Source organism: Eleutherodactylus coqui, chromosome 2 (assembly GCF_035609145.1).
Source record: "Eleutherodactylus coqui strain aEleCoq1 chromosome 2, aEleCoq1.hap1, whole genome shotgun sequence".
NCBI lineage: Eukaryota > Metazoa > Chordata > Amphibia > Anura > Eleutherodactylidae > Eleutherodactylus > Eleutherodactylus coqui.
The window spans coordinates 316704750-316776838 of record NC_089838.1 but is presented as its reverse complement, the minus strand read 5'-3'; the positions used below and the strand labels follow the sequence as shown (position 1 = coordinate 316776838).

General features: G+C 49.4%; 2 protein-coding genes across 2 annotated transcripts; one reads left to right on the top strand and one right to left on the bottom strand.

Moving 5' to 3' along the window:
* Nucleotides 1-39826: 39826 nt before the first annotated feature.
* JUNB (JunB proto-oncogene, AP-1 transcription factor subunit) lies at nucleotides 39827-42506 on the top strand. Its single transcript, XM_066593687.1, has one exon. It carries the CDS (start codon nucleotides 39934-39936, stop codon nucleotides 40777-40779), a length of 846 nt encoding a protein of 281 aa, XP_066449784.1. The 5' UTR covers nucleotides 39827-39933; the 3' UTR covers nucleotides 40780-42506.
* Nucleotides 42507-66347: 23841 nt separating this feature from the next.
* On the bottom strand, nucleotides 66348-71923 carry PRDX2 (peroxiredoxin 2). The gene is made up of 6 exons (XM_066593686.1): nucleotides 71797-71923; nucleotides 71495-71599; nucleotides 69637-69790; nucleotides 67618-67740; nucleotides 67407-67537; nucleotides 66348-66575 (listed from the first exon to the last, which is right to left on the bottom strand). The coding sequence occupies exons 2-6, from the start codon at nucleotides 71595-71597 to the stop codon at nucleotides 66490-66492; spliced, it is 597 nt and encodes a 198-aa protein (XP_066449783.1). The 5' UTR covers nucleotides 71598-71599; nucleotides 71797-71923; the 3' UTR covers nucleotides 66348-66489.
* Between the last annotated feature and the right edge of the window lie 166 nt (nucleotides 71924-72089).

The following is a 72089-nucleotide window of genomic DNA, read 5'->3' as shown; positions in this document are numbered from 1 at the left end:
GCACTAGAGGCGGTACAACAGGGTACTAGAGCCTCCATGCCCCCCAGATCCCATCTTGTATCCAAGCTAGAGGCGGTACAACAGGGTACCAGAGCCTCCATGTCCCCCGTATCACATCTTGTATCTAAGCTAGAGGTGGTATATCAGGGTACTAGAGCCTGCATGCCTGCCTGTATCACCTCTTGTATCTAAGCTAGAGGTAGTATAACAGTGTACTAGAGCCTCCATGCTCCCCGCATCACATCTTGTATCCAAGCTAGTGGTGGTACAACAGGGTACTAGAGCCTCCATGCCTGGCCGTATCACATCTTGTATCCAAGCTAGAGGTGGTAAAACAGGGTACTAGAGCCTCCATGCTTGCCCGTATCACATATTGTATCCAAGCTAGTGGTGGTACAACAGGGTACTAGAGCCTGCATGCCTGCCCGTATTACATCTTGTATCTGCACTAGAGGCGGTACAACAGGGTACTAGAGCCTCCATGCCCCCCAGATCCCATCTTGTATCCAAGCTAGAGGTGGTATAACAAGGTACTAGAGGCTCGATGCCTGCCCGTATCACATCTTGTATCCAAGCTAGAGGTGGTAAAACAGGGTACTAGAGCCTGCATGTCTGCCCGTATCACATCTTGTATCTGCACTAGAGGCGGTACAACAGGGTACTAGAGCCTCCATGCCCCCCAGATCCCATCTTGTATCCAAGCTAGAGGTGGTATAACAAGGTACTAGAGCCTCCATGCCTGCCCGTATCACATTTTGTATCCAAGCTAGTGGTGGTACAAGAGGGTACTCGAGCCTGCATGCCTGCCCGTATCACATCTTGTATCTGCACTAGAGGCGGTACGACAGGGCAGTAGAGCCTCCATACCCCCCAGATCCCATCTTGTATCCAAGCTAGAGGTGGTATAACAAGGTACTAGAGCCTCCATGCCTGCCTGTATCACATCTTGTATCCAACCTAGAGGCGGTACAACGCGGTATCAGAGCATCCATGTCCCCCGTATCACATCTTGTATCTAAGCTAGAGGTAGTATATCAGGGTACTGGAGCCTCCATGCATGCCTGTATCACTTCTTGTATCTAAGCTAGAGGTAGTATAACAGGGTACTAGAGCCTTCATTGCCCCCCGCATCACATCTTGTATCCAAGCTAGTGGCGGTACAACAGGGTACTAGAGCCTGCATGCCTGCCCGTATCACATCTTGTATCCAAGCTAGAGGCAGTACAACAGGGTACTAGAGCCTCTTTGCCCCCCCGTATCATATCTTGTATCTACACTAGAGGCGGTACAACAGGGTACTAGATCCTCCATGCCCCCCCGTATCACATCTTGTATCCAAGCCAGAGGTGGTATAACAAAGTACTAGGGCCTGCATGCCTGCCCGTATCACATCTTGTATCCAAGCTAGATGTGGTACAACAGGGTACTAGAGCCTCCATGCTCCCCGCATCACATATTGTATCCAAGCTAGTGGTGGTACAAAAGGGTACTAGAGCCTCCATGCCCCCCGTATCACATCTTGTATCTAAGCTAGAGGCGGTACAACAGGGTACAAGAGCTTCCATGCTCCCCACATCACATCTTGTATCCAAGCTAGTGGCGGTACAACAGGGTACTAGACCCTTCATGTCTGCCCATATCACATCTTGTATCCAAGCCGGAGGTGATATAATAGGGTACTAGAGCATCCATGTCTGCCTGTATCACCCCTTGTGTCTAAGCTAGAGGTGGTATAACAGGGTATTGGAGCCTCCATGCCCCCCGCATCACATCTTGTATCCAAGCTAGAGATGGTACAACAGGGTACTAGAGCCTCCATCCCTGCCTGTATCACATCTTGTATCCAAGCTAGAGGCGGTACAACAGGCTACCAGAGCTTTCATGTCCCCCGTATCACCTCTTGTATCTAAGCTAGAGGTGGTATTTCAGGGTACTAGAGCCTCTATGCTCCCCGCATCACATCTTGTATCCAAGCTAGTGGCGGTACAGCAGGGTACTAGAGCCTCGATGCCTGCCCGTATCACATCTTGTATCCAAGCTAGAGGTGGTACAACAGGGTACTAGAGCCTCGATGCCTGCCCGTATCACATCTTGTATCCAAGGTAGAGGCAGTACAACAGGGTACTAAAGCCTCCATGCCCCCCCGTATCCCATCTTGTATCCAAGCTAGAGGTGGTACAACAGGGTACTAGAGCCTCCATGCCTGCCCGTATCACATCTTGTCTCCAAGCTAGAGGTGGTACAACAGGGTACTAGAGCCGCCATGCTCCCTGCATCACATATTGTATCCAAGCTAGTGGCGGTACAACAGGGTACTAGAGCCTCCATGCCCCCCGTATCCCATCTTGTATCTAAGCTAGAGGCGGTACAACAGGGTACTAGAGCCTCCATGCCTGCCTGTATCACATCTTGTATCGAAGCTAGAGGTGGTACAACATGGTACTAGAGCCTCCATACTTGCCCGTATCACATCTTGTATCCAAGCTAGAGGCAGTACAACAGGGTACTAGAGCCTCCAGGCCCATCCGTATGACATCTTGTATCCAAGCTAGAGGCACTACAACAGGGACCAGAACCTCCATGCCCTCATGTATCATGCATTATATCCAAGCTAGAGGCGGTACAACAGAGTACCAGAGCCTCCATGTCCCCCGTATCACATCTTGTATCTAAGCTAGAGGTGGTATATCAGGGTACTAGGGCCTCCATGCCTGCCTGTATCACCTCTTGTATCTAAGCTAGAGGTAGTAAACCAGGGTACTAGAGCCTCCATGCTCCCCGCATCACATCTTGTATCCAAGCTAGTGGCGGTACAACAGGGTACTAGAGCCTGCATGCCTGCCCGTATCACATCTTGTATCTGCACTAGAGGCGGTACAACAGGGTACTAGAGGCTCAATGCCTGCCTGTATCACATCTTGTATCCAACCTAGAGGTGGTACAACAGGGTACCAGAGCATCCATGTCCCCCGTATCACATCTTGTATCTAAGCTAGAGGTAGTATATCAGGGTACTAGAGCCTCCATGCCTGCCTGTATCACCTCTTGTATCTAAGCTAGAGGTAAAATAACAGGGTACTAGAGCCTTCATTGCCCCCCGCATCACATCTTGTATCCAAGCTAGTGGCGGTACCACAGGGTACTAGAGCCTGCATGCCTGCCCGTAACACATCTTGTATCTAAGCTAGAGGCGGTACAACAGGGTACTAGAGCCTCTATGCCCCCCCGTATCATATCTTGTATCTACACTAGAGGCGGTACAACAGGGTACTAGAGCCTCCATGCCCCCCCGTATCACATCTTGTATCCAAGCTAGAGGTGGTACAACAGGGTACTAGAGCCTCCATGCTCCCCGCATCACATATTGTATCCAAGCTAGTGGCGGTACAACAGGGTTCTAGAGCCTCCATGCCCCCCAGATCCCATCTTGTATCCAAGCTAGTGGCGGTACAACAGGGTACTAGAGCCTCTATGCCCCCCGTATCATATCTTGTATCTACACTAGAGGCGGTACAACAGGGTACTAGAGCCTCCATGCCCCCCGTATCACATCTTGTATCCAAGCTAGAGGTGGTATAACAAAGTACTAGAGCCTCGATGCCTGCCCGTATCACATCTTGGATCCAAGCTAGAGGTGGTACAACAGGGTACTAGAGCCTCCATGCTCCCCGCTTCACATATTGTATCCAAGCTAGTGGCAGTACAACAGGGTACTAGAGCCTCCATGCCCCCCGTATCACATCTTGTATCTAAGCTAGAGGCGGTACAACAGGGTACAAGAGCCTCCATGCTCCCCGCATCACATCTTGTATCCAAGCTAGTGGCGGTACAACAGGGTACTAGACCCTTCATGTCTGCCCGTATCACATCTTGTATCCAAGCCGGAGGTGATATAATAGGGTACTAGAGCATCCATGTCTGCCTGTATCACCCCTTGTGTCTAAGCTAGAGGTGGTATAACAGGGTATTGGAGCTTCCATGCCCCCCGCATCACATCTTGTATCCAGGCTAGAGATGGTACAACAGGGTACTAGAGCCTCCATGCCTGCCTGTATCACATCTTGTATCCAAGCTAGAGGCGGTACAACAGGCTACCAGAGCCTTCATGTCCCCCGTATCACCTCTTGTATCTAAGCTAGAGGTGGTATTTCAGGGTACTAGAGCCTCTATGCTCCCCGCATCACATCTTGTATCCAAGCTAGTGGCGGTACAGCAGGGTACTAGAGCCTCCATGCCTGCCTGTATCACATCTTGTATCTAAGGTAGAGGCAGTACAACAGGGTACTAGAGCCTCCATGCCCCCCCGTATCCCATCTTGTATCCAAGCTAGAGGTGGTACAACAGGGTACTAGAGCCTCCATGCCTGCCCGTATCACATCTTGTATCCAAGCTAGAGGTGGTACAACAGGGTACTAGAGCCTCCATGCTCCCTGCATCACATATTGTATCCAAGCTAGTGGCGGTACAACAGGGTACTAGAGCCTCCATGCCCCCCGTATCCCATCTTGTATCTAAGCTAAAGGCGGTACAACAGGGTACTAGAGCCTCCATGCCTGCCTGTATCACATCTTGTATCGAAGCTAGAGGTGGTACAACATGGTACTAGAGCCTCCATGCTTGCCCGTATTACATCTTGTATCCAAGCTAGAGGCAGTACAACAGGGTACTAGAGCCTCCAGGCCCATCCGTATGACATCTTGTATCCAAGCTAGAGGCACTAGAACAGGGACCAGAACCTCCATGCCCTCATGTATCATGCATTATATCCAAGCTAGAGGCGGTACAACAGAGTACCAGAGCCTCCATGTCCCCCGTATCACATCTTGTATCTAAGCTAGAGGTGGTATATCAGGGTACTAGGGCCTCCATGCCTACCTGTATCACCTTTTGTATCTAAGCTAGAGGTAGTAAACCAGGGTACTAGAGCCTCCATGCTCCCCGCATCACATCTTGTATCCAAGCTAGTGGCGGTACAACAGGGTACTAGAGCCTGCATGCCTGCCCGTATCACATCTTGTATCTGCGCTAGAGGCGGTACAACAGGGTACTAGAGCCTCCATGCCCCCCAGATCCCATCTTGTATCCAAGCTAGAGGTGGTATAACAAGGTACTAGAGCCTCGATGCCTGCCCGTATCACATCTTGTATCCAAACTAGAGATGGTACAACAGGATACTAGAGCCTCCATGCCTGCCTGTATCACATCTTGTATCCAACCTAGAGGTGGTACAACAGGGTACCAGAGCATCCATGTCCCCCGTATCACATCTTGTATCTAAGCTAGAGGTAGTATATCAGGGTACTAGAGCCTCCATGCCTGCCTGTATCACCTCTTGTATCTAAGCTAGGGGTAATATAACAGGGTACTAGAGCCTTCATTGCCCCCCGCATCACATCTTGTATCCAAGCTAGTGGCGGTACCACAGGGTACTAGAGCCTGCATGCCTGCCTGTAACACATCTTGTATCTAAGCTAGAGGCGGTACAACAGTGGACTAGAGCCTCTACACCCCCCCGTATCATATCTTGTATCTACACTAGAGGCGGTACAACAGGGTACTAGAGCCTCCATGCCCCCCCGTATCACATCTTGTATCCAAGCTAGAGGTGGTATAACAAGGTATTAGAGCCTCGATGCCTGCCCGTATCACATCTTGTATCCAAGCTAGAGGTGGTACAACAGGGTACTAGAGCCTCCATGCTCCCCGCATCACATATTGTATCCAAGCTAGTGGCGGTACAACAGGGTTCTAGAGCCTCCATGCCCCCCGTATCACATATTGTATCTAAGCTAGAGGCGGTACAACTGGGTACTAGAGCCTCCATGCTCCCCGCATCACATATTGTATCCAAGCTAGTGGCGGTATAACAGGGTACTAGAGCCTCCATGCCCCCCGTATCACCTCTTGTATCCAAGCTAGTGGCCGTACAACAGGGTACTAGACCCTTCATGTCTGCCCGTATCACATCTTGTATCCAAGCTAGAGATGGTACAACAGGGTACTAGAGCCTCCATGCCTGCCTGTATCACATCTTGTATCGAAGCTAGAGGTGGTACAACATGGTACTAGAGCCTCCATACTTGCCCGTATCACATCTTGTATCCAAGCTAGAGGCAGTACAACAGGGTACTAGAGCCTCCAGGCCCATCCGTATGACATCTTGTATCCAAGCTAGAGGCACTACAACAGGGACCAGAACCTCCATGCCCTCATGTATCATGCATTATATCCAAGCTAGAGGCGGTACAACAGAGTACCAGAGCCTCCATGTCCCCCGTATCACATCTTGTATCTAAGCTAGAGGTGGTATATCAGGGTACTAGGGCCTCCATGCCTGCCTGTATCACCTCTTGTATCTAAGCTAGAGGTAGTAAACCAGGGTACTAGAGCCTCCATGCTCCCCGCATCACATCTTGTATCCAAGCTAGTGGCGGTACAACAGGGTACTAGAGCCTGCATGCCTGCCCGTATCACATCTTGTATCTGCACTAGAGGCGGTACAACAGGGTACTAGAGCCTCGATGCCTGCCTGTATCACATCTTGTATCCAACCTAGAGGTGGTACAACAGGGTACCAGAGCATCCATGTCCCCCGTATCACATCTTGTATCTAAGCTAGAGGTAGTATATCAGGGTACTAGAGCCTCCATGCCTGCCTGTATCACCTCTTGTATCTAAGCTAGAGGTAAAATAACAGGGTACTAGAGCCTTCATTGCCCCCCGCATCACATCTTGTATCCAAGCTAGTGGCGGTACCACAGGGTACTAGAGCCTGCATGCCTGCCCGTAACACATCTTGTATCTAAGCTAGAGGCGGTACAACAGGGTACTAGAGCCTCTATGCCCCCCCGTATCATATCTTGTATCTACACTAGAGGCGGTACAACAGGGTACTAGAGCCTCCATGCCCCCCCGTATCACATCTTGTATCCAAGCTAGAGGTGGTACAACAGGGTACTAGAGCCTCCATGCTCCCCGCATCACATATTGTATCCAAGCTAGTGGCGGTACAACAGGGTTCTAGAGCCTCCATGCCCCCCAGATCCCATCTTGTATCCAAGCTAGTGGCGGTACAACAGGGTACTAGAGCCTCTATGCCCCCCGTATCATATCTTGTATCTACACTAGAGGCGGTACAACAGGGTACTAGAGCCTCCATGCCCCCCGTATCACATCTTGTATCCAAGCTAGAGGTGGTATAACAAAGTACTAGAGCCTCGATGCCTGCCCGTATCACATCTTGGATCCAAGCTAGAGGTGGTACAACAGGGTACTAGAGCCTCCATGCTCCCCGCTTCACATATTGTATCCAAGCTAGTGGCAGTACAACAGGGTACTAGAGCCTCCATGCCCCCCGTATCACATCTTGTATCTAAGCTAGAGGCGGTACAACAGGGTACAAGAGCCTCCATGCTCCCCGCATCACATCTTGTATCCAAGCTAGTGGCGGTACAACAGGGTACTAGACCCTTCATGTCTGCCCGTATCACATCTTGTATCCAAGCCGGAGGTGATATAATAGGGTACTAGAGCATCCATGTCTGCCTGTATCACCCCTTGTGTCTAAGCTAGAGGTGGTATAACAGGGTATTGGAGCTTCCATGCCCCCCGCATCACATCTTGTATCCAGGCTAGAGATGGTACAACAGGGTACTAGAGCCTCCATGCCTGCCTGTATCACATCTTGTATCCAAGCTAGAGGCGGTACAACAGGCTACCAGAGCCTTCATGTCCCCCGTATCACCTCTTGTATCTAAGCTAGAGGTGGTATTTCAGGGTACTAGAGCCTCTATGCTCCCCGCATCACATCTTGTATCCAAGCTAGTGGCGGTACAGCAGGGTACTAGAGCCTCCATGCCTGCCTGTATCACATCTTGTATCTAAGGTAGAGGCAGTACAACAGGGTACTAGAGCCTCCATGCCCCCCCGTATCCCATCTTGTATCCAAGCTAGAGGTGGTACAACAGGGTACTAGAGCCTCCATGCCTGCCCGTATCACATCTTGTATCCAAGCTAGAGGTGGTACAACAGGGTACTAGAGCCTCCATGCTCCCTGCATCACATATTGTATCCAAGCTAGTGGCGGTACAACAGGGTACTAGAGCCTCCATGCCCCCCGTATCCCATCTTGTATCTAAGCTAAAGGCGGTACAACAGGGTACTAGAGCCTCCATGCCTGCCTGTATCACATCTTGTATCGAAGCTAGAGGTGGTACAACATGGTACTAGAGCCTCCATGCTTGCCCGTATCACATCTTGTATCCAAGCTAGAGGCAGTACAACAGGGTACTAGAGCCTCCAGGCCCATCCGTATGACATCTTGTATCCAAGCTAGAGGCACTAGAACAGGGACCAGAACCTCCATGCCCTCATGTATCATGCATTATATCCAAGCTAGAGGCGGTACAACAGAGTACCAGAGCCTCCATGTCCCCCGTATCACATCTTGTATCTAAGCTAGAGGTGGTATATCAGGGTACTAGGGCCTCCATGCCTACCTGTATCACCTTTTGTATCTAAGCTAGAGGTAGTAAACCAGGGTACTAGAGCCTCCATGCTCCCCGCATCACATCTTGTATCCAAGCTAGTGGCGGTACAACAGGGTACTAGAGCCTGCATGCCTGCCCGTATCACATCTTGTATCTGCGCTAGAGGCGGTACAACAGGGTACTAGAGCCTCCATGCCCCCCAGATCCCATCTTGTATCCAAGCTAGAGGTGGTATAACAAGGTACTAGAGCCTCGATGCCTGCCCGTATCACATCTTGTATCCAAACTAGAGATGGTACAACAGGATACTAGAGCCTCCATGCCTGCCTGTATCACATCTTGTATCCAACCTAGAGGTGGTACAACAGGGTACCAGAGCATCCATGTCCCCCGTATCACATCTTGTATCTAAGCTAGAGGTAGTATATCAGGGTACTAGAGCCTCCATGCCTGCCTGTATCACCTCTTGTATCTAAGCTAGGGGTAATATAACAGGGTACTAGAGCCTTCATTGCCCCCCGCATCACATCTTGTATCCAAGCTAGTGGCGGTACCACAGGGTACTAGAGCCTGCATGCCTGCCTGTAACACATCTTGTATCTAAGCTAGAGGCGGTACAACAGTGGACTAGAGCCTCTACACCCCCCCGTATCATATCTTGTATCTACACTAGAGGCGGTACAACAGGGTACTAGAGCCTCGATGCCTGCCCGTATCACATCTTGTATCCAAGCTAGAGGTGGTACAACAGGGTACTAGAGCCTCCATGCTCCCCGCATCACATATTGTATCCAAGATAGTGGCGGTACAACAGGGTTCTAGAGCCTCCATGCCCCCCGTATCACATATTGTATCTAAGCTAGAGGCGGTACAACTGGGTACTAGAGCCTCCATGCTCCCCGCATCACATATTGTATCCAAGCTAGTGGCGGTATAACAGGGTACAAGAGCCTCCATGCCCCCCGTATCACCTCTTGTATCCAAGCTAGTGGCCGTAAAACAGGGTACTAGACCCTTCATGTCTGCCCGTATCACATCTTGTATCCAAGCTAGAGGTGGTATAACAGGGTACTAGAGCATCCATGTCTGCCTGTATCACCCCTTGTATCTAAGCTAGAGGTGATATAACAGGGTATTAGAACCTCCATGCCCCCCGCATCACATCTTGTATCCAAGCTAGAGATGGTACAACAGGGTACTAGAGCCTCCATGCCTGCCTGTATCACATCTTGTATCCAAGCTAGAGGCGGTACAACAGGCTACAAGAGCCTTCATGTCCCCCTTATCACTTCTTGTATCTAAGCTAGAGGTGGTATATCAGGGTACTAGAGCCTCCATGCCTGCCTGTATCACCTTTTGTATCTAAGCTAGACGTGGTATAACAGGGTACTAGAGCCTCTATGCTCCCCGCATCACATCTTGTATCCAAGCTAGTGGCGGTACAGCAGGGTACTAGAGCCTCCATGCCTGCCTGTATCACATCTTGTATCCAAGCTAGTGGTGATACAACAGGGTACTAGAGCCTCCATGCCTGCCCGTATCACATCTTGTATCCAAGCTAGAGGCAGTACAGCAGGGTACTAGAGCCTCCATGCCTGCCTGTATCACATCTTGTATCCAAGTTAGAGGCGGTACAACAGGGTACCAGAGCCTCCATGTCCCTCGTATCACATCTTGTATCTAAGCTAGAGGTGGTATATCAGGGTACCAGAGCATCCATGTCCCCCGTATCACCTCCTGTATCTAAGCTAGAGGTAGTATAACAGGGTACTAGAGCCTCCTTGCTCCCCGCATCACATCTTGTATCCAAGCTAGTGGCGGTACAACAGTATACTAGAGCCTGCATGCCTGCCCGTATCACATCTTGTATCTGCACTAGAGGCGGTACAACAGGGTACTAGAGCCTCCATGCCCCCCAGATCCCATCTTCAATCCAAGCTAGAAGTGGTATAACAAGGTACTAGAGCCTCGATGCCTGCCCGTATTACATCTTGTATCCAAGCTAGAGATGGTACAACAGGGAACTAGAGCCTCCATGCCTGCCTGTATCACATCTTGTATCCAACCTAGAGGTGGTACAACAGGGTACCAGTGCATCCATGTCCCCCGTATCACATCTTGTATCTAAGCTAGAGGTAGTATATCAGGGTACTAGAGCCTCCATTGCCCCCCGCATCACATCTTGTATCCAAGCTAGTGGTGGTACCACAGGGTACTAGAGCCTGCATTGCTGCCCGTATCCCATCTTGTATCCAAGCTAGAGGTGGTATAACAAGGTACTAGAGCCTCGATGCCTGCCCGTATCACATCTTGTATCCAAGCTAGAGATGGTACAACAGGGTACTAGAGCCTCCATGCAGGCTGTATCACAACTTGTATCCAACCTAGAGGTGGTACAACAGAGTACTAGAGCCTCCATGACTGCCTGTATCACATCTTGTATCCAACCTAGAGGCGGTACAACAGGGTACCAGAGCATCCATGTCCCCCGTATCACATCTTGTATCTAAGCTAGACGTAATATATCAGGGTACTAGAGCCTCCATGCCTGCCTGTATAACCTCTTGTATCTAAGTTAGAGGTAGTATAACAGGGTAGTAGAACCTTCATTGCCCCCCGCATCACATCTTCTATCCAAGCTAGTGGCGGTACCACAGGGTACTAGAGCCTGCATGCCTGCCCGTATCACATCTTGTATCCAAGCTAGTGGCGGTACCACAGGGTACTAGAGCCTGCATGCCTGCCCGTAACACATCTTGTATCTAAGCTAGAGGTGGTACAACAGGGTACTAGAGCCTCTATGCCCCCCCGTATCATATCTTGTATCTACACTAGAGGCGGTACAACAGGGTACTAGAGCCTCCATGCCCCCCCGTATCACATCTTGTATCCAAGCTAGAGGTGGTACAACAGGGTACTAGAGCCTCCATGCTCCCCGCATCACATATTGTATCCAAGCTAGTGGCGGTACAACAGGGTACTAGAGCCTCCATGCCCCCCGCATTACCTCTTGTATCCAAGCTAGTGGCCGTACAACAGGGTACTAGACCCTTCATGTCTGCCCGTATCACATCTTGTATCCAAGCTAGAGGTGGTATAACAGGGTACTAGAGCATCCATGTCTGCCTATATCACCCCTTGTATCTAAGCTAGAGGTGGTATAACAGGGTATTAGGGCCTCCATGCCCCCCACATCACATCTTGTATCCAAGCTAGAGATGGTACAACAGGGTACTAGAGCCTCCATGCCTGCCTGTATCACATCTTGTATCACAGCTAGAGGCGGTACAGCAGGGTACCAGAGCCTTCATGTCCCCCGTATCACTTCTTGTATCTAAGCTAGAGGTGGTATATCAGGGTACTAGAGCCTCCATGCCTGCCTGTATCACCTTTTGTATCTAAGCTAGACGTGGTATAACAGGGTACTAGAGCCTCTCTGCTCCCCGCATCACATCTTGTATCCAAGCTAGTGGCGGTACAGCAGGGTACTAGAGCCTCCATGCCTGCCTGTATCACATCTTGTATCCAAGCTAGTGGTGATACAACAGGGTACTAGAGCCTCCATGCCTGCCCGTATCACATCTTGTATCCAAGCTAGAGGCAGTACAGCAGGGTACTAGAGCCTCCATGCCCATCCGTATGACATCTTGTATCCAAGCTAGAGGTACTACAACAGGGACTAGAACCTCCATGCCCTCATGTATCATGCATTATATCCAAGCTAGAGGCGGTACAACAGGGTACTAGAGCCTCCATGTCCACCGTATCACATCTTGTATCTATTGTATCTAAGCTAGAGGTGGTATATCAGGGTACTAGAGCCTCCATGCCTGCCTGTATCACATCTTGTATCCAAGCTAGAGGCGGTACAACAGGGTAGCAGAGCCTCCATGTCCCCCGTATCACATCTTGTATCTAAGCTAGAGGTGGTATATCAGGGTACTAGAGCCTGCATGCCTGCCTGTATCACCTCTTGTATCTAAGCTAGAGGTAGTATAACAGGGTACTAGAGCCTCCATGCTCCCCGCATCACATCTTGTATCCAAGCTAGTGGTGGTACAACAGGGTACTAGAGCCTCCATGCCTGGCCGTATCACATCTTGTATCCAAGCTAGAGGTGGTAAAACAGGGTACTAGAGCCTCCATATGAGCAGAAAATAGAGATGGAGGAGAGCTGCTACCGTTAAAAATTTCCTTCTTTATTGAATAAAATAAAGCATACAGCTCACAGGTGACGCTGAACGCGTTTCGGCAAAAGCCTTTGTCAACAGGCTGTTGACAAAGGCTTTTGCCGAAACGCGTTCAGCGTCACCTGTGAGCTGTATGCTTTATTTTATTCAATAAAGAAGGAAATTTTTAACGGTAGCAGCTCTCCTCCATCTCTATTTTCTGCTCATATGGAATCTGGCCGCTTGCCGTCGGCTACTTGAGGATGGAGCTCCTGTTGGATCCCAGATCTTCCTGCAACATTGAAAGTTACTGCTGGTGAGGTGAGCCCACATCTTTCTTTACTAGAGCCTCCATGCTTGCCCGTATCACATACTGTATCCAAGCTAGTGGTGGTACAACAGGGTACTAGAGCCTGCATGCCTGCCCGTATCACATCTTGTATCTGCACTAGAGGCGGTACAACAGGGTACTAGAGCCTCCATGCCCCCGAGATCCCATCTTGTATCCAAGCTAGAGGTGGTATAACAAGGTACTAGAGGCTCGATGCCTGCCCGTATCACATCTTGTATCCAAGCTAGAGGTGGTAAAACAGGGTACTAGAGCCTGCATGTCTGCCCGTATCACATCATGTATCTGCACTAGAGGCGGTACAACAGGGTACTAGAGCCTCCATGCCCCCCAGATCCCATCTTGTATCCAAGCTAGAGGTGGTATAACAAGGTACTAGAGCCTCCATGCCTGCCTGTATCACATCTTGTATCCAACCTAGAGGCGGTACAACAGGGTATCAGAGCATCCATGTCCCCCGTATCACATCTTGTATCTAAGCTAGAGGTAGTATATCTGGGTACTAGAGCCCCCATGCATGCCTGTATCACCTCTTGTATCTAAGCTAGAGGTAGTATAACAGGGTACTAGAGCCTTCATTGCCCCCCGCATCACATCTTGTATCCAACCTAGAGGCGGTACAACAGGGTATCAGAGCATCCATGTCCCCCGTATCACATCTTGTATCTAAGCTAGAGGTAGTATATCTGGGTACTAGAGCCTGCATGCCTGCCCGTATCACATCTTGTATCCAAGCTAGAGGCAGTACAACAGGGTACTAGAGCCTCTTTACCCCCCCCCCCGTATCATATCTTGTATCTACACTAGAGGCGGTACAACAGGGTACTAGAGCCTCCATGCCCCCCCGTATCACATCTTGTATCCAAGCTAGCAGCGGTACAACAGGGTACATGAGCCTCCATGCCCCCCGTATCACATCTTGTATCCAAGCTAGAGGTGGTATAACAAAGTACTAGAGCCTCGATGCCTGCCCGTATCACATCTTGTATCCAAGCTAGAGGTGGTACAACAGGGTACTAGAGCCTCCATGCTCCCCGCATCACATATTGTATCCAAGCTAGTGGCGGTAAAACAGGGTACTAGATCCTCCATGCTCCCCGTATCACATCTTGTATCTAAGCTAGAGGCGGTACAACAGGGTACAAGAGCCTTCCTGCTCCCCGCATCACATCTTGTATCCAAGCTAGTGGCGGTACAACAGGGTACTAGACCCTTCATGTCTGCCCGTATCACATCTTGTATCCAAGCCGGAGGTGATATAATAGGGTACTAGAGCATCCATGTCTGCCTGTATCACCCCTTGTGTCTAAGCTAGAGGTGGTATAACAGGGTATTGGAGCCTCCATGCCCCCCGCGTCACATCTTGTATCCAGGCTAGAGATGGTACAACAGGGTACTAGAGCCTCCATGCCTGCCTGTATCACATCTTGTATCCAAGCTAGAGGCGGTACAACAGGCTACCAGAGCCTTCATGTCCCCCGTATCACCTCTTGTATCTAAGCTAGAGGTGGTATTTCAGGGTACTAGAGCCTCTATGCTCCCCGCATCACATCTTGTATCCAAGCTAGTGGCGGTACAGCAGGGTACTAGAGCCTCCATGCCTGCCTGTATCACATCTTGTATCCAAGCTAGAGGTGGTACAACAGGGTACTAGAGCCTCCATGCCTGCCCGTATCACATCTTGTATCCAAGGTAGAGGCAGTACAACAGGGTACTAAAGCCTCCATGCCCCCCCGTATCCCATCTTGTATCCAAGCTAGAGGTGGTACAACAGGGTACTAGAGCCTCCATGCCTGCCCGTATCACATCTTGTATCCAAGCTAGAGGTGGTACAACAGGGTACTAGAGCCTCCATGCTCCCTGCATCACATATTGTATCGAAGCTAGTGGCGGTACAACAGGGTACTAGAGCCTCCATGCCTGCCTGTATCACATCTTGTATCGAAGCTAGAGGTGGTACAACATGGTACTAGAGCCTCCATGCCTGCCCATATGACATCTTGTATCCAAGCTAGAGGCAGTACAACAGGGTACTAGAGCCTCCAGGCCCATCCGTATGACATCTTGTATCCAAGCTAGAGGCACTAGAACAGGGACCAGAACCTCCATGCCCTCATGTATCATGCATTATATCCAAGCTAGAGGCGGTACAACAGAGTACCAGAGCCTCCATGTCCCCCGTATCACATCTTGTATCTAAGCTAGAGGTGGTATATCAGGGTACTAGGGCCTCCATGCCTACCTGTATCACCTCTTGTATCTAAGCTAGAGGTAGTAAACCAGGGTACTAGAGCCTCCATGCTCCCCGCATCACATCTTGTATCCAAGCTAGTGGCGGTACAACAGGGTACTAGAGCCTGCATGCCTGCCCGTATCACATCTTGTATCTGCACTAGAGGTGGTACAACAGGGTACTAGAGCCTCCATGCCCCCCAGATCCCATCTTGTATCCAAGCTAGAGGTGGTATAACAAGGTACTAGAGCCTCGATGCCTGCCCGTATCACATCTTGTATCCAAACTAGAGATGGTACAACAGGATACTAGAGCCTCCATGCTTGCCTGTATCACATCTTGTATCCAATCTAGAGGTGGTACAACAGGGTACCAGAGCATCCTTGTCCCCCGTATCACATCTTGTATCTAAGCTAGAGGTAGTATATCAGGGTACTAGAGCCTCCATGCCTGCCTGTATCACCTCTTGTATCTAAGCTAGGGGTAATATAACAGGGTACTAGAGCCTTCATTGCCCCCCGCATCACATCTTGTATCCAAGCTAGTGGCGGTACCACAGGGTACTAGAGCCTGCATGCCTGCCCGTAACACATCTTCTATCTAAGCTAGAGGCGGTACAACAGGGTACTAGAGCCTCTATGCCCCCCCGTATCATATCTTGTATCTACACTAGAGGTGGTACAGCAGGGTACTAGAGCCTCCATGCCCCCCCGTATCCCATCTTGTATCCAAGCTAGAGGTGGTATAACAAGGTACTAGAGCCTCGATGCCTGCCCGTATCACATCTTGTATCCAAGCTAGAGGTGGTACAACAGGGTACTAGAGCCTCCATGCTCCCCGCATCACATATTGTATCCAAGCTAGTGGCGGTACAACAGGGTACTAGAGCTCCATGCTCCCCGCATCACATCTTGTATCCAAGCTAGTGGCCGTACAACAGGGTACTAGACCCTTCATGTCTGCCCGTATCACATCTTGTATCCAAGCTAGAGGTGGTATAACAGGGTACTAGAGCATCCATGTCTGCCTGTGTCACCCCTTGTATCTAAGCTAGAGGTGGTATAACAGGGTATTAGAGCCTCCATGCCCCCCGCATCACATCTTGTATCCAAGCTAGAGATGGTACAACAGGGTACTAGAGCCTCCATGCCCGCCCGTATCACATCTTGTGTCCAAGCTAGAGGCGGTACAACAGGCTACCAGAGCCTTCATGTCCCCCGTATCACCTCTTGTATCTAAGGTAGAGGCGGTATATCAGGGTACTAGAGCCTCCATGCCTGCCTGTATCACCTTTTGTATCTAAGCTAGAGGCGGTATAACAGGGTACTAGAGCCTCCATGTCTGCCTGTATCACATCTTGTATCTAAGCTAGAGGTGATATAACAGGGTACTAGAGCCTCCATGCCCCCGGTATCACATCTTGTATCTAAGCTAGAGGTGATAGAACAGGGTACTAGAGCCTCCATGCCCCCGGTATCACATCTTGTATCTAAGCTAGAGGTGATAGAACAGGGTACTAGAGCCTCCATGCCCCCGGTATCACATCTTGTATCTAAGCTAGAGGTGATATAACAGGGTACTAGAGGCTCCATGTCTGCCTGTATCACATCTTGTATCTAAGCTAGAGGTGATATAACAGTATACTAGAGCCTCCATGCCCCCGGTATCACATCTTGTATCTAAGCTAGAGGTGATATAACAGTATACTAGAGCCTCTGTACAAGGGGTCAGTTTTCCACAATAAATGTTGCTCTTGCTCTGATATGTAATCACTTATAACAAGTTACAATCACAGAGAAAGTTTCCATCTGACATCTTCTAAGGGAGGATTGGTCTGAGAAGGAGTATATATATATACGCACATTGCACTCTGCTAGTTTCGGACTTCCTCATTGCTGCACATCACGTAAGTAGCGCGGTCCTTGCCAAACAGGACTTGCAATTAAATTGTCACCTCCCGAGGACACTTAATGACATGTAATTATACACTTAGACGCGCCTATAATTATCGTGACGTGGCATCTCGCCCTCTCGTTAATCCATTGGAGGATTGGATAATAAGGCAGCTGGTGTGGGGGTGGGGAGGCCATGGCAGTGCTCTATACCATAGCGTAGTGTCAGTTCCTGCCATGACCCGTGTTTTCCTCCCCTCCTTCCTGCCGTCTCTCCGGGTCTCCTCTCTGGTTTGGGAGCTGTCCAGCTCTGAGACTTGTTTCTGGGAAATACAGGCACCTGGCATCTGTCTTCCCATGTTTAACCTCCCCCTGGAGGCACAGACTGAAGACTTTCCCGTTAACCCCATGAATGCAGTATTTAACCCTCTCCCTGCTGACTCACAGACCAGTCTACATTTCTCTTATAGTTATATTAATGGGATGATTAAACCTTTCTCTGTAGCTTCTCACAAAAACGGCGCGGTCGTCCCCCGAGCTCCACGGGTTAACAAGAGACTCTAGAATGTGATTAATCATAGGGGTCATTCTGAAAGTGTTAGCGGGAGGAAATGGCACAAGGGGAGTTAAAACAATGGCGCAGTAATAGATGTATATATTTTTTTGTTGGTGTGCAAACATATACAAAATCAGTTAACATAAGGTAAGGAAGCGAGTGTTGATTGGGGGGCTGAATGGGGATAAGCTGCAATACCAGACACAGCCATCGACTAGAGTGGTGCTGTTTCTGAGTAAAGGCAGGCCCCCTTTTATGAGCACGGAAGCGCTAGACACGAGCCCCATTCTATTACCGCCAGAGGAAATTTCAATGAAAGCATCCCCTACCGTGTCTCTTTAAAGTGTCTGTATGATGATTGGTGTAAGATTGCACCCAGTGCCAGCTTAAGGCTCGAGTGGCACCTCATGTGAAATGCTGTTTGTGCCCCCCATCAGAAGAAAAAACAATAAATATTGCACTAATAGGTAGTCTGTCTGTATTCTGCTTGTTCAAAAAGCAACAAGATAGCAGCACACCCAGACCTGAACAGCTCAGTGAATAAATACAGCACCAGAACCAAGTTCATAACATTAACACAGCATGAACCAACCTCAGTACATAGATACGATACCAGAATGAAGTTTATAACATAAATGCAGCTATAAAGTCACAGAAACAAGATCATAACATAAATACAGCACCATAACCAAGCTCATGACATAAACACAGCATGAACCAACCTCAGTACATAGATACAATACCAGAATGAAGTTTATAACATAAATACAGCACCAGATCCAAACACATAACAAATATACAGCGTAAACCAACTTCAGTACATAGATAACATGCCAGAACCAGGCTTATAAACTGAATACAGCCACAGAACCAAGCTCATAATATAAATGCAACACCATAACTAAGCTTATAACATAAATATAGCAGTTGAATCAAGCTTATTACATAAATGCATCACCACAACCAAGCTCAGTACATAAATATAGCACCTGAACCAAGCTCATAATATACATATTTCCCCAGATCTAATCTCATAAAAGAGCTCCAAAACGAGTACATAAATACAGCACAGGAACCAAGCTGATAATGTAAATACAGCCACAGAAGAAAACTCATAATATAAATACAGCAGAAGAACTTTGCTTATAACATAATTAAAACACCAGAACCAAACTCTTAAATACAGCACCAGAACCAAGCTCAGTGCATAGATACAATACCTGAACAAAGCTCATAACATAAATGCAGCCGCAGAACCAAACTCAGTACTTAAATTCAGCTCCAGAACCAAGCTCATAACTTAAATGTAAGCCACAGAACCATAGCTGATAACATAAATACAGCACCAGAATTAAGCAATTGTGTTGCCAGAGTGCCAATGAGCTACAGCGGTGCCTTGGAACATCAGAGGAGGGGAGACAGCCAGGAGGAGGATGATTCATGTAGTTCCACTAGATGCTGCCACATGGAGGAAGTTCATCTAGCTGGGCAGACTTAAGGGGGGTGATCACCCCCCATCTACATCCACTTGGTATTCCCTCTACAATCTATCTAATGGGTTCAGTTTTAACATCTTTACTCTTTTGTCACCCTGAAGATGAGCGGTGTCAGAGGTATCCATCAGCCTCTTATCTCTAGACTGTATATGGGCAGCCTATACAAGCATGAATATGTATACGAGAGCCGGTACATAAAGGTCAGTGGGCACCCACATAATATATAATCTCTGCAGACTGAAGCAGGAGACCCTCTTCCTTTGATGTCTGTATACCTTTAAGTGACAAGTCCTTTAAATTGGTCTGTCCAAGTGAGAGATGTTTTTGGGCTTCCCTCCTCTTCTGTCTGGAACACAAGCATGACGCTACTCTCATCCCATTAAATTAGGGGTCTCTACTGTTACCCTTCTGTCCCCCAATATCAGGCTCACAGGTAAACTGATGTATGAGGAGCAGCATTGTGGGGTCCTCACACCTTAAAGGGAGAGGGACGCCGTATATCTACTGGCGTGAATACGCGGCCGATATACGGTCGTCTGAATAAGCCCTTAGGGCGCGTTCGCATGGGCGAGAAAATCGCATACAAAACCCGCAGGCTTAAGCCGCATATTTGCGCGACCGAAATGCACTTTTGGCCATGTGAACGAGCCCTAATAGTGACCACAGAAATAGTGCCCCTCCTAGTTGCCCCAGTGATTGGGTCCCACATAGTGGCCCCAATAATAATAATGACCCCATATTAACCCCAGTAACAGTGACCCCTATAGTGGCCCCAGTAATAATAGTGACCTCCATAGTGGCTCCTGTAGAAAGTGTCCCTTATATAGGTGGCCCCAGTAGTAATAGTTACCAGCTCAGATTACAGTGTCTGGAATTTATTAATTTCTCAGTCTATTATGTTGTTTCATGAATCCTACCACTTCCTGCAGGGGGACACAGACACTTTTTATCATAGTTACTGATGATAATTACACAGGTATAATAGAGGAGATCACAGCTCATCCTCCTGACTGTATAACTATGGTCTGCAGATTATATAGGTGAATATAGAAGGGAATTAAACTATCCTCATAGCAGGCAGAAATGGTATATCCTTTAACGAATGTTGCCCTGATGCATCATGGGGTTGATGTGAAAGTGAAAGGAAAAAATCTCATCATCAAGATGGTGTCTGATAAGTATCAGGCAGGGGGCTGCACTGCATGGAAGACAGTACAATACACAGAGGAGACCACCAGAGTGTGACAGGCAAGGGATCCAGGGATGAAAAATGTGTTTTCACTGGAGTGGCCCTTTAAAAGAAACTGAAACTATGATTTCCATTTGGGTCCGATTCAATTGTTTTGCTAATAGTTTCATATTAAAAAAAATCTGCTAAAACAGAAAGTAAAGTGCTGGCGTGAATAAGCTGCCGCCGGTCACGGGGAGGAAGGCATCGCCAGCAGTTTTCCTGGCTAACACAACAGTGTCTTCTACAGAGACCCTACTTTGTAAGGGGGCCATTCGCGTACACGTCCAGCACAGCAGGGTGAGCACTCTGCAAACAGCGCCCCATGTCTCAGCTTCCTTGGATCCCTGTATGTGTGACATGCGGGGGGGGGGGGGGGGGGGGTGGATCCAGTAATTCGACTGACCCCCGCATGTTCCCCTATACCGTACAGACGCTGTACAACACTGCCACTTCCTCGTTATGTTTTCCAGACAAAGAATTTCCTCCTCGGGATAGAAAACATGTTTTTGTCTGGATGCAAAAAAAAAGAGACAGACACCCGCTCTCTCAACACCCAGAAAGACAGACAGACAGACACACACCCTGCCCTGTCTGGGACATGTGACTCACCTCCCAGGGACTGACCCCCAGACACACACAGGTCACCCCCCAAGGTGTGTGACTCACCCACAGGGCGCAGGGTGTACGCTGCACACACAGATCACTGATATAGTCTATGTGAACCCGCACATGTATGACCGCTGCAACGGCTCCTTGAGTGGTTGTCACTCTGGCTCACACCAAATAGCTGATGGCTATGCAGGGGTTAATGGGCGCTATTCTTAAAGACGTACGGTAGAGGACAGCTGGGACATAAGTGACGCGAGGGTTCATCCTGACCTTATGGTTCAGATGTGATTCAACAACTTGATTAAAGGATGATCGGACGGCGGTATGGCGGTGCGTAAAGGGCCCCTTGAGAAGGTGGAGGAGCTCCTTGACGGAGGGACACTTTAAGAAAGGAGGATTATTAGAGAGGGGGGTGTAGCTTTATGATCATTTTCTTAAAGCAACCCTCCGGTCCTGGACGAATGAACATGCCCTGCGGGCAGAATAAGTAGAGATATATATAAGATAGGCTGATATGCATGCTAAAAAGCCTCGTTCAGTGCGCAAATGCGTTGCGCTGAGTAATGCACAATTGCGCTTACACTCGTGTGAGGCCGGCCTAAAAGAATCATCCCCCGGCTCCACCCGGAACAGGCCGTAACTTAGTTTATGGTGTTATTCTGTGGTGACAGTGTCCCTTCAAAGGTCTTGAAAAAATACAACCTTGTCAATCCTATTGTTTCTTCTGGGATAAGTGGCGCCATCGGTTAAAGAGACTGTGCCAATATTAAAAAATGATCTCCTATCCACAGCATAACTTTCTGATTGGTGAAGAGCCAAGATATGGGAGCTTCACCGATCCTGAGGACAGGAGAAGCAAAGTACCCTGCATCGACGCGCGGCAGTTGAGCGTGCGCAATCATTGCGGAATCCGAAGCGGGCATCCGCCTCCAGAACCTGCGGCACATACTGCACATAGAAATCGCTCTTCCATGTCCACAAGCGGAAATCAATTGTGATTTTCGCTCGCGTAGGGAAAATCGCAGCATGTCCTATTCCAGTGTGGATTTCGTGCGTACGGCTTCCATTGAAGTTAATGGAAGCTGTCCGATCCGCAGGCCTTCTGCAATGACATTGCGAAATGGTCGCGGATTCCCCGTCATCGCCTAGCGACGGCGCAGCATTTTCTGTACTGTGCATGTGCGCCTGACAGCACATCCGCAGCACAGAAAAGAACCATCCAGAGAGGTACACAGGAGTCTCCGGTCGGGCACAGGGTCGGATCCGGCTGTGGGATCCCGCATGCGGAATCCGACCCAGCCGTAGATTTTTTTTTTGTCCTGTCCACTACTATCTTTCCTGGAATAAGCGGCACCGACAGTCATGCACCCTTCTTCCTCTTTAGGTAGGTTCACCTGTATGGTAGTTGATTTGCTCTGCAGTAAACTGCTTTGTTTTACCATGCCCTTGAGCACAATACCCTTTCCTGGGGCATAGTTAGGGGTTAACTAGCCATGTGTCCCAGGCGCTCTGTGCCATAAGAAGGGACCAAAGAGTCATTGCCTTGACCAGGATATTTAAATACAGGTGTATCTAACTATTAAAATGGTTAAACCACCATTGAGTTTTATCACCTGTTCACAGGATAGGTGATAAGAGTGGTTGGTGGTGATCTCATCACTGCCGCAGTCACTTGATTTCCTATGACATCATCTGTCACAGCAATCACCGGGACCACAGCGGGAGCAGCGCTGAATCCTGGCAGCCACAGAGGGGTAAATATAGTTTACTTTATTATTTTACCATAGGGAATCCAGTTAGCGGACAATCCCTTAAGTATTTGCGTTTGCATTCCATTTTCTTTGTGAATATATCGAGAACGGTGAGTCCGAGAGAGCTGAATCCAGTCTAAAACCTTACGAAGCGCCTAATTCATCTATGTGGAAAATTTGAGCAGTTTGGTCCGGTTGTTTGGCCGTGCATCAAGAACAGACAACAGAAATTCATTTTTTCAATACATAAAGATATATCCATACGTGTGACTTGTATTTTAGTGTTCACGCTGTGCGCAAATGCTGTGCAATTTCCACAGCGACAAATTCCGCATCCAAAACACAGTCAACGCCTCCACTATTGGTGCGGATTTTGACTTTAAATCATTTCCCCAATTCTTCGCGCTGTCAGCGCAGCCCGGCAGTTTGTGGTGAGCGCAGCAGCGCTGGTCAGGTGATTCTGCGCAGCATCACCTGACCAGTGGCCCTGCACCCACTAGAAGCTGCCGGGCTACACTGACAGTATGAAGAATTGGGAATTGAGGGGAGCGCTGTATCTGCCCAGATCAGCAGCGGAAACGCAGCTGATTTCAGCTCAAAATCCGCACCAATGGTGGAGCATTCCCGCCTCGTGTGAGCGTTCCCCGAGGTGGGTCTCACACAACTGGATTTGAATTGCAGATTCCACGAACGACTTCCACGCGAACTTTTTGTGGTAAAACGCGGGTATTGAAAGGCATGTATTTTCGTATTTTCCTTCACATTCGCAGACACGAATTGCGAAGAAAAATCGAAGTATGCTCTGCTTTACTATGGAATCCGTGTGGACACCCATACGCCCATATGTAACTGACATAACGTATCATCGCTAAGCGATGGCGGGGTGAAAAATAAACTAATGGAAAAAAAAACCCTGTACTGCTGCGAGCCTCTGCGATCATACGCAATACAGATAAGTGCCGCATGCAGGGTCACTGGACGGACTAACAGCCGGAATCCGTTGTGGGCCTCCCGCATGCGGAATCCGAGCCGTTCGTGTGCGCCCGACCTAAGAGCGGCTTCACACTGGCGTATGTGCAATTCAGCACGCCTCAGCACAAAACGTTTGTGCCATGAATGAGTCTTTTTTGCGTGCTTGTCTGCGTATTTTAATGTACTTTTTCTGTGCACAAGGCTTAGCTTTTGCGCACGGGACACAACCACGCCCCAATTTAAATGGCTATGTAGTCTAATGAATTCCAGATGTGTTCTTTTCCCAGTGGAATCACGCAGCGTATTGCGCATCTCCTGGTGTATTACGTGCATATTTGCGCACCCCCCAATGACTTCGATAGGGACCTTTAGTGTGCGAAGGCGTACAAAAGTAAAGCATGCTGCATTTTTTTTTTACGTGCGCAAAATATAGGTGTGAACGAACCCTTTGGAATGAACAGCTTCTATTTACTGCATTTTGTGCGCGTAAATACGCCCGTGTGAAGGGCGACTTACGTACTGTACTATTATAAGCTGGCGCTCTAGGGGTCCTTTAAGATGCAGGGATTGACCTTTACAACTGTCAGGATGAGCGGCGGCCACATGTGATACGGCGCTGATTATGTGGCGATTCTTGTACATCTGGCGTTACTGAGCCGGTCCTTCCCTCTGGCGGCGTCTCTCCGTGGGGCGTCCAGCTGTAAAGCTGGGATTTTTAGAGATGAATCAGCCCAGTCTTCCCCTAACCACGGAATTAACCATTTCTTATCTTGGCAGCCTCGTTCTCTGCACGGATGACTAGGAAACCGCCACAAGAGGTTCTCAAATACACAACTGATGTCTCGTTTTTACACGGCGCCGTGTCAGCGCGGAAACCATTAACAAGCTGTGCTCATTGTCTTGTAAGGCTTGAAGGGATTATTTGGGTGCTTATGTGTTAATAAGCTGAGCCGCACAGTGTATTACCGGACAGAAGATGGAATTAGAGTATCTGTCAGCAGCTGGCCTGCTTTCTGATGGTTTCCAGTTAGATATTCTAGACAAAGTCTTGGCATACAATACGAAAGGGTGGGCGACGGAAAAGTAGCCCACCTCTGATCCCGGCACCGCAATCTTATGGAAGCCATCTAAAAGAAAATCTGCCGTTGTTGCCCATAGCAACCAATCACAGCGCAGATTTCATTACTTATACTGCTGAGGTAAAATGAAAGCTGTGCTGTGATTGGTTGCTATGGGCAACAAAGATTTCCTAGATTGCTTTCATGAGTGTGGTGCCCATAGCAACCAATCACAGCACAGCTTTCATTTTACCTCAGCAGTATAAGTAATGAAAGGTGCGCTGTGATTGGTTGCTATGGGCAACAAAGGTAGATTGCCTCCCAGACAGCTTTCATAAGAGTGTGGTGACGGTCTACCTCTCCATAGCTGACCCTGTAGTGGGGCACAGACAGCAAACTGTACTAGTACAGGAACAACGACCCAATGTCTGCCCTGAGCTCTCTATTGGGGGACACAACAAGCTCAGCCTGCTTACAGCAACAGGAACCCCATAACTGTCATAGCTGCACAACCTTCATAATAGTAAGAGCACCCTCCCCCCCCCAAAAAAAAGTGATGGTCAGAATCTGCGAATAACAGTGACAACTGCAGGGTCTCCGTAATAATCACAGCCTCCAAAAATCAGGGACAGCAACAAGACCCCAGAGCAATAACAGCTGAGAGACCCCATAACAGTGACAGCTACAGGACCCCCATAACAGTGACAGCTACAGGACCCCCATAACAGTGACAGCTACAGGACCCCCATAACAGTGACAGCTACAGGACCCGTATAACAGTGACAGCTACATGTCCCCATAACAGTGACAGCTACAGGACCCCATAACAGTGACAGCTACAGGTCCCCATAACAGTGACAGCTACAGGACCCCCATAACAGTGACAGCTATAGGTCCCCATTATAGTGACAGCTACAGGACCCCATAACAGTGACAGCTACAGGACCTGCATAACAGTGACAGCTACAGGACCTGCATAACAGTGACAGCTACAGGACCCAATAACAGTGACAGCTACAGGACCCCATAACAGTGACAGCTACAGGTCCCCATAACAGTGACAGCTACAGGACCCCCATAACAGTGACAGCTACAGGACCCCCATAACAGTGACAGCTACATGTCCCCATAACAGTGACAGCTACATGTCCCCATAACAGTGACAGCTACAGGACCCCCATAACAGTGACAGCTACAGGACCCCATAACAGTGACAGCTACATGTCCCCATAACAGTGACAGCTACAGGACCCTATAACAGTGACAGCTACATGTCCCCATAACAGTGACAGCTACAGGACCCGTATAACAGTGACAGCTACAGGTCCCCATAACAGTGACAGCTACAGGACCCCATAACAGTGACAGCTACAGGACCCCATAACAGTGACAGCTATAGGTCCCCATTATAGTGACAGCTACAGGACCCCTAGTGACAGCTATAGGTCCCCATTATAGTGACAGCTACAGGAGCCGCATAACAGTGACAGCTACAGCACCTGCATAACAGTGACAGCTGCAGGACCCCATAACAGTGACAGCTACAGGACCCGTATAACAGTGACAGCTATAGGTCCCCATTATAGTGACAGCTACAGGAGCCGCATAACAGTGACAGCTACAGCACCTGCATAACAGTGACAGCTACATGTCCCCATAACAGTGACAGCTACAGGACCCGTATAACAGTGACAGCTATAGGTCCCCATTATAGTGACAGCTACAGGAGCCGCATAACAGTGACAGCTACAGCACCTGCATAACAGTGACAGCTGCAGGACACCCATAACAGTGACAGCTACATGTCCCCATAACAGTGACAGCTACAGGACCCCATAACAGTGACAGCTACAGGTCCCCATAACAGTGACAGCTACAGGACCCCTATAACAGTGACAGCTACAGGACCCCTATAACAGTGACAGCTACAGGACCCCTATAACAGTGACAGCTACAGGACCCCTATAACAGTGACAGCTACAGGACCCCATAACAGTGACAGCTACAGGACCCCATAACAGTGACAGCTACAGGTCCCCATAACAGTGACAGCTACAGGACCCGTATAACAGTGACAGCTACATGTCCCCCTTAACACTGACAGCTATAGGTCCCCATAATAGTGACAGCTACAGGACCCCATAACAGTGACAGCTACATGTCCCCATAACAGTGACAGCTACAGGACCCCATAACAGTGACAGGTACAGGACCCGTATAACAGTGGCAGCTACAGGACCGGCATAACAGTGACAGCTAGAAGGCTCTCATAACTGTGACAATTACAGGACCCCATAACAGTGACAGCTACAGGACCCCATAACAGTGACAGCTACAGGACCCCCATAACAGTGACAGCTACAGGACCCCCATAACAGTGACAGCTACAGGACCCCCATAACAGTAACATCTACAGGACCCCCATAGCAGTGACAGCTAGAAGGACCCCATAACTGTGACATCTATAGGACCTCCATAACAGTGACAGCTAGAAGGCCCTAAAAAGAGTGACTGTCACAGGACCCCCATAACAGTGACAGCTAGAACGCCCCCATAACTGTGACAACTACAAGATCCCATAAATGTGACAATTACAGAACCCCCATAACAGTGACAGCTAGAAGGACCCCATAACTGTGACAACTACAGGACCTCCATAACAGTGACAGCTAGAAGGCCCCAAAAAGAGTGACTGCCACAGGACCCCCATAACAGTGACAGCTAGAACGCCCCCATAACTGTGACAACTACAAGATCCCATAAATGTGACAACTACATGACTCCATTACTGTGATAATTACAGGACCCCCATAACAGTGACAGCTAGAAGGCCCCAAAAAGAGTGACTGCCACAGGACCCCCATAACAATAACAGCGAGAAGGCCCCCATAAAAGTGACTGCCACAGGACCCCCTATTACACTCACAGCCACACAGCCTTCATAATATAGACAAAACAATGGCAGCCCCAGGTCACAGTCACAGCAGCAACCATCCACCCCAAGACAACGGCTGCAGCAGGGACCCAAATAAAAGTGACAGCCTCGACGCCCAATAACAGTGACGGCCACACTGCCCTACAACAGTCGTTTCCGTTCACAGGATCCATTTTTGTTGGATGCTTTCCTTGCTCTTGCTATTCTCGGTAAACTCTCCACACCGCTGTACGAAAAACCCCACACGGTTGGCAGTGAGATCCTGCCATCCCCTAGCGCCGATGACCGGGACTCGTTGGAAGTCGCTCAGATCGCTGGATTTTCCCATTTGCACTCCGGGGTCACCGCTCTAACTTTTACACAAGAAAGCTTCAATCGTGGGAGCACTAAAAAAGTGGCCATTTACTGTATCTAGCGCCATTCTATTCAGTGGCACCATAGTAAAACAGTTACATACATTACGAGCCTGACCCTGCCCATGGCAGAGAGACATCCTGGATATCGACGACAATGGTGGAAGAGGCTGGCATGAGACAACGGTGATGTGTAGGTTGGTACCTGGACGTTGGTGAAGGAACATAGGGAAGAGCTCTGTATGTTAGGAATTGGAATTCTCTTCCTGGTATAAACGTCAGGCGGTGAAGACTGACACAGAGGTTTGGCATTTGAAGATCAGGAATATGGGAGGATAACATTAGGATGGATTGCAGAAGTGCAAGTCTCTTCCTTGGTAAGCCACAGAAAACGATGAGTCATTGTTAAAACAGGATTTTAAAAAAGCCGTCACGAGATCTTTCAAAAGCGTCATCTGCATGTTGACGGTTTCCAGGTAGCAAAAAGTGAAAAATGGTCACATACAGACATTTCAAGACAGAAATATTCTGAAGACGCTGGGTTCTACTTTTCCTGATTATTTGTTGCATATAATACATATAGCTGAATGCGCCTCCGATAGTCCAGAAGTAGCGCTGGGTGGGGGTTACTTTTGGCAATAAAGTGAGAGCGAGTCCTGTGCCTCATCACTGAGTCATTCTCACTCTCAATGGAGCTTGTGTAACGTGCCGGGAGGATTGGGGAAATTCTTCCTCCCAAAATCCTCAAATTACCAACAGATGTCAAATATTATACAGGGCATTGTGGTCATCGGCCGGAGTCAACGCAGCACAATAATGACTCCAACCTAACGAACAGGCCTACAGCAGCGGCTGGAAAGGTAAGGAAATGGAATAGAATGAATGCACTGAGCGATCATTGCATAAGGAACACCTACTCTATGACGGGTTGGTCCACGCTTTGGCGCACATCGCAGCATTCAGACATTGGGGAACAGAATCCAAAGGGTGGCGAACATCCTCAGTACTCGACTCGCCCCCCATGCCCGCTGCTGCAGCTCCATCAGTCGGTGCACATTTTGGGGATAAGTGGTAGCAGATCTCACAGCCCTCTCCAGCATATCCCAAACACATTCAATGGGGTTACAGTGCATTGCTGTGCTCCCCCAACCACCCCCTAGTGACCCAAGCTCATTAACACAAAGCATTATCCTGTTGAAAGATGGCACTGTGGTCGGTAAAGACCTCCTGAAGATATGGGTGCAGATTGTCAGCTAACAGCATGGGTACTGGTGCATCTTGTCTCCACCAGAAGAATGGGTAGAGACAAACTGCACGCCCACAAACAACGCCCACAGCTTGATTGCTGGACAGGAGAATGGGTGCCCATCATCTCCCCTCCCGCCCGTGTCACCCCTCCGCTGCTCTCCCTTGTCCTCTTCCCACCTCCTGCGCTGTCAGTCTCCTTGCTGCTGTCCCATCTGCGCTGCAAACAGTGCTCCGGTCCTCCTGCACCACTCTCCCTTGTGAGGACCATGACAGCGGGCCGGCAGCTACAGTGGCGGCAGGGGGGCGGGAGACCGCAGCTGGGAGCTTACATGGATTGGAGCAAAGGGCAAGGACAAGTGAGTGACAGTGGGGCCAGCAGCTGCTGATACGGCAGGGAGACCGGAGCTGGGAGCTGACATGAAGGGGAGCAAAGGGCAGCGAGGAGAGTGCCAGCGGAGCCAGCAGCTGCTGCGGCGGCCGGCGATAGCAGCAGGAAGAACGGAGCTGAGAGCTGACAAATCAGTCACCGCAGTGACAGGGGCTACAGGCCAGGCAATCAAAAGTTATGTCTCCACCCATTCTCCTGGCCGGCCAATTAAGTTGTGGGCGTTGTTCATGGACGTGCAGTTTGTCTCCACCCATTCTTCTGGTGGAGACAAGATGCACCAGCAACAGCATGTACCATTCAAGGATTGTTGTATGATGACCAACAGACCTAGGCCATCCCAGGAAAACACTCCCTAGACCATGACACCGCCACCACCGGCCTGTCGAACCCCCACGGTACACCCAATGGATACGGCTGCATGCTGTTTAAACCATATGTGGACCCGGCCATCTGTGTGGTTCAGCATGAAACAGGACTAGTCACTCCAAATAACCTTCTGCCATGTGTCCAAGGTCCATTTGCGTCCTTCCTAGGTCCATGTAATGCATTGTTGGCAATTACATGGGCTCATCAGTGGCACCATTGTCGGTCTTCTGTTATTGAGCCCCAGTCATTGTGGTATGCCACATGGCCATTGTGGAAATTTGTCTAACTACCCTGCTGGGTCAGTGGGTCTACTCTGGCACGTTGTTGCTCAAATACTAGTCATGCCACCCAACGCTCATCTCTGGGATCAACCGCATGTGGCCTGCCGCTGTGTGATCTTCTATCGGATGTTTGTTTATGGTTCAACCAGTCTTGGTATCAACAAGTGCGACTGTTTTAGAAGTAATGGCACCACACCTCTGGGTGCCAACAATCTGCCCGCTGTCAAAGTCACCCAATTCACCACATTTACTCATGACTGACAAATGTTGCCTTCTGTCATACAGGAGAGGTCAGCGCATTATGTGAGAGCAGACTGTGACATGGCCATCACGTACCGCACTACTGATCACAAGAGGTCACGCTAATTCAGTAATGCACAGGGGTGCACACTTAAAGTAAATGCTTGACCTCAAGCAGTGCTGTTCCTTGAGCGGGCACAGGAAGTGGTAGTCACCCACAGCAGCTGTTGATTGGCTGCTCACAATGAGGGAGTGCAGAACATGGGAGGGTATTGCTTTCTTTATTATGAAGCTGGCATGATGGGCACTGCAGTGTTTCTTGCCCTCTGAGGATAGCTCTGTGATGGTATTATATGAGCAGTGTCAGTGCTGCCTTCAGGGTATGACCAGGAGTAGTTCTGAAGGTGTGAGCAGAGTGTTCAAGGGTGCGGCATAAACTGAAAATACTTCTCACGGTATACTTTTTGTGCCACTTGTTCTTGTCCCTATTTGCCATCTCCAAGTTAGACTGAAAGTTCTCTATTTCACTTTATCCTCAGGCAGCAGAAGGACTCGAATTGTTCCTGGGTAGTACTCAGAGTCAGGTAGCTGCTATAAAGGCTTTCTTAAATTCTATAAAGTTACATGAATATTAGATAAGTGCAATATTAGGCCAGGTTCACACTGACATGATAGAGCAGGAAAAAAAGCCAGATCCGTCCTATGATCAAAACAAATGGGATTGATGATGTCACCAGCTCGTTCGCTCGGGAAAACAAGAATCAGGAGGTTCTCATTCAATGTTAAAGGACCATTAGGCGATAAAAGTCTGATCGGTGGGAGTCTCACTAATCCTGAGAATGGGGGATCTGTCTTCCTCTCACTGAGGAATTGCTGGACCCCCACAGCAAGAGGAGCATTAATAGAGCGCGTTGTTGCGCCATTCATTCCCAATGGTACTGCCAGAGAAAACCGAGCAGCTATTTCCGTCAGTCCAACTGAAACGAATGGAGTGGCACCAGACATGTGTGACTGCAGCTCCATTCAGTCTCCATGTGGGTAGCGACAAGAAGATAGACACACGGGACCCTCATTCTCAGGATTGGTGGGGGTCTCAACAGTGAGACCTGCCCCAAACAAACTTTTATAACCCGCCCTATGGAAAGATGATGAAAATCAGTTGTGGTACAATCCTTTAATCTCTCCAATGCAAGTTGTACAGGGGGCCACGGAAAATTAGCCGTCATCACACTCTTATGAAAGTTGTCTGAAAGAAACTCTTTGTTGCCTATAACAACCAATCACAGCGGAGCTTACATTTTACTTCAGCAGTATAAGAAATGAAAGCTGCACTGTGATTGGTTGCTATGGGCAACACAGGCAGATAGCCTTACGGCTTCCATAAGCGTGTGGGCTACTTTTTCCATGGCCAACCTTGTATTAGGGCACCGCCGAGAAGACAACTCCCTCGTATACAAGAGGCTTGTGAAGGGTGAACCTTGGCTTGCGTTCAGCCGGATCCAGAGAGGATATATTGCATTATGGAGGGTCCTGGTTGTGACTCAGGCTGCAGACAGAAGCGATGGTCAGAAATATGTCAGCTGGTGATCTGCAAGCCACATGAGAGGGAGAAGACTCTACGCAAATTGCTACCTATATGAGACTCAGCATTACACCGCCGCAAGCGTTCACCGCGAACGTCTATGACGTGAACGGAGCTGCAATGTGGCATTCCGACACCCCCATAATGCTGCACTGCTCTACGGTGGGAAGGGTTAATCACAGGGGTCTTGGAAGGCACTGTAGGGTAACCTGCAGTCTATATACAGACTTCACTAATGTATAACACAGAGCTAGAAAATCATTTTTCACGGCCTCGAAACGCGTTATCTTGCGGTGCAGATGATGCAATGTGACGTGTGTGTTCGCTAGTCTCACACACGTTTTGTGCATTGCGAGATGTAGAAAACGCGAGCAAATATGAACTCCATTGTTTTCAATGCTGCGAGGAAAAAAATTGTGGCATGTTCTTTTTTTCTCGCATTCCTCGGAACGCATCGCCCATTGATTTCAATGGGAAACACTCCATCGTAGGTGGAACTCGCACCAGAGGATCGGAATGTCACATAAGCGATACTAGGCGGTTTTGCCTGCGAATCGCTTCGCATCCGTGGATTACACGTACGTTGCCGAGTGCGATATCGCGCTTGCCAGTGCGCAGTTAGCCTTAAGGACTAACTGCTCTTTTTATTAACTTTGGGTAAGTCAGAGTGACAGGTGAAAAGTTTTTCCCACTGCTGAGACCCCTGTTGATCTCTGCAATGAGGGGGCTGCACCGCTGTTGGCTCTTCCTGGCAGTTCAAAATGGAAACATTGATGTCTATCGATAGACCCAGATTGTCAGTGTGATACGTGGGCAGGACCGTTATTTCAATGGCACTATGTAACACTTCATTTCTCCTTTGGGGGCGCTGCTGGGAAACTGAACACTTGCTGTAGAATTCCCTCGCAGCTATTGATCACAGCAACAGGACATCCCATATTGATGTTATTTTTGTTGGACCCTTTTAATGACCCCTTTAAGTACGCCTAGAAGTTATCACAAGAGCTCTATCGCAGCTTGTGATTGGCCAAGAAGGGACATTTACAGTGTGACCCATCATTGTAGGAGGCAGGTTCCCTTTAAGACCGTTTTCCCCTTTTATCTCGCTCGTACAGCTTGTGCAGAGGTGTTACTGCGTAATCTTTAGATCTCGTTCTCAGTATCTTCGACTAGATAAAAATACGTTTGCGGCGTGACGCGGCTGAGGGCGCGCGCTGGACGGGGCTTCAGCTCTTCAAATGAAAACTTATTTTTATTGCCGGATAGGAAGGGGTTAACAAGTTCTTCTCACAACGGATTATCCCGCCCGTCATTTCCCGCTGTGTCATAGGATATTAATAGGAAGAAGGAAGTAGGGGCGGAGCCAGGCGTGATCCAGGAGAAACCGCTCAACCGAGGACGTGTATCTAAGCCCTGCAGTACCCTGTACCGCAGTCCACAATGCCCTCCTGTGTGGGGCAGACTACAAGTCACATAGCTCCTTCCTCTTGTCTGTCACCCCATGGTGGGAGGAGCAGACTTGGACTCAACTCCCACCTGTGTCACCGTGTAATGCACACGTCAAATACAATCCGGCCCGCCGCCTTATTTTATGTGGCCCGCCGGCCGGGCATCGAAATAACATAAACGGTGACAGCCGCGGCTGAGTCTGTGGCACTGGCCTCTCACCTCGGCGCAGACGCTGGCAGCGCAGTCTGTGACCGCTGACCTCTTCCCACCAACATCTGTGCCGAGGCGAAAAGCCAGTGCCGCAGGCTCAGTAGCGGCTGCCGCTGCCGGGCGGAGGCTGCAGGCCATGTCAGTACAGAGCCTGGAGGGATGCTGCCCAGATAGAGGCCAATAGTGGGGGGTTGCTATTGGCCTCTGGCCGGGTAGCATCCATGGGACTACTATGGGGTCATTGTTACTAGTGCGGCCACTATGGGGTCACGGTTACTACTGCGGCCACTATGGGGGACACTGTTACTACTGCGGCCACTATGGGGTCACAGTTACTACTGCGGCCGCTATGGGGGACACTGTTACTATTGCGGCCACTATGGGGGACACTTACTGCGGCCGCTATGGGGGACACTGTTACTACTGCGGACACTGTTACTACTGCACCCACTATGGGGGACACTGTTACTACTGCACCCACTATGGGGGACACTGTTACTACTGCACCAACTATGGGGGTCTCTGTTACTACTGCGGCCAGTATGGGGGTCACTGTTACTACTGCGGCCACTATAGGGGACACTGTTGCTGCGGCCGCTATGGGGGACACTGTTACTACTGCACCCACTATGGGGGACACTGTTACTACTGCACCAACTATGGGGGTCTCTGTTACTACTGCGGCCAGTATGGGGGACACTGTTACTACTGCGGCCAGTATGTGGGTCACTGTTACTGCGGCCGCTATGGGGGTCACTATTAGTACTGCGGCCACTATGGGGGACACTGTTACTGCGGCCGCTATGGGGGTCACTGTTACTACTTGGACCACTATGGGGGTACTGTTACTACTGCAGCCACTATGGGGGACACTGTTACTACTGCAGCCACTATGGGGGACACTGTTACCACTGCACCCACTATGGGGGACACTGTTACCACTGCGGCCACTATGGGGGACACTGTTACTACTGCAGCCACTATGGGGGACACTGTTACTACTGCAGCCACTATGGGGGACACTGTTACTACTGGGGTCACTAAACGGATCACTATTACTACTGCGGCCACTATGAAGATCACAGTTACTATGGCGGCCAATATGGGGTCACTGTTACTACTGGGGTCACTATGAGGAACATAGTTACTACTGTGGCCACTATGGGGGTCACCATATGTTACTGCTGCGGCTATTATGAAGATCACAGTTACTACTGTAGTCAGTATGGAGGTCACTCTGGTGGTCACCCTGTGGTGGGAGGGGCTGACTCCGTCACATGGCTCCTCCTCCTGTATCACCCTGTGGTGGGAGGTGCTGACTCCGTGTCACATGGCTCCTCCTCCTGTATCACCCTGCGATGGGAGGAGCTGACCCCATGTCACATAGCTCCTCCTCCTGTATCACCCTGTGGTGGGAGGGGCTGACTCCATGTCACATGGCTCCTCCTCCTGTATCACCCTGTGGTGGGAGGGGTTGACTCCATGTCACATAGCTCCTCTTCCTGTATCACCCTGCGGTGGGAGGTGCTGACTCCATGTCACATGGCTCGCCATCTTCAGTAGGAGGCGCAGACTTTCTAGCATATATTTGCTCACATCGGTGTTGGAAGTTACAAATCACTGAAATCCATTAAAAATCAAACACGACATGATGCTGCGGGCGGCACTATTTTGTCCTGTAAAACGCCAGCTGGACGGAAACCAAATGGAGCCCAATATAGTCAGTGGGGTCATCATATGATGGTTCCATCCGGCCAGTGGGTGCCATCTTCCTGCTCCTGAAACAGAACCAGCAGCGCCAGCGTGGACGAGCCGCCAGCAGAGTAAATGCCTCCTTGTCATTTCTATAATCAATATTTGCCCTGGAGGATTCCGGAAACCTCGGCCGCGTACCTGCAAGAGGTGAGACTTCCGTGCGCGTTTAAGGAGTGCCCTGGAATTGGCGTCCTGACAGGATGATGAAGGAGACGTGACAGGAGCAGGCTTGTGCCAGACCTCACCCTCCACAGCGCGTTTCACAACTCCTCCTGTCTGTACACTAGCTCTGACCTTTCACTAAGGCGAACACTTCTGTGACCTCGCGCAATAGCAACTACGACACCACACGGAGGGGGCGGATTACCGGAAAATGAGACCTAGAGAGCGCCCCTATACAGCCAATGCTGGAGGAGAAATGGAATCATTGGGGGGTTACTGAGCGTCCCTGCCTGTTCATGGCGACCCATACATAAAGCTGGGCATCGAAATGGGTCAGTCGTCCGACTACCGATAAAACTGCGAAAATTGGCAGCCATTATTATAACATCCGCTGCCAATCGGATAGCTGCACTATAAACGTATAGTCCACAGAGCGAAGTATGGCCGACACCTGGGAAGAACGTCAGCCAGGTGATGAGAGGTGACAGTTGGTGACACGTGGGCACAGGCCAGTCCTGCAGGATGCCAATGCTGGAATTCCAGGAATGAAAATCTCGGCACAAAGTGACCGCCCTGCGCAGGGTGCGGCACATCCGGATTCCGTAGGGTGCCGAGTGCCTGAGGCGAAGGAGTAGTCGCCTCAGATGCTGCTTCTCCTGGGACAGGCAGAGCTCACCGAAGACGTGAACTTGGCACTTCCATAGTAGCCAGAGGGGAGGGAAGACGGCAGCGGACGGCCTCGCTGCTCTGACAAGTAGGGGAGTGTAATAGGATCTGGGAAGTGAAACTGGCCGTTACTGAGGAGGAGCGCGGTCACCGCAGTCCTTCACTGTCAACTACTACACAGTCTTCTCCATCCACTTCCCTCTTCGTAGGTCGCCCGGACGCCCCCGCCATCTTTCCGTTCCTCATTCCTATTATATTCTGGCGCACTGAAATAGATTTTTTTTTTCAGTTTTCTTCCACTGATACTTGACCGCCATGTACACAGCCGGTCACGTGGACGCTTTCCAGACAGATTATGATTCTCCTCTGCGCTCTCATTATGGGCTTTATTTATCGAAACATCATAGCGGCCAATCAGAGCTGTCCTTTTCTGGACCCTGTTACCAAGTAGATTAACCTAATATTCCTGTCCTTATCAGGAGTTGGACGGAATTACTATCTGCTTTTAAAAACAGCGCCATCCTTGTCGACAGGTAGTTGTGTAGTATTGCAGCTCAGCCACATTCACTTCAAAGGAAGCCATGGACAGATGTAGCATAAAAGAGGGTTCCCCTGCTAATGACCCCCTCCTTTATCAGTCGGAGAGCCCCCGTTATTACATAGTTTGTCCATTCATCTGGATGGTGGGTGCTATAAAATACATTCGCCTCGGAGTGTCTGATATGTGTGCAGTCTAACTACCCCCAGAGATATAAGCCAGTCAGCGGTTTCAAGTGTCGGGTGGCTTTCTTAAGTGAAGGGGTTTAAGTTTAGTCTTTGGAAACCCCTTTAACTTCTCATCCCCTCCATCATATTGTTGATGCCACCTCCTATTTGTCAAGGTTAGAAAACACATTTTCCTGTACCCTATCGAGGAAATCGAAGTTAAAAGATGGTGAAGAGCGGCTACACAAGACGTCTCTCTCTCTGGAGGTCTCACAACATCCAGACTGTCTATTAATAAATTCAATAGGAACTCTGTAATACTTCATTTCTCCTGCGGAGGTGCTGTAGGAAAACTGAACACTTACTACTGGGCTCCTGCACAGATAGCACTTGACAAGTCACAGCAGCGGGACAATCTGTTATCAGGACCCTTCTAATTACAAGGGACTGTCCACAATAGAGGACCCCCTTTAAGATTCTATTAATCCTTTTTGTCCCCTGACACTTTCTCCTTCTCCCGTACCCCTGGGATTATCCCACTTAGGCCTCCTACACACGACCGAGCGTGATATCGGGACGTGAAACTCAGCCTGATATCACGCTTGTCCACGTGCTATGTACTGGCGGATGTGGGACATTTTTCTGTAAAACCCGCCTCCCATCACTTCTGGGCTGTAGCGATTCTCCGATGCAGCTTTGAGCCACGTCAGAGGATCAGCAAGTGTCTCCCATTGTTTTCAATGGGAGACCTCACATCGTATGCCGTGCGATGTGTTTGCCAATGGGCAAGGCGTTCAGAGGGGCCGCCCAAAGATAGGACATGCTGCCATTTTTTTCCGCACCGTGATGTGGGAAAAAAAATAACGCTCATGTATATAACCGTCAAAAAAATGGGGTTCATATTGGTGCGAGATTTATGCGTTGCGAGACACGACTTTCAGGAGCGTGTGAAGGCGGCCTTATCCTTATACAACCCCCTTATTCTTCCCATTCTACTATGACTTCCCTGTTAACCCCTTATCCTCCACACTGCTCTTTACCCTCCTCAATGCCCCCCAATGAGCCACTTTCTCCTTATCCCTGTAATCCTCCTATATAATATCCAGAAACCTCCCGTCCTATCAGTATGGCCCTGTATCAGTATGGCCCTGTATCAGTATGGCCCTGCATTCCTCTCATCGGTCGTCTCCCTATAATTATCACCCATCCTATCATTATCAGTGACTTCCTCTTTCTCATTAACCCCTTGTTATCCTCTCTAGCCTCTCCTGCTGCTGAGCTTCTCTATCCCTATATGTCTTGTGAGGTCACGACACGCCTTCACTACAGCTAAAATGTCATTAAGGTATGTCCTGTAGCTTCAGCTACGACGACATGGCATAAGGCGGTACGCCAAACAACGAGCAGTAGGGACGAGGGAGACCGTCATCAAGGAGGGGAGGAGAAGTGGTAATGTGATTATACTATAAAGATCATTGTACTCTTCTAGGCCCATATAGGATGGTGATCTCCAAATAACAATGTGCCAGCTAGTGATGCCCTCATAACAATGTGCCAGTTATAGATGCCCCATAGCAATGTGCCAGTTATAGATGCCCCATAACAATGTGCCAGTTATAGATGCCCCATAGCAATGTGCCAGTTATAGATGCCCCATAACAATGTGCCAGTTATAGATGCCCCATAACAATATGCCAGTTATAGATGCCCCATAACAATGTGCCAGTTATAGATGCCCCATAACAATGTGCCAGTTATAGATGCCCCATAACAATGTGCCAGTTATAGATGCCCCATAGCAATGTGCCAGTTATAGATGCCCCATAGCACTGGGATCTACCGATGCACACATAACAATGAGCCACCCCTATAATACTGTCAGGACAGACCCCCTATGAGGCTACCACAGATGCCCATAACAATACCGGCTGCTGTACAAGTGCCCCCATAACACTATGCCAATATGAGATGCCTCAATACACTCCCACACCAACGTACACTTCAGATGCCACCTAACACTACCAGCTACATATAACCCTACCATAATGTCATCACAGATGCCCCCACAACATGGTGCCATAACACTGCAGATACAGCTACCCATCATAACCATATGCCAGTCAATCATTCTCCTATAACACTGCCATCTGAAAACACCCCATAACGATGTGCCAGTCAGTTACCTCTGTAACACTGCCAGCTATAGATACCCACACAACACTATGCCAATGATACCCCTATAACACTGGCAGCTACAGATACCCCCATAACAATGTGCCAGTCAGCTGTGCCTCAATCACACTGCCAGCTACCCCACAACACTGTGCCATCTACAAATGCCCCCATGACACTGCCAGCTGATGCCCACTAGACACTGTGCCCGCCATGGATGCCTCCAAACACCTGACTCTCCTTCCTTCCAGCATCACCGGAATTCCCTCCTTATCAGACACGTCCTGCAGATAACAGAGACCCCAGAGCTGATCTAGCCCCACCGGTGCCCCCATCACTCGCGCCCCCTCCTCCTTGTTTACAAGCAGCACGAGTTTCCTGGCACTGACGTCACACGCACGCCTCCCCTCTCCTCACGTCCACGGCCGTAACGTCACGAGCCGCGTCCAATCAGCGCTCAGCCTGCAGCTTCCGGGGGCCGGGCTCCCGTATAAAGCCTATGGCGCCGGAGAGGGAGCTGTCAGATGGACTAAGAGCGCCGCGGTGACAGCAGCAGAACAATCAGCGACTCGCCAGCAACGGACCCGCCGCTCAGCCCTCTCCAGCCCGCGGACTCATGTGCTCTAAGATGGAGCAGCCCTTCTACCACGACGACTCCCTGCTGTCTCCTTACTCCCGGCCGGACGCCTCCCTGCTGAAGCCCGGCTTGTCCCTCGCCGAGCACTACCGCAAGCCGGAGCTGTCCTACTACACGGAGCAGCCGAGCCTGAAGATGTCAGCGCCGGAGCTGGAGCGGCTCATCATCCACAGCGGCCCCGGCGTCAGCAGCGCGGCGGCCGGCGGCCAGCAGCTCTTCTACCGCGGCGGCACGGAGGAGCAGGAGGGCTTCGTGGACGGCTTCGTGCGGGCGCTGGACGACCTGCACAAGATGAACCGGGACGCGCCGCCGCCTAACGTGTCCCTGGGCGGAGGGGCCGCCGCGTCCCAGGTCGCCGCCGGCCTGTACGGGGGAGACCCGGCCATCTACACCAACCTGTCCGCCTACAACTGCTACCGCCAGCCGTCCGCCACCATCAGCTACCTGCCGCCCGCCGCCACCGCGGGCTACGGCCCGGCCCCGGTGTTCAAGGAGGAGCCGCAGACGGTGCCGGACGGGAGCGACAGCAGAGACAGCACGCCGACGCCCATGTCCCCCATCAACATGGAGGAGCAGGAGAAGATCAAGGTGGAGCGGAAGCGGCTGCGGAACCGCCTGGCCGCCACCAAGTGCCGCAAGAGGAAGCTGGAGCGCATCGCCCGCCTGGAGGACAAGGTGCGGGAGCTGAAGAGCGAGAACTGCGGCCTGAGCGGCACGGCGGGCGCGCTGCGGGAGCAGGTGGAGCAGCTGAAGGGCCGCGTGCGGGAGCATGCCAGGCACGGCTGCCAGCTGCTGCTGGGGGGCAAGGGGCACGCCGTCTTCTGAGCTGTCCGCAGAGCGCCCCCTGCCGGCTACAGACGGAACCGCAACACCCAACTGTCGGGGGGAGGACGACTACGGCGCCCCCTGCTGTCTATAGACTGAACTGCAACATCCATTATTGGGAGCTGATGACTACAGTGCCCCCTGCTGTCTATAGACTGAACTGCAATCCAACTCTCAGCGGGTGATGACTACAGCGCCTCCCTGCTGTCTATAGACTGAACTGCAACATCCATTATTGGGAGCTGATGACTACAGCGCTCCCTGCTGTCTAGACTGAATTGCGACATCAACACTCAACTGATGATGATTACAGTGCCCTCTGCTGGGTTTAGACTGAACCACAACATTCATTATTGGGGACTGATGACTACAATACCGACTGCTGTCTATAGACTGAACTGCAACATCAGCTCAGCGGGGGATGATGACTACAGCGCCCCCTTGCTGGCTATAGACTGAACCACAACATCCATAATTGGGGACTGATGACTACAGCGCCCCTTGCTGTCTATAAACTGAACTACAACATCCAATTGTCAGGACTAATGATGATGGCGCCCTCTAATGTCTGCCTGAGCTTTAGACTCACCTGGGGATCCCTGGCAGGGTCTGCAACATCCAACCGCAGCTGTTGATAACGGCAGTGATCTCTGCTGTCTATAGACTGATCTGCAACATCCAGTTGTTGGGCTGATGACTACAATGCCCCCTGCTAGCTATAGACTGACATCCAGAGAGTGCCCCTGCTGTTTATAGACTGAACTGCAACATCAATAATGACTGCATCGCTCTCTGCTGTCTATAGACTGACTTACAACATCCAATGGGCTGATAACTGGCACCCCTGCTGTCAGCCCCATCTATAGACTCGCTGGGGACTATGAACTGATAGGAGATGTGGCTTTTACTGGATCCCAGTATTTGCCCATTTCTAAACTGTGCCCTGTGTGGGTGAAGAGGGCAAGAACTTGGGGGGAGGGGTGAAATGCTGGCCTATCTGCCAACTATCCATGGTATTGCTGCTCCAGAAGGACCATGACTTGGGAGAGACTCTGGCTGCCTTACTGAGGAACTACAAGTCCCAGCACTCCTGTTTTGTTCCCTGACTTGTGGCTCTGCAGTGAGGTGCCTGGAGTCTGATGAACCCTTCTGCTGCCACATGGCAAGGTGCACTGGTGCCCATGTGGCAGCAGAAGGGTTAATCATAGCAGTGTGGTGACCGCCTCCTTGCCAGTGCTTAATGATGTGAAATGAGGAAGCTGGGGGAGGGGAGTATGAAGATGGCACTGCCCGTGGGTATAGGGACCACCCTCGTCAGTCGTGCACTGTAGGGGGCATCACCCCCGGGCTGCGGCGACTTACGACAAGTGCAAATATTGGATTTCTTCCAGTGTGAGGTTTACAAACCACCGTGGTGACTCCTGGGGGCGCTTGCTGTGCGGAGGCTGTGGGCACATGCTGGGCAGGCCTGGCACCGCACAGCAAGGCCTTTTATCTATAGGGTGGGGGAGGGGCTCTGCAGGTTCGGATGCCCCGCCCCCGCTAGTATTTAATGCACAGTAGTTTATTTAAGGTACTTTACAGGGAAGTTGCACACGGAGATTTCTGGGAAGTGTCAAATGTTGTGTTTATTTTTTTTCTGTGTAGAATTGTCCGTTTTTATACCGCGCCGTCACCGCGCGTTTTCTATGTTTCTGTATTTAAGTAAATGATTGTTTACAGATAAACGTGTGTTCCGCATTTATTACACCACATATACACGACTACGGATGATGAGAGTCGTGCTCCAGGCCCGTTATACAAGAGCCTTTAATAATGCCCGTTCCTGCTGTGGTTGCGTCGCATGCCAATCGCCGGGTGGCGCCTGGACGTGCTCGCTAAAGCAGTTAAGGTGCTTCTACACGGAACGATAATTGTTTGGATTCATGCAATGCAGGGAGAATCCGAAAGACTAACGTTGAGTGTAAAGGCACACCCCGACTGAACGATGAATGAGAATGGGTTTGCTTCTGGTTTGTCATTCAGTTTCTGGATGCAGAAAAAAAAAGAACGAGGGATCGGCCGTGTGAACAGGCAGTCGTTCAAGAATGACTACCTGTTTACTGTGAATGAAGACGGGTGGGACGCAACGATCCCCCTCCTTCCTGAACGGGCATGGCTCGTTTATCCGCCCGCCCGCCTTCACACACAGCGTATCTGCTCCAGACCCTCCGCAGTGCAAAGCCACAGCGGCCCCATCCACCCCCGTGGTGCAGGCTGTAGCCATGCAAATGCTGTGGGATTTAACCCTTGCATCTCAGGGCTTGACTTCTATGCCGTAAGCAGTCCCTGCCGATACCTTCTAGAAGTTTTCTGCATCAGGTGGAAATTTTTTTAAAAATCCCTTCCTTACGGCTTCTGTAAATGCTGTGGTTCTCCCACATGTGGAGGCGGCTTCCCAGCGTTGGTCAGAAGCTCCTACAGGCAATCGGTTCACCCATCTGAAATGGCATTTCAAGGGATATTCTGCCAACTGACCCCTGGCAGGGAGGAGGAGGAGGAGCCTCTGCTGTGTTTTGGTGGCACTGGTGAAGGTAGCGGGGTGCTTGGCTATCTGCAGCAGTCGCATCAAAGCAGAGTGGCAGCGTACCCGCTCAACAGCTGATCTAGTCAATTAGGGGGGGCTTGGCATCCCTGCTTTTGGGCACAGTGAGACCCCCACTGACCAGACACCAATCCTGTGAGTAGGTGTGAATGTAGGAACACCCCTTTAAGGGCTCAGGCACCCTTCCCTCCGTGCGAGTTGTGCTTCAGACGCTCTGGTCCAACTCGCATCAGACAGCGCATGTACGCCAGTCCGTGTGCCGCACATTCACATACATGTGCCTGTCCCATTTCTCGTCCGTGTTACGGCCAACAGGACACCCGTTGAGTCTTTTCACGTTGACCATCGTTGCTCATGAAAGAACGCCAATGTGCTTTCATAGCCCTATAACGGGGTTGTCCGTGGACTAAATACGCCTAAGGCCGACTGCACACAACCGGGTCGGATTCTGCATGCGGGATGCCGCAGCGGAATCCGCCCCTGTGCCCGGCCGGTGACCCGGCGTACCTATCCGGTATCTTCATACCCTGTACTGCGGACGTGCCGACCGGTGCACATGCGCAATACCGATTATGCTGGGCCGTCACTAGGAGATGGCGTGGATTCCGCGACGTTTCTGCAAGGATGATTGCGGACGGGCCGCGGGTCGGACTGCTTCCATTGACTTCAAAGGAAGCCATCCACGCGGAATCCACTTAAGAATAGAGCATGCTGCGACCTTTCCACCGTGAGTGGGCTTTTCCATGGCATGGTATGGCTGGTATCTGCTGCCGGAGGCGGACGCCCGCTCTGGATCCCACAATGCAAATCCGTCCGTCTGCAGCCGGCCTAAGGCAGTGTATGAAGTCCATACAGGTGAACCCCAAGATCTCAGCTACGTGGAGGGCAGTGGATGCAGGGACGGTGTCGCATAGGGTGGATCGTATGATATCCCGCCCCCTCCCCCCTGTATGGCGGTCACAGCATTGTAAATGGGTTATGATGTTATGCACCAACGCTATTAAGTGCCGTTTATGGAGCGTTATATAGGCCATCAGCTGGTAATTATACCGTAGGGATGTCCTGCTTGGTGTAATTACCTCATTACGAGTTATAGGCTGCGGTCATGTGATGTTATAGCGTTACACCCCAACTGTAATGTTTAACAGATGACACTATGTAAAGCGAAGCTATGATGTCACCGCCATCCGCTGCACTCATACTGGTAATTGGGACATAAGGTAAGCTGCCAGTGTAGAATGGGTATATGCCAATGTAACAGGGCTGAGTTTGTCACACAGTGGGATAACTGGATCCTTGGGTCATAGTACCGTAGGTCCCTCCGTCTACCCAGATCTGCATGGGAGTACCAAGTGCAGTGGGACCTTGCAGCCCAGACAAGTCATATGTGGGCATCATGGTCCATTGGTAGCCTCTGCAACCAATAGGTCCTTTATGCACCTTCTCTTCCAAGGATTTTTCTGGGTCTCAGGGCAAACTCTGGACCTGTCCCATCCACCATGCGGACCTTATAAGCAATTACAGTGCAGTTACTTTCAGGAGTTGTCCCCTCTGATCAAATTTGCTCGCTTTCAATTTTCTTCTCCATCCGGCCCAGACCAACACGACAACTTCTTTCAGCCACATCTTATCTCTACAGAATTTAATGCAGACATTTTTGACTCCTCCCTTTTCTAGCATATCCCACATTTACACAAACAATAGATCCATAGTAACCCTCTCACCTCCTTCCAGATGGTAATGTTGCCCCACTTGGGGTCCCACACAGACATAGTACCACCCTTTATACTCCACAAAGTAACAGTGCCCCTTTTGTAACTCCATATTATAATAGTGCCCATATATAGTGTCAGTGTACTCTTTGTGCCCCCGTATTCTATCAGTCTCCCCACTCTGCCCCTTATAGTAATAATGCCCATATATAGTGTCAGTGTACTCTTTGTGCCCCCGTATTCTATCAGTCTCCCCACTCTGCCCCTTATAGTAATAGTGCCCTTACTAATAGTTCTCCCACTGTGTCCCATTTTGTAACAGTGTCCCGCTGTGCCAATTAAAATTAAAAAAAACTGTAACTCACGATGAGTAGGTCCTCCTTCTGCGGCCTGTGGCAGGTGGCACAATGCAGATGGGCAGACATGGGATATGGCAGGGCAAGGAGCAGGAGAGCTCTACCCACTGCCTTAGTATTCAACTGGATCTGTGTCCTGAGGATGCGGATCCAGTTGAAAGTAACTTTCACTTGGGCATCTGCCCGACCCGTTCTCCTTCCGGGCCACGACCTCTGTGACCATCATCATTACCCCCCATGTAAAATCTGTGTACCCCCTCTGCATGAGACGTTGGAGTACATAATAGCTTGATTACACTGCAGTCTGGTCATAGGGTGAGAACTGAGGGAACGGCCACAAAGGCCTAAACTTGCTGACGGCGGTGCTGTGCCGGCACATTCCCCACCGGACACAATGAGCATTGCTATATCAGTCTCCTGTGCTATAATCACACTAATCCGGGGACATCTGCCCTGTATTGAGCTGCTCATTCAATGTCTCTCCATTCTATTCACCACGGAGGGTCATTTTCCACAATGTAGTGTGATTGTTACTCTCTAGCTCCTCCCCCTTTATTTAGGCTCCTCCTCCTATTATTTTGGGGCTGTAATCCCATAATCTTACTTTTCTCACTAATAGTTTAGTTACTTGCAGTTTAATGTTACAAGCAAAGCAAAGCTGCAGTATAAAGCATGGAGGGGGAATTGAGCAGCAGGCTGAGACTCAAAAGTAGATGTTAACTAAATTTCAGTCTAGAATCACTCTGTCCTTGCTATAATGGATATTGGATTCCATGTGCTGACTTCAACTAAACCGGCGCTTATACACAACGGAGAATCAGAACAAGCAGTGCTGCAGGGTAAAGCATGAGGAGAAACTAATCAGCTGCTACTGTCCTATTTTCTCAGTGAAGTTTAATCCCTTTAAGCAAGATACACTATATTAGGGCAGATGGAGAAGGGTCCCTTGTTCTAGACCCCCCTCTATTAGCCAGCAGTGGGAATCCCATAACTAACAGGTTGGTACAAACTGGACATCCCCTTTAAGGGCGCAGGCTACACAGATTCGTACCTCCTAGATCTGCAGTGTGGCTGTGTACATGAGGTCTGGTCACATTGGGCCTCATTTTCTGGAGTTTTTTACAACTTTTTGTGACAACTTGCAGGGTTTTCTCACTGCTGCGGCTCTCACACGTTACGGTATATAACACACCGCAGCTTCCTGTTTCGCTGCGAGGCCTGACACTTCTCTATTCTACGCTGATCTATAACTGGGGGGACGAGGTTTCTATATGTCACAGCCGCTGTGTGAAGACCTGTATACGAATATATAGGGGAGGTTCAATATACGGAGTGATTCTCATATACTGTCCTGCAATTGTGCTGGGCGGAAAACCGACCCCTTGTAGGGAGGCTCTGGTACCCTGATGTACCGCCTCTAGCTTGGATACAAGATGTGATACAGGTGGGCATGGAGGCTCTAGTACCCTGTTGTACCACCTCTAGCTTGGATACAAGATATGATACAGGCAGGCATGGAGGCTCTAGTACCCTGTTGTACTGCCTCTAGCTTGGATACAAGATGTGATACAGGCAGGCATGGAGGCTCTGGTACCCTGATGTACCGCCTCTAGCTTGGATACAAGATGTGATACGGATGGGCATGGAGGCTCTAGTACCCTGTTGTACCGCCTCTAGCTTGGATACAAGATGTGATACGGATGGGCATGGAGGCTCTAGTACCCTGTTGTACCGCCTCTAGCTTGGATACAAGATGTGATACGGATGGGCATGGAGGCTCTAGTACCTTGTTGTAGCGCCTCTAGCTTGGATACAAGATGTGTTACGGTGGGCATAGAGGCATACAGTTTCCGAATGGCATCCTGCGGGATATCGCTCCACATTTGCTGTAACTGAACCTCTAGATTGTGCCAACTCATAGGCTGTGGAAGTTGGCGTCCCAGTTGGTCCCATACATGATAAATCTTCCTTCGGGCAGCCACGGCAGTGTGACAATGTTGTGGGGGCTTCTGTGACCCCCTTGTGTGTGCGGGCCGAGTATTATCCTGCTGGAAGCCGCCATGAGAGGAACACATGTGGCTGCAGGACGTCCTGAACATATCACTGAGCTGTCATTGTCCCTCGTACCACTACTATGGGGACCGACTGTCATATGCGATGGCCCCCCAGACCATCACACCAGCAGGGGGCAGTGTGCCGCTCCGCAGCAAAGACAGGATTGAGGCGCTCACCCCGAGGTCTCCAGACACGAACACGGCCGTCGTCAGCACCCAAACTAAACCTGGATCCATCGCCGAAGACAACCCGTTGCCCTCCACGGTGTCCAGTTTCATTGTTCACTACACCACTGCAAACGGAGGTGACGGTGGGGGTCAGAGGTCGTACATGTAATGGGGGCTGTGAGACCAAATGTCCTTCAGCCAAGAATGGAAATGGTTCCAACAGACACAGGGGTGTAACGATGGCGCCCTCTCTGGAGGGTGGACAAGGAAATAGTTGGAGCTGCTGGTGCTTGTCGGACGATCAGACACTCTTCTCTACTGGTGGTCTGTAGGGGGCGTCCTGAGCCCGGTCACCTTGTGTGCCCTCACTCATCCACTGGTCCCAACACCTCCTAACAGTCTGGTCAGATGCTCCTCTCTACTGGTGGTCTGTAGGGGGCGTCCTGAGCCCGGTCACCTTGTGTGCCCTCACACATCCACTGGTCTCAACACCCCCTAACAGTCTGGACAGACGATCCTCTCCACTGGTGGTCTGTAGGGGGCGTCCTGAGTCCAGTGACCTTGTGTGTCATCACACATCCACTGGTCCGAGCACCTCCTAACAGGCTGGTCAGACGCTCCTCTCTACTGGTGGTCTGTAGGGGGCATCCTGAGCCTGGTCACCTTGTGTGCCCTCACACATCCACTGGTCCGAGCACCTCCTAACAGTCTGGTCAGACGCTTCTCTCTACTGGTGGTCTGTAGGGGGCGTCCTGAGCCCGGTCACCTTGTGTGCCCTCACACATCCACTGGTCCGAGCACCTCCTAACAGTCTGGTCAGAACGGCTGATGGGGACAATTCATCGATACGACCATCCAGCTTCTCACACCCCAATAATGCGCCCCTCTCAGACTCTGGTAACGGGGTGAAATCTCTTCTCTGCGTCGTAGAGGCGTCTAGTGGCCAACAAGCTCTACACAAGCGGAAGAGGTCACTACACACAAGGAGCCTCCGAGAGCCTCTTATAGGCCGGGGGGAACCACTTATAGGGCCTCCGGTGACAAGACCGTCCATCTAATCACCACAACTCTCATCATTTACAGATCTGCCTGAGATGGAACTGCAGGACGGGTTATACAGGAGAACAGCAACTTCTTCTGGGGGTGGAGTGTTTCCTTACATACAGATAGATACGAGTACAGGCAGAGGTGTCAGTCTACACTGCTCGCTCGGTCCTCCCTCATTCTCCCCTTTCCCCTCAGTCCTGTCAGTTGCCGCCCGCCTCCCCCTCACTCCCCCGCACTCTGCCCTTCCCGCTAATGACGTCAGCACAGGGCGGGACCTGTCAGGAAGACCCGGGAGGAAAGTGTCCATATATGGGCAATTGTTGGTCCAGTGACGTTGCAGAGGCATTCCGGGAAGGCACGCCCAGAGCTTCCGGACAAGCTCGTTGGAGGTCACATGATGTGCGGGGAAATCCCTGGCTGGGAGCGGAGCGAGGTTTACAAGTGTACATAGATATATACATACAGGAGCGGTGAGGGAGCAGCACTGTGTGCACTGCTAGTATATTACTGCTCTCTGTATTACAGGTATATACCACTACTGTAGTATATTACAGGTATATACCACTACTGCCCCGTATATTACAGGTATATACCACTACTGTAGTATATTACAGGTATATACCACTACTGCCCCGTATATTATAGGTATATACCACTACTGTCCTGTATATTACAGGTATATACCACTACTGCCCCGTATATTACAGGTATATACACTACTGCCCTGTATATATTATAGGTATATACCACTACTGTAGTATATTACAAGTGTATATCTCTACTGTTCTGTATATTACAGATATATACCACAACTGCGCTGTATATTACATGTATATACCACTACTTTCCCGTATGTTACAGGTATACACCACTACTGCCCTGTATATTATAGGTATATACCACTACTGTCCTGTATATTACAGGTATATACCACCACTGCTCTGTATATTATAGGTATATACCACCACTGCCCTGTATATTATAGGTATATACCACCACTGCCCTGTATATTATAGGTATATACCACTACTGCCCCATATATTTAAGGTATATACCACTACTGTTCCGTATATTACAGGTATATACCACTACTGTCCCATATATTACAGGTATATTCCACTATTTTTCTGTATATATCACTACTGCCTTGTATTTTACATGTATATACCACTACTGCCCTGTATTTTACAGGTATATATACCACTACTGCCCTGTATATAATAGGTATATACCACTACTGTCCCTTATATTTCGGGTATATTTCACTTCTGTTCTGTATATGCCACTACTGTCTCTTATATTACAGGTATATGCCACTACTGTTCTGTATCTTATATGTATATACCACTACTGCCCCGTATATTATAGGTATATACCACTACTGTAGTATATTTCAGGTATATTTCACTACTGTTCTGTATATGCCACTACTGTCCCATATATTACAGGTATATTCCACTATTTTTCTGTATATATCACTACTGCCTTGTATTTTACATGTATATACCACTACTGCCCCGTATATAATAGGTATATACCACTACTGTCCCTTATATTTCAGGTATATTTCACTACTGTTCTGTATATACCACTACTGTCTCTTATATTACAGGTACATAATACTATTGTCTTTTTTTAATACAGATGGCTGTATCTATCTGAGCCATGAGATAACATTATGTACACTGCAAATATATACTAATGTCTTGTATCCTATAGGTATTTACTACTAATGAATTCATAGCTGGCCTTACCTACATGTGACCCATGTGGTCGCACGGGGCGCTGGCCATCAGCTTGTACGTGGCATCAAGCAGATGTAGGGTGGGGGCAATCATCCCCCCTTAGTCCGCCTGGCCGCCTTCCTTTGTACAGCAGCACCTTGTGTAGTTACATGAATCGTCCTCGAGTCCTACCTCTGTTTCCTCCCTTCTGATGTTCCCAGGTGCTGCTGTCAGTCCATCAGCGCCTCGCCAACACAATCTCTTAGTCCTGATACTGTATTTATGAAATAACCTTGGTTCTGGTATTGTATCTATGTAGTGAGGTTGATTCTGGGGCTGTATCTGTTATGAGCTTGGTTTTGGTACTGTATTTATGTACCACATTGTATGCTGTATTTACTTGCTGAGCTTTGTTCTGGTGCCACATTTATATTATGTGCTTGGTTCTGGTGCTGCATTTATGTTAGGAGCTTGGATTGGGTATTTTACATGCTATGCTTGGTTCTGGTGATGTATTTCTGTGATGAGCTTGGTTCTGGTATTGTATCTATGTACCAGGGTTGATTATGGTTCTATATTTATATTATGAGCTTGTGGTATATGTTATGTGATGAGAAACTGGATGCAAAACCCATGCGACAGCCGCCCGATACAGGCTTACCTGGCGAATGTGCCCTCTATACTGCAGGCGTGATGTCACAGAGCCGGAGGAGCCGCGGCGACTGATATATAGTTCAGCATGATGCCCCATCACGCGGGCGGGTCGGATTCTGAATGCTTTTCTTTTCTTCTCTCTGAACTGCGGATAACTCGCACGACTCGCCACGGACATGAGCAGTACGGATTTTTTCCTGCAGCATTCACGGCCTGTCTGCAATGTCAATTGTGGACAGGCCCGGCCGGACAGCTTCCATTGGTGTCAAACCATGCAAATTGGTTTCCGCTTGTGTGCATCAAGAATCACTTTGCATATAGAGGATATATTGGCTGCGGAATCTGGAGTCAGTCGCCCACTCCCGATACCGCAATTTAAATCCGCCCGTGTGCATTAACCTTTAGGCTTTATTCACACGGGCGTTGTGATTTTCAGCCGCCCGCATCGCATCCGAAAATGCATGAACAAGAGAAAGTCGTGACCAAATCGTGCGTTTTCTCGCCCATTCACGCGGTCGGGTGCGGCGTATGTACGGAACAGTCGGGAATTCTTTCAGATAGGGGGAGAGAGTTTAGCAGTGCTCCCATAGGCTTCTATGAGAGCTGCTGGCGAAGGCAGGGGGAGAGAGCAGGAGGAAGTTTAGGAGTGCTAGTTGTGCTTAAGTCACTTCTAGAGATGAGCGAGTATACTCACTAAAGGCAATTGCTCGAGCGAGCATTGCCTTTAGCGAGTACCTGCCCGCTCGAGACTGAAGGTTCGGGTGTCGGCAGCGGGCAGGGAGCTGCAGGGAGGAACAGAGGGGAGATCTCTCTCTCCCTCTCTCCACCCCGCTCCCTCCTGCTGACTGCCGCTACTCATTGCTCCCCCGCGCCGGTACCCGAACCTTCAGTCTCGAGCGGGAAGGTACTCGCTAAAGGCAATTGCTCGAGCGAGCATTGCCTTTAGCGAGTATACTCGCTCATCTCTAGTCACTTCCCCTCCCCTTGCAGGTAGTTCCCATAGGCTTCTATGGGAGTTGCTGGCTGATCACTGCCAAACGATATCGCAAGATCTCTCTTTTCCGGCCGCGTGTAAAAGCAGCCGTCAGGAATCAGCAGCGTATGTGCTATCTTTTCCGGCCGCCCAATTTTAACACGCTGGAATATCGCCTATCTGAATGAATGGGAATCCAATGCTTCAGATGGCCACGAATTTCAGCCGACGGTTTTATAGTAAAATAGCCGCAATAAAACGCCCGTGTGAATAAAGCCTAACTTGTATTTTATTAATTTATATCTCTGCACATTCTGATATGAACAGTCCAATGGGCGGAGCTATCAGTGATTGACAGCTGTGTGTGTGACTGTACATACAGGGGTAGCTGCCAATCACTGATCGCTCCGCCTATTGGACTGTTCATATCAGAATGTGCAGGGATATAAATGAATAAAATACAAGTCATACTGCATCCTCCCCACAAACTATATACCAATCTGCTCAGCTCCTCCGGCTCTATAGTATCATGCCTGCAGTTTGGACAGCAAGTTCCAGCTGACAGATTCCCTTTAACCGTGCCCAAACAGTCTGGTGAGTGGGCCTTGATTGTCTGTGGTTGTGTTGCACGGTCCGGGCAGCAGGGGTGGTCTTTGGCTTTTTGTTCTTTTTTTGTTTGAGAGCAGAGGAGCGATAAAATTCTTGTTTCTCCAGGGAAAGTCGGCGAAGGATATTCATGGTGATATGTGGCAGACATTGGGGGATCAATGCCCTTCATATTCTACAGTTAAGAACTGGGTTGCCAAATTTAAAGTGGGCCACTTCAGCCCCAATGATGAGGAACGTCCTGGACGACCGAGAGAGGTTGTTGTTCTGGAGATCGTCGATGCTGCGCACAACCTCATACTGGAGAATCGGCCAATTTCAGCTGCAGGAATAGCAGACATCATGGGGATTTCTGGTGAACGTGTTTGTGTCATTATCCATGAACATCTGAACATGAAGAAGCGATCTGCACAGTGGGTCCCCAAATGTCTGACAACAGATCAGAAAAGCATGCGAGTGAAGACTTCCCGGTCAATTTGTCAGCGTCTTATCAGTCTCGTTTCCGGACTGAAGAGAAATTCCTGGATCGACTGGTCACCATGGATGAGACCTGGATTTATGTGTATGACCCTAAAACCAAGGAGCAGTCAGAAGAGTGGAGGCCCAGTGGTTCTCAGTCACTAAGGTGATGGCGTCTGTGTTCTGGGATAAGGAGGGCCTGCTGCTAGTGGACTACCTTCACAATGGTTCCACCATCAATACAACGTATTATATTGAACTTTCAGACCAATTGAAGGCAGCTCTGAAGGCCAAAAGGCGCGGCAAGCTGTCCAAAGGAATCTTGTTCCTGCAAGACAATGCCTCCGCTCACACTGCACAACGACCACAGCAAAACTGGTGGAGCTAGGCTTCCAGCTGGTTGACCACCCACCTTATTCATCAGATCTAACTCCCTCCGACTATCATCTGTTTCCAAACCTGAAGAAACACCTCAAGGGTACCAAATTTCACACCATTTCTGATGCCATGGCTGCTATGGATGACGGGTTTGAGGCACAACCGAAATCCTTCTTTCTGCAAGGCTTACAGAACTTGGAATACCGATGTAAGAAGTGTGTTGGCATCAGTGGAGAGGATGTGGAAGAAATGTAAAGTTTCATCTTCCAATCTTGTTTCTTTCTGAGTAAAGCCAAAGCCTTATCAGCAGGGCCTCGTATTATCAGCAGCCCCTCGTATAAGCACAGTAAGTGGGAAAATGAAATCTTACACAGTACGCTGGAATTAACTCTGATTGCATGTTCTGTGTAATGTCCCGTACACTACAGGTGTATACCATTCATGTCGCCATACTTGCAGGTAGATACAACTGATGTCCTAGCGGCACGTACCACTAATGGCCTCAATAAGGTTACTTACATCATAAAGGACACCCCCTTTAAATAACTGCAACAAAGGGAAAATGTGTCACTGGTTAGCTGATCCCTTGCATGCTGCTATCCCCTGAGCCCATGCCTTTATCTGTGCTGATGAGTCAGGTAATTACTGGTGTGGGAACATTAAACTGCCTAGAAGGGCAATGATCTGGGTAATACAAGTGCATTATAGAAGCCATTTCCCAACATATCAGCCTGCTGACTCACGGCCTGAGTGCAATATAGTATAGATGGTAGCACAGCGCACAGAAGCTGCTGCTAATAGAACCTCACGAAAATATTGCTGTTTGCTTCAGTTCTCCCTTATGACACATTCAGCGCTTGTCTAGTGTTATCTGGCATGAAGCGCACACCCACGGCCATGTAGCTGATTACGAGCGTAAGCGACGTCAGCCACAGTTAGCACGAAGATAGAAGAGAGGCAGCACTTCACCCACCAGCTAACGATGCAGCAGTGCAGCGAGCGCACGATGTGCGTGAGAGAGCGTACCAGGGATTAATATAGTAAAAAGCAGTGCGTAGCAGTATCGTCTTATGTCCTATTAGCAAGCATGCCAATAACATACACAATATGTGTATTCCTATAGTGTAAGAAGCTGAGTTATTGTAATATGATGTTACAGGGGTAATAAGAGGCTCTGGAGCCTGGTTACTGTAATAAGATGTTACAGGGGCAATAAGAGGCTCAGGAGCCGGGTTACTGTAATAAGATGTTGCAGGGTAATAAGAGGCTCAGGAGCCGGGTTACTGTAATAAGATGTTACAGGGGTAATAAGTGACTCAGGAGACGAGTTACTGTAATAAGATGGTTTAGGGGTAATAAGGGGCTGAGGAGCCGGGTTACTGTAATAAGATGTTACAGGGTAATAAGAGGCTCAGGAGCCAGGTTACTGTAATAAGATGTTACAGGGGTAATAAGAGGCTCAGGAGCCAGTTACTGTAATAAGATGTTACAGGGGTAATAAGAGGCTCAGGAGCCATGTTACTGTAATAAGATGTTACAGGGGTAATAAGAGGCTCAGGAGCCGGGTTACTGTAATAAGATGTTACGGGGTAATAAGAGGCTCAGGAGCCGGGTTACTGTAATATAATATTACAGGGGTAATAAGAGGCTCAGGAGCCGGGTTACTGTAATAAGATGTTACAGCAATAATAAGAGGCTCAGAAGTCAGGTTACTGTAATAAGATGTTACAAGGGAAATAAAATACTCAGGAGCTGGGTTACTGTAATAAGATGTTACAGGGGTAATAAGTGACCAGGAGACGAGTTACTGTAATAAGATGGTTATGGGGTAATAAGGGGCTGAGGAGCCGGGTTACTGTAATAAGATGCTACAGGGGTAATAAAAGGCTCAGGAGTCGGGTTACTATAATAAGATGGTACAGGGTAATAAGAGGCTCAGGGGCTGGGTTACTGTAATAAGATGCTACAGGGGTAATAAGAGGCTCAGAAGTCAGGTTACTATAATAAGATGTTACAGGAGTAATAAGAGGCTCAGGAGCCGGGTTACTGTAATAAGATGTTACAGGGTAATAAGAGGCTCAGGAGCCGGGTTACTGTAATAAGATGGTACAGGGTAATAAGAGACTCAGGAGCCGGGTTACTGTAATAAGATGCTACAGGGGTAATAAGAGGCTCAGGAGTCGGGTTACTATAATAAGATGTTACAGGGTAATAAGAGGCTCAGGAGCCGGGTTACTGTAATAAGATGTTACAGGGGTAATAAGAGGCTCAGGAGCCAGTTACTGTAATAAGATGTTACAGGGGTAATAAGAGGCTCAGGAGCCGGGTTACTGTAATAAGATGTTACAGGGGTAATAAGAGGCTCAGGAGCCGGGTTACTGTAATAAGATGTTACGGGGTAATAAGAGGCTCAGGAGCCGGGTTACTGTAATATAATATTACAGGGGTAATAAGAGGCTCAGGAGCCGGGTTACTGTAATAAGATGTTACAGCAATAATAAGAGGCTCAGAAGTCAGGTTACTGTAATAAGATGTTACAAGGGAAATAAAATACTCAGGAGCTGGGTTACTGTAATAAGATGTTACAGGGGTAATAAGTGACCAGGAGACGAGTTACTGTAATAAGATGGTTATGGGGTAATAAGGGGCTGAGGAGCCGGGTTACTGTAATAAGATGCTACAGGGGTAATAAGAGGCTCAGGAGTCGGGTTACTATAATAAGATGGTACAGGGTAATAAGAGGCTCAGGGACTGGGTTACTGTAATAAGATGCTACAGGGGTAATAAGAGGCTCAGAAGTCAGGTTACTATAATAAGATGTTACAGGAGTAATAAGAGGCTCAGGAGCCGGGTTACTGTAATAAGATGTTACAGGGTAATAAGAGGCTTAGGAGCCAGGTTACTGTAATAAGATGTTACAGGGTAGTAAGGGGCTGAGGAGCCGGGTTACTGTAATAAGATGTTACAGGGGTAATAAGAGGCTCAGGAGCTGGTTTACTGTAATAAGATGGTACAGGGTAATAAGAGGCTTAGGAGCCAGGTTACTGTAATAAGATGTTACAGGGTAATAAGGGGCTGAGGAGCCGGGTTACTGTAATAAGATGTTACAGGGGTAATAAGAGGCTCAGGAGCTGGTTTACTGTAATAAGATGCTACAGGGTAATAAGAGGCTCAGGAGTCGGGTTACTATAATAAGATGGTACAGGGTAATAAGAGGCTCAGGGGCTGGGTTACTGTAATAAGATGTTACATGGATAATAAGAGGCTCAGGAACCGTGTTACTGTAATATGATGTTACAGGGGTAATAAAAGGCTCAGGGGCCGGGTCCCTGTAATAAGATGTTACTGGGTAATAAGAGACTCAGAATCCGAGTTACTGTAATATGATGTTACAGGGGTAATAAGAGGTGCAGGAGCCGGGTTACTGTAATAAGATGCTACAGGGGTAATAAGAGGCTCAGGAGATGAGTTCCTATAATAAGATGTTACAGGCGTAATAAGAGGCTCAGGAACTGGGTTACTGTATTAAGATGCTATAAGGGTAATAAGGGGCTCAGGAGCCGGGTTATTGTAATACAAGGCTCTGCCCTCACACCGGGGTTGGGAGCGACTCTTCTTTTGCACTCGTTGACCTCACAGTCTCTGCAGTTGTGCAATCGTTTGGTGTTGAAATCAGGCTCACAAGGACGTTTCTTTAGAAGATCATGGGAGATCACACCCGCCCTGTACGCAGGAAGCTGCAGCGTCTGGAAACTTAAGGATCACCGAGTTCATATTGTGCCATGAGATATGTCTGCGCACATCCGGCATTATATATATAATATATGTTATGAACCTGGGACTAACCCATTTCCCACAAAGTGGGTAGTAGTTATTAACCCTTTCCGATCAAGGTACATGTACAGTAAATCGATATATTGAGAGATAGTTTACACAGTCCTTGTCCTTTGAAATGACTTGAAGTTATGGAAACTGTTTGACCCCACAGACATCCATTCAGGGGGTGAGACCTCTACCGTGGTGAGTAGGCAGAGTGACTGAAGCGCCCAGCCTGATCATAGAAAAACCATGTAGCTGTTTTACTGCTGCAAGTAGTCAGTGCATGGAGGGGTCCATTAACCCCTTCACCACCCTATACCACCTGGGATGGGACTATAAAGCCCTTCACTGTCTTGTACCACAAAGGATGGGATGATTAACCCAACCAAACTGCCAAAGATCGTTTAGTGCAGTAAAGGGATTAATGGTCCCACTAGAAATTGGATCATTAATCTTCCCACTAACCTAGACTACCAGGGATGGGACCATTAACGTCTTAAGCTTACTACACCACCAGGCACTGCTAATGGAATCATTAACTCTCTTTACCCCAGAGTGCCAGAAAATGGGACTGCTAACCAAGACGACCAAACGATTTCTATCTTTAACCTTGTAAGCACTCCAGACAACCAGATATGAGATCATTAACTTTTTACACCCTAGACTGCTAGGGTTGGAATTATTAACCACATCACTGCCCTAGACCACCCAGGATAGTAACATTAATCTCTTTGCTATCCTAGACCAGTAATAATGGTACAGTTCTTCCCTTGGGGTACAAGGAATAAAATGTATCGAAGGGGTTTTCCAGGGAAAATACATTGATTGCCTATGCAGCGGCTAATGTCATCAATTGGCTGGGGTCCACCGCTGGGGACCTTGGCCCATCAGCTGATTGGGCGTATGCTAACATTGCTACAAATACACAGGGGTCAGAGTGGAAGCAGATGCTCCAATCCCTGTGTAGTGGCCAGCCCTTGTAACTGCAGGTTGGGATCTCATTGAACGCAATGGGAGCTGCACTTGCAGTTACAAGCTCCGGCCACTACACAGGGGTCAGATCAGCAGCTTCCACTCCAACCCCTGTATATTTGCAGTGCTGTCAGCGGATGCCTGATCAGCAGAGGTCCCCAACGATGGACCTCAGCCCGTCAACTATTGATGACCTATCTGGAGGATACGTTATTAATAGTTTTTTGTTTCCTGCAAAACCCCCCTCTAATATCTAAACCAACATTCTAAATACATAGTAACATAGTATGCTAGGCTGAAAAAAGACAAATGTCCATCCAGTTCAGCTTGTCTCCACCCCCACCCCCTTGATGATCCAAAGGAAGGCAAAAAAAAACAAAGAAACAGTGGGCAGAAGCCAATTTACACTCATTCTGGGGAAAAAATTCCTTCCCGACTCCATAATGGCAGTCAGAATAATTTCCGGATCAGCAACCCCACTGGTTATTTAATGTCTATATTCTGTAATATCGTAGCACTCTAGAAAGACCTCTTATTCCTTCTTAAACTCCTCAATGGATTTTGCCATCACCACGTCTTCAGGCAGAGAGTTCCACAGTCTCACTGCTCTTACATTAAAGAACCCCCTTCTGTGTTGGTGATGAAACCTGCTTTCTTCTAGACGTAGCAGATGCCCTCTTGTTACCGTCGCAGTCCTGGGTATAAACAGATCCTGGGAGAGATCCTTGTATTGTCCCCTCATGTATTTATACATAGTTATTTGGTCGCCCCTTAATTGTCCTTTTTCCAGGGTGAATAATCCCAATTTTGAGGCCTCTCTGGGTATTCCAGTCCTCTCATTCCGTGTATTAGTTTAGTTGCCCTTCTTTGAACCCCCTCCAGCACTGCAACATCTTTGCTGAGCACCGGTGACCAGAACTGTGCACAGTATTCCATGTGAGGCCTGACAAGTGCCTTATATAGTGGGGGGATAATGTTCTCGTCCCTCGCCCCTATACCTCTTTTAATGCACCCCAAGACTTTATTAGCTTTTGCAGCAGCTGACTGGCATTGGTTACTCCAGTTTAGTCTACAATCCACTAGTACCCCCAGGTCTTTTTCCATATCACTTTTCCCTAGCAGTACCCCATTTAGTGTATATTGGTGACATCCGTTTCCCCTGCCCATGTGCAGAACCTTACATTTATCAATATTGAATTTCATTTGCCATTTTTCTACCCAAGCCCCCAGCTTATCCAGGTCCGTTTGTAGCCGCACATTGTCCTCTGCTGTATTAATTGTCTTATATAGTTTTGTATCATCTGCAAATATTGATATTTTGCTGTGCAGCCCCTCTATCAGGTCATTGATAAATATATTGAACAGAATGGGGCCCAATACTGAGCCCTGTGGCACCCCACTAGTGACTGTGGCCCAATCAGAGTACGAACCATTTATTACCACCCCCTGCTTTCTATCTCTGAGCCAATTATTTACCCAGATACACATGTTTTCGCCCGATCCGAGCCGTCTCATTTTATATATTACTTTGTATGGCGGACAGCTGTGGATCCGCCTTGACAGACACCGGTTTGTCTTTGGGCTGTCTGAGGAGGCATCGACTGGGGTGCCCCGGGTTTTATCCTTGCGGGATAGGTCTTTGCTGCGGGGTTGCGGGCCGTTACCCGCAGATTGTCGCGGACGTGTGGCTGCTGGCGCTGCATTGGGCTGAGGCGTGGTACCTTGTGAGGACGGGCTGTGGTCAGGGCTGATGGCCCAGAGGTGCAGTAACGAGGTCCAGGCAGATGGTCAGGAGAGGCAGCAGACCATATACAGGGCTGAGGTCAGGGTGCACAGCAATACTCAGGAACACGGGCAGCGGGCGGAACTGGGATACATGAATTGGGGCTTTTTCCCACAGCGGCTGATAGGACAGATTGCCCTGGCATCCAGTAGATGAGTATTATAGTAGGAATGGGATTGTGTTTGGCTGCGGAACTGTTAGGAGCGCGTGCTGGCCCTTTAACTGAAGGATGGGAGTGGGAGGGAGTGCACACCTCACGGCAGACCGCAGACTGCCAGCGCCTGAGCGGACACAGCGTGCGGTGCATGCAGGATGATGGTGCCGAACTGTGGACCCGGCTGCCAGGGTATCCGCAGCACACCATGACATATTAGTCAACCCTAAACCGGACACCACAATGCTCATTTCATGTTATCCCAATTCCCTCTAGAACACCAGGGGTATAACCAGTGAGACATGGGCAAAATGAGATGAGGGCACACAAACTCATGGGCACAGACAGGATGCAGCTTGTTGATAGGGTAGTGGCACGTCAGTTTGTGGGCAGCATCATCACCCACAGCCTCTACAGACAGTTGTACTGCATTGTGAATGTAAACACTGCCCTCTAGAGGTGATAATGTATAATACATATTGACTTACTTATGTTTAATAGGAGTAAAATTAGCATATCCTGTGCCTGCATGAGAAATGAGATGTGTTCTATACTGCCCGTAGCCCCCAGACCTCCTATAGCACGTGTCAAACACAAGGCCCGCAGGCCAAATTTAACCCGCTACCTCGTTTTATGTGGCCCACCGGCCTGCCATTGTCCTCTGGCCAGTAGCATCCCTGGGACTACTATAGAAGTCACTATTACTACTAGGGCAACTATGGGGGTCACTATTACTACTGGGGCCACTGTGTGTGGGTGGTTACTATTACTATTGAGGCCACTGTGGGGGGGGGGGGGTCACTGTTACTACTGAGGCAACTGTGAGGGGGGGTCACTATTACGGTATTAGTGTATTTTGACGCCACCGGAAGCTAGTGGTTTGACAGGAGGAACTCCCTTCTCACACCCCTGGCTCCCAATTAAGTCAAAGTTTGAAGGTCCTAGCAGCGTGTACATACATGTAAGGTGTAGCTGCAGGTTTAGGATGACACTTACTTACCTAGTTAGCATTCCTGATTGCAACCCACCGCTCCCTCACTGTCTGCCGCAGTCGCTGTGTCCTCCGATGTGCTTGTAGTGCAGGGAGGCCGTACGCCACTTCTCCTTGTCTCTTCTGGGCGCTGACATGTCTCAGCTCCCGGTCGGTGACGTTACACTTATGGCCCCCGATCCCCTTCCTTAGTGTAACCCACTGCGGCCGTCGCTGTGTGCTCCGATGCGCTGGCACTGCAGGAAGGCCTTACGCTGGGTCTGGGTGTCTCTTCTGGCTGCTGGGGTGACACCAAAAAGGGTGGGGGGTGCAGCTGGCAGCTCTGAACGGCAAGCTGAGGTGAAAATCTCATGGCTGTGCTGCGGCCTGCCGCTATTAAGTGCACTGCTAGAAGAAAGTAACAGGGTGGGGGGCTGGCCGCATGGAAGGCCGCCGCACAGCGCTGTGGAATGCCTGCTGCAGACCCCACTCTCCACTTTCCTTCCACATGGGCCTGCGTGGCTGCAGCAGGATCCGCTGCATTCTACATTTTTACTTTAGTGGCCTCCCAGGAACTTCAGGTGCAGTACCTCAGCAGCCAGTCAGGTACAGGGGGTGTCACACCCTGTCGATTTTGACTCCACCAGGACTTCCTGGTGGTGTCAAGATACACTAATACCCACTATTACTACTGAAGCCATTGTGGGGGGGGGGTCACTATTTGGTCTCGTTTACAGAGGTCTTATGTCCACAGTTTTCACAGTGGGGCCTCTATCATTATTGCGGACCTTATTACTATTGGGGCCTCTATGGGGATCACTATTAGGACTCATTCAAATGGGCATAAGTGTATTTCGGTCATAAAAATACGGTGTATTTGGCACAATTCAAAAATTGCTTACCCTGCCTTTTTCAGCCACTCCAGCGCATATTAGGCTCGTAAAAAAAAAAGTAAAGATGGGCTAATTGAAATTATGCGCAGATATATAGGTTTCCAGTGTATTCACTGCACAATTGCGCCCACCCATTCACTTCAATGGCCTATTGCGGTGTGAAATACGCACCGAGCTGGGTTATGCTGCATATTTTTTCATACGATTGCACATCGCATAGAAAAAAAGATACTCTTGTGAACGAACCCATTGAAATCAGTGGGTTCTATTCATTGCGTATCGCACACACGAAAATTGCACGTGTAATACGCTGCGCAAATCTGTTCAGGTGGAAGAGCCTTTACAATAGAATAACAATCGGCCTTTGAAGGCTGTTGTGGCCCTCGGGGAGAAGGAGTGTGACACCCCTGTCCTATGGCGATCCTAGTCCGATCCAGCAGCCCGGTGGATGGTTGAAGTATTGCATATGTTATATTGATGTCTGATAACTGATGAATGTCCTGGCCCGCCCAGGGGGCTACTGACCCAAACCCAGAGCATTACAGATCCCTTGCAGGGGGTTGCGCTCAGGTTAGTAGATTCGCAATGATGCCGAGGCACTTGTCCAAAATATGGGTGCAAGAAAAACACTGACATGGGCCAATCAGTTAGGCACAGATGCCCAATAGGTCGTCCCAGTGATAATCATTCCTGCCATTCTACACAGAAACTAGCATGGCTAACTGAACGGAGGTGAAACTCATTCTGGCCGCCTCCATTCGTAAGTCGTACTGCCGGTTACACAGGAGAAGCGGCCATTCAGTTTTCTGCATGCAGAAACTGGACAAATGAAAAGCAAACAAGCTGTCGTTCCGTGAACGAAAATCAGTTGTCCAGATGGTACAGAGGTTGGAAGTTACTGATGACGGCCATGTACATCATTTCCCTAAGGAAATTGCCCCATCTAGTGGCACGTTACGGTAATAACACTGTCCGCAATAGAACTTGCTCTAACTCTGGAAAAAAAAAACCTGGACTTCGCAGCAACTCAGAAATGTATATAAAAGCCTGACAGCAACTGAGGGCCATTGGATGAGCTGCTTTACTCTCCATTTAGCAACCGCAACCCATAGATGTAGCACCTCATGTACTAACAGGAGCTTAGATACTGGTGCCGTATGCACCCCGATATAATGCAGGGGGCTGCAGGTCTTCCAGTTAGTCATTCGTTGTTGGGTTAATACCGTTCTACAGCGGCTCCAGCTCTCCTCATGTAACGGCCGTGTCCTGGTATCGGCTCCATGCTCTTGTGCTGGAGATAACCCTTCCTGTGCCGGCACGTACGGATGTACCAACCTGGAGGAGCAGGACTATCTGTACAACCTGATTGGGCTGCAGGTAGCGCCTCGTACCGCTAGTGACAAGGACAGCAGCACAATGCAGAATGAGAGAACCAGTCAGGAAGGAGGAATTGTCACCAGTCCCTCTTTTGGTGACAGGAAGGGTGGTGAGGGGTGTCTCGCTGTTCTGCTCCGGTTGTCACTTTTTTTTATTTGCACCAAAGCAGGAGAAATGCTTCCTAACTGGGCAGACTGATATCCTGATGTGACTCGGGGTTACACCGGGCTGTGCAAGTGTTCCTGTATCTTAGTATAGTAATAGTAGACCAGCAGTTTGGGAATACTTAGGGCAAGTCAATCCTGGGGGCCTTTAGAGAACAATGAGATGTCTGTCCAAAGTATAGGGGGATTACCTGTGACAGTCAGAGAGACCCCCTTCAAGTCTCTCCCCAGACCACCACAATCACTGCTGATAACAGCAAGCAGTGGCTTCTGATCTGTTACAGCAGGGCTGTAGCCCCCATTAGTCATCGCCCTACTTCTGATTACATGGGACCCATCAGCATGACACCTGACTACTGCTGGACATTGGGCCTACGCCTTCAAGCAGGAAACAGTGCCATCTCTGGCGCTGCATGTTGGGAGGTGCAGCTGTAAAGGACCTTCACGCGGGACGCACTTACACTGCAAGACGAAGCCAAATCTGCAGACCTAACTGGATTTTGATGCAGAATTTGGTGCAGCTTGGGGTGTGCCGCCTATTCCATCCCCTGTGATGATTAAGAGACAAGCTGAGGCCTCTGACAGCATTACTGGGTTGGAATGGCCAGTTTTAGCACCCGCAGAGACCGTCAGACTGACCAGCCAAGGCTTCTGGGAACAGGAGGCTCAGTGTTATGTCAGTTCTCTTAAAGGGTCACTCTGGCAAGACCATGTTTGTCTGTCACATGCAGGATGTCCCCTATGTATACTGCACTCGCTTCCATGCAGTGCAGCTCCCTGTCTGATGCCCATCAGGCACCATCTTGATATTTCTGCCTACTGTCACTATGCTATGCAATCAAATGATGCATCAGCACACCATCACATACTAACATCCGTACCATCTCTGCCTGCTGGGGGGGGGGGGGAATATTACATTATGTATTCACCCAAGTATACAGGCAGCTGGATGAGCTGTCATCTCCATGACAACTCTAACAGAAACTGCTAATCAGTGATGGTGGCAGGTGTGTCGGTCTGTCCCCCCCAGGGTCCATCACACAAGGGTTTAAGCTCTGAGAACTTATTAGTTTGTGAAGAACATAACCCCAAGTAGATCTGAGCTGCTCAGAAGTGAGAGCAGATGACCATGGGAGGGGAAAGGCCGGGAGTCAGAGATAGAAAGTCGAGGGTACGGAGGGCTGAATGATGGGAAACCTGACTTGTTTTAAAATTTGCACAAGGCCGCAACAAGAAAAAAAAGTTAAGACTTTTGAAATTGTTGTGTATACCAGTGACTAGCTGCCTAATCAGCCAGACACTCACTACAGTGGCCCTTTAGCCTCCTCAGCCCCATTAGGCAACACAGCCACAGGAACCTGAGCGATGGTTCAAACGAGCAAAGCTGAATGATAATCAGTTTAAACGCAGCTGCTGAATGAATAAGAATTACATGCTTCTCATTAGCTGTTTAGTTTCACTTGGCATAATCAGCAGCGGCTCGTTCACACTGAACAATTCAAGACGTGTCCAAACACGCTGCCGATGTGCAGATGACCTGCGATGACATCACCAGCTCCTTCAATTGGGCAAACTAGAATAGTTCAATTCTTGCTCTGTAACATGGGCACCATTTTGCCAATTGATGCCAAGAAAGATGCCTGAAGCCATTCTGCAGATCAGTCTTTTGCGTTAATCAAAACCACCATCACCACTTAGGGACCTTTTAGACAAATTGATTCTCGTTAGACTGAAGGATATCCTTGTTAGCTCTTGTGCAGCCCGTTTACACAGGCAGATCCACCAATGGTTGTTCTGGAGGAGCTTTGCTCAGTATTCACTGTATAAGCGAGAGTGAAAGACTGAAGCAGCGCCGTGTGAACAATTAGTGAACGGGCCAACGATGATTATGTCTGCAGAAAACGGATGAGCAAAAAGCAAATAAAGATTATTCAGTTGTTGGCTCAGCTTTAGAGACAATTTTTTCCCTTTTGCTCACTTGAAAGTTTGCTAGAACAATAATTATCAATCTAAGGCCCGCTTACAGCTGACATTGCAGATGGGCTGTGAAAATGCAGAAAGGGGGAGGGAAAAAAAAACTACGCATGTGCACCAGCCAGAGTGCAGACAGGTAAACGGGCTCCCAAATGTAGAATCTGACCCACCTGGCAACATGAGGCCTAAAAGCACACTTTGGTCAAGAGCTAGGGTCAAAAAATTAGAGCCATTGGAGAGAACCAATAGAAAGCCTGGTCTCCGTACAACAGATTTATTGTGCATCCTGCCTCCTGGTACCTTCAAACGTGGTCGGTTGGCGATACCGTGAGCCTCTAGTCCAGGCCAGGTCAGACCTGGTATACGTTTCTATGACATGCACTTCATATATTAGTATAATTTTCCCATAATGCACCCAAGAATGGTGTCTGAAAAGCAAGAATCTGACCTTTCGTCCTGAGCCTGAAGTGGCCGTTATATTACCTGCCACTGGTCTTCTGTGTCCCGTCGATCTACTAGTTGTGGGTCTAGTTAACTGCATCAATGCAGATATGAAGCATTGCAACTAATTGTATTTTCCACAACTTCTGTCCCCCCTACCCTTATAGCATCCTGTGAATGCCATGTCTGAATGGGATGAGGGCATCTGCATTCATGACTTTGGTCTGCATTGGCCTTCAGTAGGTGACTGCAGCCATCACCTGCAGTCTATAAGGATAGATGGAATGAAGAGTAAAGAGTCAGCAGTAACTACTAACTTTTTATTTAACAAGTCTAAGTTATTTCCCTGGGCCGGGAGGGTGGAGGAGGCAGCAGCGGGTTAGTACCACAGGTCAGTGCACATGAGGATCCCTCCGGCCACAGGACCGCTTCAGTGTAGCAGGACGGCTCAGTGCTCCTTGGAGAAGTATTCCTTGCTATCCTTCACATTGGGCTTGATGGTGCGGCTGCCGGGCTTCCATCCTGCTGGACATACTACAGGGAAGACAGGAGGCAACAAGTCAGGTTTAGATGACCCTTAGGCCGGTATCACGCGGCTAAGGAGCTCATGTTGTGGTAGACATGATGATTAGTCAGCGTAAAAGGTCTATTGATCTGTAATGAACTGGAAGTATTACACAGCTGAGGAGCTCATGTGAGGTTTGTATGTTGCGAGACTCACAAATCTCACATGAATATGGAGTCATGTACATGAGCGATGTGACTCGCTTCATCTTTTTGCATGCCTTGCCCATAGATTTCAAATAGGACCTTTAATGCATTGCTCTTCAATAGGAATCACTTCCAATCCACCATCACGGATGAGACTCACAAGGGGAGGCAAAACTTTCCCATGCAAATCACAGATTGAGACATCAGGACGATCTAATCCCCCTATATTGCGCTCGCCTGTGTAGGTAGCCTTAGTGTCATCTGGAACTATAGGCACACCCCACACCCTTGTATACTGACCCACAATATGGCTTTTTAATCTGATTCTAATGCCATTCTCTAACATCTTGGTATGGGGCAGCACTTTTACACATGGCGTGCCTAAAGCTCCATAGTACAGAACCACGGTGCTGCAAGGACAAACTGAGCGATTGCCCATAATTGGGTTTTCCACTCTTCCCCAAAAACGGCTCCAAGTCAGATGGGTTGCGATTATTAACTACGGAAGTACATTTAACATTTGTAGAGGTTATACAGCATCCCATTGTGCCACAACTGGATGCTGACACTTGGCAATCGCAGGAACATTTGCTCATGTGGGCAATGTCTAATAGCCCATTGGGTATCAGGAGGGGGGGGGAGGTCGCTTCTTACCCTCTCCATGTTTGTCAGTGAACTGGAATGCTTGCACTAGTCTCAGCACTTCGTCTACACAGCGACCAACTGGCAGATCGTTGATGGTAATCTGACGGAGGATGCCCTTGTTGTCTATGATAAACAGACCCCTAAGGGAGAGAATATACATGTCAGACTCCGTGCAGCAGAAGACACAATCTACACAGTATAAGCCCTCAGAGCACTCTACCTGTATGCGACACCATCCTCCTCCTTAAGAACACCATACTCCTTGGAGATCGTATGCTTCAGGTCTGAGAGCAGAGGAATGTTCATGGGTCCCAAACCTCCATCTTTGCGAGGAACGTTTGTCCTGAGAGGAAAGGGGGAGTTATTGCAGATTACACTTCTACATCCACAACACTTACTCAAACCCCCCCCCCCCCCCCCCCCCATCTTAGTTATTAGGGGTACCAGCAATCAGAGTCTTATCACAGCACAGGGATGCTAATGGGGTGAAGGCCCCCCTGTCTAACCATCAGCAGCAGCACTGAAAGTGTTAAGCAGCCAGGATCTGTTATTTCCAAGCCGAGCAGTGGCCATACTGTCATTTACAGTGCTGGTATTTGCTGTAGATTACAGGGAAAGCATGAAGTATTGAAGGGGTTGTTTGGTACTTTTACTATTGATGACCTGTCCTAAGGTTAGATCATTGATAGTTGACCTGCCAAGGTCCACCCAGGTCCATCAATGCAGATAGCACTGTCAACACTGCAGTGGCCCAGAGTGGTACTGCAAACACCTCCCACTGAAGTCATTGGGAGCCTTTCCTATAATACCAGCCCAGGCCACTGCATTACAGACAGCATTATCTACTTCCAGCACTAATAGTGGGCCCAGCAGACCTCCGCTGATCAACTATCAATTACCTATCCATATGATAGGTCAACAGTAGAGGTTCTGGACAACCCCTCTGGCCGCCTGCAGACAGCCGGGTCAGATCCCCTGGGAGAATTCTTGCAGCGGGATCCGACCCGCATCCCTGCAGGGACTAGTGCGGCTCTCACAGCTGTGATGTGCTGGCGCATGCGCGGAGCCGGCATACAGCGATTGGTTTTCTGCATGCATTTTCACACGGACAAGTTGCGTCCATCTGCATAGGATTGCGTTTTGTAATTTAGTTCTGCAGAGCACGGCCGGAGATCCCACCCGTGTACAGGGAGCCTAAAAGTACATCTTGCCGTAGATGTATGGCAAGTTGCTCTAAGATTAAAAGATCTTAAACCCAACTGCAGTGCTGCTGAGGAAGGCAAGTGTGTCTACTGCAGGTCTGCATTTGCCCTGCCATCTCCGTGCAGATTGCTATTGGTTAGTGGGAGGTATTGACATTTCATCATTGAGTAGCAGCAAAAAAAAATTATATATATTACATTACAAAGCAGTAAAATGCTATGGGGCTAAACTAAGTAGCCACACAAGACCAGAAAATGGGACAAAAACCAGGACTTAAACATATGAGCTCAGATCAAGTCCCTGTGACGACCAAGACAACAACTCAAGTGCAGATGTGGAGGAGCTGGACACATGATTCTAATGCCATAACCTGGTTGCTCAGGCAAGAGTGCATGCCGGCTAGTCAGTATGGGCAATAGAGGGGTCCCTAGTGGTCCGTGCCGGGATATGACACTCGGAGCAGCCGCTGTAGCCAGTGAGCTATAAGAGCAGCTGCAGTCAGCAGATAAGAAGTCTTTTTGAAAAGTCGTTAACTTAAGATGTCTGCATTGTAGTTACAGGGTGGAGCCGGGCAGACCGTGGCAGATAAGGGAGGATGTTAACCACGATTAACACTTCCACACCCTTCATCCTCCAACCACCACTTACCTGCGACAGTCAGCACTTACTGTTCAGCTGTACTCATCTGCTTCACTGGGAGACATTGTCCATGTAGTGAAGACTGCGAACTCCAGCTGCTGCAAGACTAACTCAGCATGTGTAGCTGCTGGGAGTTGTAGTCTTACAGAAGCTGGACGTTGGAGCAGACCCTTATATTACACTGCTCAGAAACCGTATAGCAGATGGTTTTATCTGCCCTGAGCGTAATACAGAGCCAAGCCATGTTTCTAGGATTCTATGTAATGGAAGTTGGAGGCTAGAGTCCTCCGCACTCCCCGCGGCGCCCCCTCCGCGGCGCCCCCTCCGCGGCGCCCCCTCCGCGGCGCCCCCTCCGCACTCCTTTACACTACCAGAAAGTCCCGCTGCAGGATCTCACCAGGCGAGGTGTGTGAAGTGCGAGTCTACAGAAGCGCCAATGACTTCACAGCCGATCTTGCGGAATTCCTCAGCTCGCTCACTGAAGGAGATGATCTCCGTAGGGCAGACGAAGGTGAAGTCCAGGGGGTAGAAGAACAGCACCAAGTATTTACCTGCAGGAGAGACATCTATAATGTTATTGTGTCAGTGAGCACAGCATTATACTGGCAAGTGTCTTATTCAGCTCCAAGGCAGTATGAAAGGGTTAATCTACCCGCAAGGCTTTACTCCTGAGGAGGCAGAACTACAAGTTCTCCAAGCCGTCCCGCCACATACTTCTGATACAAACCTCTCCCGGATCCCCACCACTGGGGCGGTAGGGCTCGGGCACACAGATGGTTCCCCATGCGAGAACAGTCAGATTTAGACTGAACTCAGAATTGGAACCCGTTGACGTCCATTGTTGTGGTCCTGTATGGTTACTCGGACGGTCCAAGGAATAAGCAGCATGTCCCATATGTTCACGCAGTCAGTTGGTGCATCAGAAGCCCGGCCGCCCCCGCAGGGTGGAAGCCAGTCAATTCAGTGCATGTAACTGCAGGGACCGAGGAGACAAGACTTCAGTCCGTCATTTATGACTGCAATGCCTCGAGGTGCGAGATAAAGCGCTTCCTGTGGCGGTACACAACATCCTACACTCACCGGTCCGGCTCCCCACAGCAGCACCTCCATCCGCCCCCGCTGAATCTGTGCCAACAGGGGGCTACAGCCCGTCCCCAGTCCCAACAGATGCACCGCTGGAACTATGGGGAGCCGGGAATATAGGGGATTTACTTTGAGAACTTGGAAAACCCCAGAAGGGGTTTTCTAAACATGGATTTATCCCCGAATCTAGTGAGGGACCACCACCGAGACCCCAACTCCAAGAACAGGAACTCCATGTCCCCCTGTCCGCAGGCTCACTGCTCCCCCTGCAGCGTCAGCCATGAAACCCCATTCACTTCAATAGGATTCATAGCGTTAGCAGAGTGTCGGCGCTCCCAGGACTGTGCTGCAGCACCAGGGGGCGCCACTCAAAAGGGTATTCCCATAATAGAGCTAGGAATCCACTGCTATAGTCACCTGCCAAAAACAGCCGCAGGTCTCATCCAGGTGAATGGGAGCTACAGAACATGTAGCAGAGCCGGCTACCCCGTTTCCATGACTCCCAGCGTAAAAGTTCACACAGGGCGGATTTGCCGTGGAAATTCCGTCCAGAATTTCGCCACCGTAAATCCCGGGATTAGCCAGCCATGTGGACGGGGCTTCTCAGGGATCTCATCCACACGGGACGGCCAATTCATCATGGCAAAGCCGGCGCCGATTCCCTGGCTGCAGCATGTCCATTTTTTTTCTGCTGCGGCCGCGCTCTCCTCTATGGGGCGCTGGCTGCAGCAAAAAGAGCGTTCAGCCAAGCTGCTTCACAACCCGCGGCTAAGGGCGGCAGGCTTTGAAGAAGCGCTTTCCCAGCAGAAACCTCACGCTTTCCACTGCGGCCAAACCACAAGATTTCCACCGAGAATACATGCCGTATGACCCCAGACGTGGAGGCACAGCACGCAACATGGTTTCTGTACCTTGCAAAGTTACAGGCACAGCCCACCACCCCGTTTCCATGCCTCCCGGAGTTAGGGGCACAGCACGCAACATGGTTTCTGTACCTTGCAGAGTTAGAGGCACAGCCCGCTATACTGTTACTATGACTCTCGCAGCCCCCCCATGCACTTTAATGAGACCCTTGGCACCCAGCAGGGGGTCAAAAAGAGGGCCATGAAGAGCAAAGACAGGAACACCCCTTTAAGGGATTACACCAATCTGACTACAAGGTCCCCACTTACCCCTGTAGTCCGATAGTTTGATTTCCTTGAACTCGCCGTTCACCACCGCGGTGGCCTGGAAATCTGGCGCAGGCTTCCCAATGTGAGCGTTTCCAGCAGCCATGTCTGCGCAAAATAGAGAAGGTGTATTTAATTAGCCTTTTAATTTATTAATATTTATAATCAATCAGAGCTACTAATCATCATCTAGAGCCTCATCACTGCCAGATGGCACACAGAGCTGCTGTACATTATATCTATAGGCTCCTGGGGGCACACAAAGGCTTCTATAGGGGGAGGGTCACCACAGCCAGTGCACTCACCTCCCTCTGCGGCGTCTCCTTGCACACTGCGCGGCCCCTCGCAGACTGACCCTTATTATACATCCTTGGATCGTACCACTAACGTTGAAGGGGGGGAGGCTCTCTTTACCGCTCGCTGTTTTCACTACAAGACCGTTAATTACAGCGCAGTTCTGATACCAGAATAGAACAGTCATATCAGCTTCACGGCGGCGCCGTGTGATGTAATGTAAGTGGATGGAGACGTGCAGTACGCTCCCCCCATCTGCTCCGCTGAGTGAGCTCGTCCACACCTGCCGCCTTCTCCTCACAGC

What these genes read in the sequence shown, in the direction of transcription:
- PRDX2 (XM_066593686.1), bottom strand. Translation starts at nt 71,597, where the DNA reads ATGGCTGCTGGAAACGCTCACATTGGGAAGCCTGCGCCAGATTTCCAG. An exon ending in GAGGATGGTGTCGCATACAG is followed by an intron (nt 67,538 to 67,617) that starts GTAGAGTGCTCT and finishes TCTCTCCCTTAG; the next exon opens with GGGTCTGTTTATCATAGACA. An exon ending in CACTGACAAACATGGAGAGG is followed by an intron (nt 66,576 to 67,406) that starts GTAAGAAGCGAC and finishes TCTTCCCTGTAG; the next exon opens with TATGTCCAGCAGGATGGAAG.
- JUNB (XM_066593687.1), top strand. Translation starts at nt 39,934, where the DNA reads ATGTGCTCTAAGATGGAGCAGCCCTTCTACCACGACGACTCCCTGCTG.